The 71,334-nt window shown below is 43.6% G+C and overlaps 2 protein-coding genes across 3 annotated transcripts; both read left to right on the top strand.

Annotated features, from left to right (window-relative positions):
* Positions 1–731: 731 nt before the first annotated feature.
* Sec11c (SEC11 homolog C, signal peptidase complex subunit) lies at positions 732–16,794 on the top strand. 2 transcript variants are annotated; one of them, XM_090353015.1, is made up of 6 exons: positions 732–908; positions 9,752–9,861; positions 11,364–11,513; positions 13,958–14,077; positions 15,710–15,767; positions 16,595–16,794. In XM_090353015.1, the coding sequence occupies exons 1-6, from the start codon at positions 822–824 to the stop codon at positions 16,646–16,648; spliced, it is 579 nt and encodes a 192-aa protein (XP_090209141.1). In that variant the 5' UTR covers positions 732–821; the 3' UTR covers positions 16,649–16,794. The 2 variants fall into 2 exon arrangements, with proteins under 2 accessions (XP_090209141.1, XP_090209142.1); XM_090353016.1 differs by lacking the exon at positions 732–908 and adding an exon at positions 1,670–1,690.
* A 32,906-nt stretch (positions 16,795–49,700) lies between these two features.
* Grp (gastrin releasing peptide) lies at positions 49,701–61,998 on the top strand. The gene is made up of 3 exons (XM_090353565.1): positions 49,701–49,975; positions 55,996–56,219; positions 61,693–61,998. Exons 1-3 carry the CDS (start codon positions 49,837–49,839, stop codon positions 61,744–61,746), a joined length of 417 nt encoding a protein of 138 aa, XP_090209691.1. The 5' UTR covers positions 49,701–49,836; the 3' UTR covers positions 61,747–61,998.
* The last annotated feature ends 9,336 nt before the right edge of the window (positions 61,999–71,334 follow it).

Genomic DNA, 71,334 nt, shown 5'->3' with positions numbered 1-71,334 from the left:
AGAAAAATGAATCAAAAGTGAGTTAGGATGAGGAGCGTGATCATCTAAGACTGAGAACTTTAGAATTTTAGTTTCTTTCCAGACTCTGCCATGTCCTGAACCCTTTCTGGGCAATCTTCTTCCTCACTTATAAAATTAGCTCGTTATGTGTTTATTCAACTAATATTTTGGTCACAACAATTCACAGATGCTCCCTTGCATTCAAATCTTACTCTTTCAGAGCAAGGTAAAGCACTCACCACTTTGAAAACTCCCGCCTCTTCTAAGCCCCGCCCCTCCGGTGTGCCAGTCTTTAGGCCCCGCCCTGATTCGGCACTACCAGCCCCCAGGGCAGAAGCCCCGCCTTCCCTTGCTGCCGCCATCCAATGGCCGAGATACACGGCTAGGTGACTGCTACAGAGTGCTTTAGGTGTCTTCTGGGCGCCTGACCAGCGTCTTGGGAATTCTGCTCCTCTTCAGTAATGACTTCTCCGAGATGCTCCTGAGACACGCGGGAGCACACATCAGTCCCGCTTTCCCTCCGAGTGGTGGAACAAGGCTCCTAAGCTCCGTCGCACCTCTCCCTAGGAGCCCCGGGTCCACACTGGCGGAGGCTCCCGGCCTGCGGCTTTCTGGGAGTGGTAGTTTTTCTCCTCCTCTACTCCTGCAGAGCTAACCGGTGGCTAAGATCGCAGGACTACGATTCCCACAAGTCAGAGCTCGTTGCCTCTCACGTGGTTCGCAAGGACGCGGCCGGGTGGGCGGTGCCTGCCCGGTGCTGGGCTGCTGTCTGTGTGACACCGGGAGCCGGCGGGCGGTCGCGGCCCCCCAGAGACCCCGCCATGGTTCGTGCGGGTGCGGTGGGGGCTCATCTCCCCGCGTCCGGCTTGGACATCTTCGGGGACCTGAGGAAGATGAACAAACGCCAGGTAACGGAGGCCTGGGTGGGTGGGGGACAGCGAGTGACAGCTGCCAGCGCGTCTGTGAGGGGCTCCCCCCGCCCGCCGTGCCGCGGCACTGAGTCCCCGCCGCGCGCCCCGGCCCCGCCGCGGCCCACGGCGCACCCCAGCACTTTCCGACCATCGCGGGAACTGTCCAGTGCTGCCGCAGCCGCCGCCTTCCAGCCGGGACCGGGGTGCCGGGGCGCCCTTGGGATCTGCAGAACGCGTCGTGTGTGCGGAGAATCCTCGGCGGTTCTGGACCGCACCGGGCTTCTGGAAAGGGGGAAGCGGTTCCGGAAGGCTTCTGTAACTTTCCCAGGTTCCCTGAGCCTGGCTGCACCTGTCTTAAATACAGGAAGGCAGTTAGGGAGGGAGAGAGGGTGTGTGTGTGTGTGTGTGTGTGTGTGTGCGCGCGCGTGTGTGTGTGTGTGTGTGTGTGTGTGTGTGGTGTGTTTGGGCAGCTGGGGTTGATTTCTCATGTGTGTGTGTGTGTGTGTGTTGTGTCTGGCAGTTAGGGTGTGTGTGTGTGTGTGTGTGTGTGTGCGCGCGTGTGTGTGTGTGTGCGCGCGCGTGTGTGTGTGTGTGTGGTGTGTTTGGGCAGCTGGGGTTGATTTCTCATGTGTGTGTGTGTGTTTGTGTTGTGTCTGGCAGTTAGGGTGTGTGTGTGTGTGTGTGTGTGTGTGTGTGTGTGTATTCCAGAAGTCTTCTGTAACTTTCCCAGGTTCCCTGACCCTGGCTGCACCTGTATTAAATACAGGAAGGCAGTTAGGGTGTGTGTGAGAGTGTGTGTGTGTATTAGGGTGTGTGTGTGTGCATTAGGGTGTGTGTGTGTGTGTGTGTGTGTGTCTGGGCAGCTGGAGTTGATTTCTCGTGTGTGTGTGTGTGTGTGTGTATTGCAGAAGTCTTCTGTAACTTTCTCAGGTTCCCTGACCCTGGCTGCACCTGTATTAAATACAGGAAGGCAGTTAGGGAGGGAGGGAGGGTGTGTGTGTGTGTGTGTGTGTGTGTGTGTGTGTGGTGTGTCTGGGCAGCTGGGGTTGATTTCTCATGTGTGTATGTGTGTGTGTGTGTTTGTGTTGTGTCTGGCAGTTAGGGTGTGTGTGTATGTGTGTGTGTTGTGTCTGGCAGTGAGGGTGTGTGTGTGTGTGTGTGTGTGTGTGTATGTGTGTATGTGTGTGTGTGTGGTGTGTCTGGGCAGCTGGGGTTGATTTTCTTCATTGAGAGGCTTGCCCTTTTCAAACTTCACAGGCTTGAGAAGAGCGACTGGAAACTAACTCAGCCAGGAAAAATCCGATTGCTAAAACTTCTGGAAGGACAATTTGGGAGACTTGTTGTCCCCCCATGTAGAGATTGGGTCTATTACGGTTCTTACTGATAGCACATTGTAGTAAGAGAAGTGAGATTTCTCTAGAAGTGGGTATTGATTGTCCTTGACAACGGTGTTAGTTCTCATTATTTTGATGGCTCTGGTTTTATTCCATTATATTGAGGTACAGAGTGTCACACATTATAAGGCCTAACTACTCCTTCACGCTTGCATGTCTTTTTCTGTTCAATTCTCTTCCTTCTTCCATTCTCTTTCCTTTCCTTCTTTCTCCTTTGCAGCTTCTCCCTCATCACCTCTCCTCCTTTTTTTTTCCCCCCAGCCCTCCTTCCTCCCCTTTCTTTCCTTCTCCTTCCCCCTCCATCTGAATTTAAGATGATTGCAGCTACTCAGGAGAGCTTGGTGTCTTGGATGTCATGCACTGTGTCTGATTATGTGTAGCTGTCTGTCACTGATGAGCTGCGGAGCTTCTGTGATGGAGAAGAGTTGTAGTGGAGAATACCACTAGCTTGACACACTGACAGCTTGTGGTCTGAGGGCCAATGCTGTTCACTGAAGCTCCTCCAGTATCTCCACAAAGAGAACTGTCTTTGAAAATCTAGATTATGGGTGGATATTGGAAATGCTGATGATTAATGAGTAGATAGTCAGGGAAGGTCTTACGATGAGTGTATCTCTCTCTGACCCAGCTTGCTTTTTAGAAGGCTTGAGTGTTCCCACTTTCAGTAGTAAGGCTTGTCAGTAGCTGTTTGCATTACCTATTTTGCCAGTCTTCTAATTAAAATTCATAAGTTCAAGTCTGCTGTCCTTTGCTGCTTTTCTTTTCTTTTTAAAATTTAAAGTATCTTGTTTCTTTTTCCTTTCTAAGCTGCATCCCATGACACTTGTCAGGCCTATAGGCTCCACCATTCTTGCAGGGTCTCCTGTCTCTGCTGTCCCTGTTTACTATTAAGTAAGGGTTGCATGCAAGACAAGAGTTCTTTGTTTCTGCAGTGAGGGTAACAGGAAGAAACAGCCACTGACATTTCTGCTGTTCTGTAGCCAGACTATCTGGTCTGCAATGTTTGCTAAAAGCTCTTTGAAAGTGGCTGTTTCATGTTTGGTTGACAGTAACAGAGTATGGGCTTACCTTAAACTTTATGTGATGTGGTTAAATGCTGAATTTATACATTTGGTAGCCAATGATGTAAAACAAAATGTGGTGAAACACGATGTGATGCATTTTAGATCCTGGTCGGCTTGTAATTGTTTGGTTAAAATTATGTGTCCAACCCAGGTACGGTGGCTCATGCCTGTAATCTGAGAACTGAGGATCAAAGCCAGCTTGGGCACTAAAGACTGTGAGACTGTTATCTACAATTAAATAACTAGAAAATGGGAAGTGGGGCTGTGGCTCAAGGGGTAGGGCAGTAGACTTGAGCTGAAGAGCTCAGGGTCAGTGCCCAGGCCCAGAGTTGAAGCCCCATGACCCCCCCCCAAAAAAAAGTATGTGTCTAAATTCCTGGATATCAAACTTACAACCATTATTACATTGAGGGCAGAAAGTTTAAAGTGTAATCTACAGTTTGCAGCTTGAGTGTTAGGCTTTGGTGTAATTGGCCATTTCCTTAGCAGATAGATGCTCTGATGAGCAAAGTGTGTTTTTTTTTTAATAGGATAACAGATTTTTTTTTTATTATTTTGATGATACCCAACACCTAGCACTCATAGTGCATTGGATGAGATTCCAAGAACTTTAAATAAACTAATGTATAAAAATTGTTAATTCTTATACCCCTACAAGGTCATTGCAATAATGACTTCCATTTTTATAGATTAAGAATCTGAGCCATAAAGAGAGTAAACTATTTGCCAGGGTTCCATGGCCAATCAGTATCCAAGCAGGGGCAGGAATGAGGGTGAATACCTGTAATCCCAGCTATTTGAGAGGCAGAGGTAGGAGGACCATCATGTAAAGAAAGGTATGATACTTTATCTGAAAAATAAACTAAAGCAAACAGGAAGTAGGAATTGCTCAAGTGGTAGAGCCGAAGACCAGAGTTTAAACCCCGGGACTGCCACCAAAACAACAACCCTACGCAGATGGTGAACTCTTCCCACCCAAACACCTCACTCTCTCCATACAGCCCACAGATAAAAACATGTAGGTGTGAAGATCAGTTTTGCATGATTGGAATTTATCTGCACCATTCATAAAAGTTCAATCTTAATTTCTAACTGCCCGGGGAAGAATAACCTGCATAAGCTAGCAGAAGAAGCAATGTTCTTGTTTTAGAAAGAATGAACATCTGGAATGCTTAGAGATGTACAGTGTCTCCAGTGGATTTACATTCACAGAAAACTAACGGTGGGACTTGAACTGCTTTCTGTTTTGTACTTTTCTAAGCTCCAGACACTTTTTGGATTGTACTACATACCACTCAGCCTTTTCAAAGAAATTGTTTTTATTTGCATTGATTTTATTTCTTCTCAGTGAATTTTTGAAGCACAGAAAGGCATAGTGCAAAATATGTTCCTTAACACAAGGACATATTGTTAGATAAGTGGCAAGAGGCTGATAGTTTGAAATTCCGATCTGAAACTGGAAATCTTTCTTTAAAATTATGGTCTGGGGCTTTCCCAGTCAGACCTGCAACTCACAAAGAAACCACAGTTTATCTGGTGGGGAGGGCTCTGAGGAGAGTGAACCCTAGAGAATACTTCTGCTTTAGGTTTTACTTGCAAGTCTGGTTTTTTTTTCCCCCCTTTAGAAGCAATAATTTCACAGTGTTTGCTTAGCACCCTAGTTTCCTTTAATGTCCTCCCCTGGGAATAAAATGATAGTTTCATAATTTGCTAGTTAGAAAATGGTGTGTGGCTTTAGTATTGAGGTTGATTTATCTTCCTGTTTTCTTTAATTGCACAAAACACCTTAACAGTTACTGTTAATAGTTACTAGATTTAAAAGAAAGTGCCCACTCTCAGTTGTATCTTTCATACTTGCCTCAAAAGTATGTATTTTCATATAGCAGTAATATTGGCAGACACTTTTTTTCATTTTACCAGTCTTGGGGCTTGAACTTTTTTTGCCCAAGGCTAGCACTCTGCCACTTGAGCCACAGCACCACTTCCAGTTTTCTAGTGGTTATAAGAGTCTCATGGGGGCCGGGAGTTTGGCCTAGTGGTTAAAGTGCTTGCCTAGCATGCATGGAGACCCGGGTTCGATTCCTTGGAACCACATACATAGAAAAAAGCCGGAAGTGGTGCTGAGGCTCAAGTGCTAGAGCTCTAGCCTTGAGAAAGAGTCCAAGGACAGCGCTCAGGCCCTGAGCTCAAGCCCAGGACTGGCAAAAAAAAAAAAGAGTCTCATGGTCTTTAGTGCCCAGGATAGCTTTGAACTGTGATCCTCAGATCTCAGCCTCCTGAGTAGCTATGATTACAGGCCTGAGCCATCACACCCAGCTCATGGCTTTTTCTGTATATGTGATACCAAGGAATCAAACCCAGGGCTTCATGCATACTAGGCAATCATTCTACCATGCTTCCAGCCCACAGAGACACTTTTGAGCTTGCTTTTTCTACCTTCCATATAAAGATATGTTTTCACACCTTATAACTCTTGTGAATGATTGTTTTAATGGCCATGTACTATTCTGTTAAACTGCATTTCTCTTAAACAGTTTTTCCTGTATGTGTTAGAATTAATTTATGCTTATCATAGGAATTTTAAAGAACAGAGCATAGTTCAATTCTAATTCTACCATCCTAAGATTATTATTGAACAAGTCTTGGAGCACACTCACACATGTGCACACACATATACATGCTCATATACACATCCACATATGTTTTACTGAAGTCTGAAGTTTATTTTCCACTCAATCTGTTCTGAATGTTTTGTATTAACGTTCTTTATGCATTATTTGAAATGTGTACCTGGGGGTAATCTGCCATTTTCTAGTCATCATTTTCCTCTCAGTCATTTATTTCCTTTTCTCCATGATTAGCAATAAGACTGATATTTGGGGACTATAATTCCCTATTTGCCTTTAATGTAAGCTGACGCCAGGGTCAGGAGTCACTACTTGATGGTAATGCCAGATTACTTTCCAAATGGTTACATCACCTGCACCCCACCCCCACCACACACCGTATCCTCACCATCTCTGAGAAGAGCATAAAGCAAAACAGAACCTTTACATTTGCCAGGTCCAAGGGGTGGGAAGGAAGTACAAACAGGATTATTGAGTTGAACATTTTAAATGCTTACTTTGCTGCTGGTACTCTGTCTTTGGAAAATTATAAATTTGCTTTTTACTTCTTCTGTTAGGATTTCAGTGTTTTTCCTGTAGTGGTTTTGTTTGCAGTTATCATGTATTATAGATGTATATTTTATTACTATTTATTTAGTACTTTGGCTAGACTTACATTGAATAGGGAGGATATAGTTCTGAACAGGGTTGAATTGACGCCTGAATTCCCTTTTGTGGAATTTACAGTCAAGTATGAAAGACACATTAAATATTTATATGTGTAGTTATCAAGGTTATGAGGGCTATAACTGATGCAGTGCGAATATATAACAGAAAGATCGTGGCTGGCTATAGCAAAGGTCAGCAAAGTCCAGTATTTCAAACCTGTTTCTATGAATGAAGTTTAGGCACAGATGGTCTATAACATGCATGTAATTCCAGCTACTCAAGAAGTGGAGGCAAGGTCAACTGTGGCAAAGGTGAAGCCAAAATAAAAACAAAAGAGCTGAGGGCATGGTTCAAATGGAGAGTGATTTCAAGGCCCAGGGTTTAATCCTCAGTATAACAGGAAGGCAGGCAGACAGGTGAGGAAGGAGGGAGGAATGAAAAAGGGAAAGAAGGAAGGAAGAAACAAAGGAAAGGAGGTTATTGGAGCACAGCCATGTTCCTTCTCTTGCATATTGTCCATGCTGCTTTCCAGCTCTAATGGTAAAGTTAAATGGTTTTGACAGATATTGTGAGGCCTGTAAACCTAAAAGATTTATAATCTGGCCCTTTACACATGAAGTTTGCTGACTTCTTATCTAGCAGGCTAGGGAAAGCTTCCCTTGGACACAGATGTTTAGTGAGACTTAAATAGGAATACGTGTTGAGGAATGTTAGTGGATGGGGAAGGCTATGGGTGGAACCCAGCGTTCATGCACTGACAGACACTGCAGGTCAGTATGGCAGAATTCACCATGGATGCAGGGGTGTGTGTGTGTGTGTGTGCGTGTGTGCGTGTGTCAGGATCCTACCAGATAAGGTGTTCTTTGAAGCTAATAAAAGGTTTGGTCTTTATCCTCAGAGGGCGAAGATGCAGTTGCAGGGCTTGAAGTGGGACGTAGGTGTAACAACAAGTAAGGGGTATGGGATAAGTTGGAAGGGTACGGGTGGAAGAGAGACCCATGGGTAGCTCATGCAGTGGCCAGATGGGACTCTGTAGGTGACCTGGATGAGAGTGGTGATAGCAGAAACTGGAAGAACTGAGCACATTCTGGAAACCTGTAGAAGGTGACATGTGTAGAGTGGATAGACGGAGGTGGCTCCACACAACTGAGTGAATAATTGGAATTACCAAGATGCCATCACCAGCACTGAGAGATCTTTGGAGATGAGTTCAGCCTGATGTGCATTTGAGTTGCCTTTCATGACATCTGCATGGAAAGGTCTGGTCAGCAGTTAGCAATTTCAGTATCACGAGTAGTTAGCATGGTGGGGCAGATGGCCGCATTGGAGGGTCCAGGTGAAGGAGAAGAGCTGGCAGGCGTAGAGAGAAGGGAGTGGTCAGAGGCTGCATTCTGAGATTTCTGCATGTGACAGAAGTTTATCTTAAGGAGAAGATACAAGAGGTAGAGGAAGAGTGAGGGGACGGGGGTCCAAGATAGAGCCTCGTAAGCAGATGGGAAGGACAGACTGTAGAGCCATGGGTCAGCCTCGCTGTGTGTTGAACGTCCTGTGCACCAGGCCTTTCCCTCGCACTGATTTGGTTGATGTGGCATGGAGACCAGGTCTGCTTTGCAAAGTCTTCCCCAATGATTCCAGTGTGTGGCCAAAGTTGAGAAGAGGTAATATGGGAGCAGTGGCCTCAAGCTGTGGTCCCTGACCAGTCAGCATTCCATGGGGATAGATTAAAACCCAGTTCTTAGCCCCCTCCCCAGGTGGCCCGGCACATGAGAACACTGCTAAAAGGACAAGCTACACAATCTGACAGGAGAACTTCTCCAGACCACCTGCCATCCCTGCTGGACCTTCCCAAGAGTCTTTAGCTGCATGTGTGCATAGTACATGCATTTTTAAAACTACCCTTTGAACTTGGCACCTGTGGCTCATGCCACAATCCTAGTCACTCAGGAGCCTGAGATCTGAGGATCCTGGCCTGAAGCCAATCCCAGCAAGAACATTGTCTCTAAGCACCAAAAGAGTGGAACTATGGTTCAGGTAGAGTGCTAACCTTGAGCACAAAAGCTCAGAGACAGCGCCCAGGCTCTGAGTTCAAGCTCCAGGACTGGCATCAAAACAAAAAAGTTACCCACTAATGCATTTCAGTTTATTATTAAATTGATGCATGTTGTATAATTATGTTGTATAATGTGATATTTTAATACCTGTATACATTGAGTAATAATGAAATCAGAGTAATTATATATGTCACTTCAAACCTTTTCTTTGTGGGTAAAAATCTTTTGAAATATATAACCCTGCCCAGTGTATAACAGAATCCCAGAGCTTAATTGTATTCAGCTTTCAAAATGAGTCCATACCTCCACATCTATTTCAGAAACAGTATTCAGAGCCACACGATGTGGGTTCTGGTTCTAAATCCACTTGGAAAGGGTACTTTGGAAATCTGGTAGGTATGCAAGATGGAACCTAACGTCCCTAATTTTGCTTTCCTGCAATACCACTAACACTAGCAAGATTTAAAACAAAGGGCTTTATTCCATGATGGGAGATGAGGCAGGAACCAGGTCACCTAGATTGTCGGAGTTGGAAAACTTCTAGCGTGAGAGCTGGCGTACGTCCTAAGAAAGCTGTGTGCTGAGTAGCCCCGGGAAGCTGAGAAGCACTCCTTCACTGCTTGAGCTATGGAATCCTCAGGTCTCAACAAGTGGCAGTAGCAGATCTCTCTAGAACTGACTGAGGCTGTATTTAGCTGTGGTGTTAAAGAGAAGCTTAGTGTGGGTGATTCAGGTGAGGTGTGCCAGTCTTTTGGAGGGAGACCTGCACTCATCCATGGAGCTGCATGTGAGGCTACACTAGCAAGAAGACTTTGAAGACTGGAACTCATTAGGGCCCAAGAGTTGTCAATGTAAGCCTAATGGGTTGCCATTGGTATTTGGAAGGCTTTTCCCATGAATAAAAATGGAAATCTTACCTAATTTTGCATCTTTGTAAAATGGTTTCATGTCCTGAAATTGCCTTGTTTTGTTTTACTTTAGCTAGTACAGCTCTGCTTCAGCCTGGTGAGTCTTCTGCCATGAGTTTTCACTTGCATCTGGCCTTTTCCCTTCCAGCTCTACTACCAGGTTTTAAACTTCGCCATGATCGTGTCTTCTGCTCTCATGATCTGGAAAGGCTTGATTGTGCTCACAGGCAGCGAGAGTCCAATCGTGGTGGTGCTGAGGTAGGACCCCTGAGTCCCTTGAGCGAGTGGGGTGTCTGCAGGGAGAGCCACATGATTGCTGGGATCCAGGATGCTAATTGGGTGAATGATTAGAGCCTTTTTCATTAGCATCTCCTTTGCCAATCTTTTTTTATCTTCTAGCTTTAAATGAAAAATACTATCTTTCAAATAGGTATTTTTAGAGCTTTATCATTTTGATGCTAATGCAGTTAGTCCACTTAAAATGATGATTTAGCAGTATGTTAAAGTGTTATTGATGTGTACATTGATTTTTAAGCTTAACTACTATGAAATGTTACTTGGCTTTCTTTGTACCTAATAGACTGTGCCAAACTTTAGTGGGTTCTCCTTGCCTCTGAGGTACGGGGAGGTTTTAACTCACAGCAGCCCTATTATCCTAGATCACAGCAGTTTTCTAAATGCATCCTCATCCTCCCAGTGTGACTTCGGGACTTTCTCCCCCAGGTAGCATTTGGGGGTCTGCCTGTTTGACTCAGTTTTCTTGTTTTTGAGTGCTAGGTCTGTTGCCCTACTAAGTGCACTGATTTCTCTTTAACAAAGCCTCCCAGTGCTCATTGCCAGCCGGTCTAGCTGCCTGTCTCCTGGCTGCCTTGTGGGTCTGCCCAGAAGCTGAATGGATACCATAGCTGGACCCTTGGAGAGGAAGGCCAGCTCCATGGGCCATGATCTCCTGTAAAGCACCCCTCAGCTTCAGTGCCCAGATTCTTTCTCCTCCTTGCTTCCTGCTAAACAATACATTATTAGCTCATCCTTGCTTGTCCCCTATCAAACCATATTTCTAGGGTTTATTCTTTTCTCATGCATTAAGACAAACATGAATAGACATACAGCAAATCCTAGTTTAAAATTTTCCACTTCCAGTAGATTGCAGTTTTTTTTAATTTTAATTTACCAAGGATTTTGGCATGGGTTTGCACTGAAATCAGAGGTTACCATGGAGATTACCTATGATCTCGCAAATCAAAACAAGTTAATATTTGTCAGCACTGGGCTGTTGCTGATTTCTGTAGAATCTAACTCCTTCCTTGAATGAGTCCACATTATCCTTGGTTCTTTTCTTAAAGAACCTTTTCCATATGTGAACCCCACTAGAAACAATTTTCTCCCACATTTCACAGTGCATGGGGTGGTAGGAAAAACATGGTGGCTTTATTTGGGGCTTCTGAGACTTCAAGTGGTGGACAAGAGCTTCTACTTTATAACCAGAAGTGTGGCTTAGTGGTAGAGTGCTTGCATAGCGTGCATGAAGCCCTGGGTTTGATTCCTTGGTACTATATACGTAGAAAAAGCCAGAAGTGGTGCTGTGGCTCAAGTGATGGAGTGTTAGCTTTGAGCAAAATAAGCTCAGGGACAGTGCTTGGCCCTGAGTTCAGGACCTGGCCAAAAAAAACAAAATAAAAGAGCTTCTACTTTGATCAGTTTACTGTGCTCACTGTTTGGGCCTCAGGGAACGCCAATGGGGCCTCTGTGCTTCTTTCCAGTGGCAGCATGGAGCCAGCCTTTCACAGGGGAGACCTGCTGTTCCTCACAAATTTTCGGGAAGACCCTATTAGAGCCGGTGAAATAGTTGTTTTTAAGGTTGAAGGACGGGATATTCCAATCGTTCACCGAGTCATCAAAGTTCACGAAAAGTAAGGTCACTTTATGTAGTTATCTTAATTTTGATACATGGTTTTAGTAGTTAATTAGAAATTAATGAAAGTATTGGACTATATTTACTTTGTTGGGTGACTTTAGGCCAACCACCTCACTCTGCAAATTGGGATGATAATATTTTACCCTCAGTAACTCAGGGTGATATGAGAATGAACTAAACTAGAGTTCACTAACACATTGTACAAACTCAAATGTAGGCTGCCCAAATGTACGACAGGATGCACTCTATTAGCTATGTGAAGACTTCCCAAAGAAAATCAAAGCACCTTGTACTGTAATTTTTTGTTTTGTTTGCTGAAGTGTAATAAAGCTAGCTACTTTTTTCTGTCACTGACCAAAGTGGTATTTTCAGCAATATTACTGGCACTAGTTAGGTAAAAATTTATTCCCCCAATGTGTCTTATGATTTGGTCATAGCATATCCTGCCTGTCTCCCCACAGCAGCATTCTGATGAATTATTAAGATCTTAATAAGTTCCGACGTTCTATTTTGGAACCAAGTCATTTACTTCTAGTCTTCAATAGAGAAAATTTGCAAATGAAAGAGTGAAATGTTACACTTATATAATTGATTATTCATTTACCTTTATGCAATTCACTGTAGCATTGTTACCCATATGACTTCTATAGAATTAAATTTAGAGTATGTCTCTCACGCTCTCTCTTTTTCTCTTCCCCTTCTCTTTCCTTTTCTCTTTCCCCTCTCTTTTTATTGTTCACATGGTATGTGATGTCTATCTGTGACACCACAGAAGCATTAGCATGCTTTGCCACTGATGGGACAGTATTCTTATCCAATTAATACTTTTGAGGATGTTGGGGAGATGAATATTATTGAAGTCCATTATATATGTATGCATGAAATAATGTAATGGAAACCCGTTAAAAAGAAGTAGGGAGGAGTTTAGAAAGAATAATGTAGGGGCCGGGAGTTTGGCCTACTGGTTAAAGTGCTTGCCTAGCATGCATGAAGACCCGGGTTCGATTCCTCGGTACCACATACATAGAAAAAAAGCCGGAAGTGGTGCTGAGGCTCAAGTGGTAGAGCTCTAGCCTTGAGAAAGTCCAAGGACAGTGCTCAGGCCCTGAGCTCAAGCCCAGGACTGGCAAAAAAAAAAAAAAAAGAATAATGTAGACCTGGTGAATTCAATCACAGCACATGGTGCACATGTTGTAAATATCACCATGAAGTTCCTTTGTACAATAGTTTGAATAATAGTTTCCAAAGATGAAAATGTGTTCAGAGTAAAAGAAATGGTTGTCTGCTATACTTTGCATGAATTGCGAGATTGCCAGGAAGTTTATCCTCTTCGTTTCCTTGTAACTATAGCTGTGGTCAGCTTGTTCTTTCTGATGTAGTTTCACATCTTTGTAGGCTTTGAATGTTTTACCTCATATAGAGCGCATTAAAATTTTTTTTCATTGTACTACTCATTATAGCTCTGTAATGATACAGTTTTGTTTTGGAACCATGGCTATCTGAATATCAGTTAAGGATGGTTAATATTAATCCCATATGTCACCTTTTGATACTGCTTTGGCAGTGTTTCTGATCCTTGTGTTCTGCAAATGGCAGCTGGGAGCATTGTGCTCAGTGGTGAAGGAGGAAATAGTGTGTTAGCACCTTCTGTGTTCATTGAGGAAAAGCTGGAGGACAGCCAAGAACATAGAATGTTTAAACTACCTTATGTTCAAAGCTGGTCAGGCATCAAGTTCATGTCTAAAGTGAAAAGGAATATAGTCCATATTAACAAGTTGGTCCAGAAGGATGAAGAATGATGGGTACTTTGTTAAATGGCAGCTCTGTTGTACAGCTGTTTAATGAGAATAATAAAAAAAAATTAAGACACACATACAAAAAATGAATGCTCATTAATCAGCCTCATGTCCTGACTCTGACCTATTGCGATCTGAAGGGAGCAGCAGAAATAAGGGTGAAAATACTCATTGTCAGCACACCATGTATGCTGTGATCTGGACTTGAGAGACTTGCACAGAGGCTATTTACATGACCATATCCACTGGCACTACCACTCCGGATTCCTGATTAAAGACAAGTTAGGTAGCAGCTTTTTCTTCACTCCAAGCAGACATGAATGAGAAGTGATTTTTCATCATGTGCGTGCTGAAAGCACATCATTGCTTTCCCAGCGCCCTTGTGCTTTGCCACGCTTTACGCTTTTAGATTGTGAGGGTTACTTGAGCATTTTTGCATTTCGAGTCTTCAGAATTGTCATTTGGTTTGTGCTTCAGTTGAGCAATTATCTTTAAGCAATCTCTTAGACCAAAGAAAGGTCAAGTATTCTTTCGTTGCTTTCTTAATACTTAAGTTTGACTGTAACATCTTAGGTAAACTAATCTTTTTTAACAATACCATGCTGAAAATATATTTTTAACAGGACATTGTTTTTCTTTCCAGAGATAATGGAGACATCAAATTCCTGACTAAAGGAGATAATAATGAGGTTGATGATAGAGGCTTGTACAAAGAAGGCCAGAACTGGCTGGAAAAGAAGGATGTTGTGGGAAGAGCGAGAGGGTGAGAATGAACTTTGTCATAGAAGATTCTGAAACCGGGGATACTTAGAAAGGAAGATATTAAGCTTATAGGATAATAGGAACTATTATAAGTCCTCAGAAGTAGTCTAAATCATTCCAGTTTGTACTGTGAAAACTACTAAAGTTTCAAACTTTCTAAGTACCTAAAATCTAAAACTGAATCAGTACATTATCTTCTAATCTGTTTAAAATAGAGACTAGTTATTTGTGGATTTTAAATAACAGTTATAAGAAATCTTCCCAGAGATAACTGAAAACTTACTGTTTTAGTGAATGTTCTAGACACGCAGTACCTTAATAGTAGTAGTGTGTGTGTGTGTGTGTGTGTGTGTGTGTGTGTGTGTGTAGCCCATTTGCCTAAAATTGTCTAGAAGAACTTGATCATATCTTTGTACCCAACAGGAACTGAGAAATAGCTTTTTGGGTCATATCTACACATTTATTTTTCTAGATGATTAAATGTTGTTTCAGTAATTATCTTTCATAACCGAGCATTTTTTGGAAAACTGCTTTTGTGGTAGATACTTTATTTACCAACTTTTCACAACTAAAAAGTATTGTGCTAAATCTTTTAGTGTTAATTTTCCACATTTGTTTCATCTGTGAGTTCTGCTTCAGAGAGTGTGTCCTCTTATTAAAAAAACAAAACAGGCAATTTTTCTCTCTTGGTGATTTTTTTTTAGAAATGTCTTTTTGGTATCTGGGTCTCATCAGCTGTGGAAATCCAGAGACTAGTTACCAGTATCTAAGTCTATTTATTAATTAGATTGTGGCTTAAGGCCTCTTGCCATACCTTTAATTCTCTCGTGCATTTCCACTGCGATATCTGCAGAGGATAAGGAGAATGAATGTCCTGCTAGTATTTCTAACTCTGGGGTGAAAGGCTGTGGAAAGGAGAGGTGGAAGCTACTGGTTGCCAGCTGGTGGGTACTTTGGGTGCATTGCCTCATTTTCTGGTAGCAGAGATGATGAGATTTGGGTCAAACTGATTACATTTTGATATTGATTTTGTCAGCATAATTACTGGCTCTGAACCTCCTCTCTCTGGGATCATAATCATATTAGCATACAAGTTAAAAATGGGATTCACATTTCTATTCATCACCCAATAAACTTACTTGTTGCATCTGAAAAGTGCTGTGAAAGGAAAATGATAAACATATTTTAAATTGCAAGCTAATCATGTATGTGCTTTAAAGCTTTATCTAACAAATGTTTTTATATAAGCCACCTGATACTTTTAAGAAAATAAGAACTAGATTTGCAAGCATTGCCTGTTGTGTTTGTATAAATAGCTCAACCTTTACTTTAATTGTAGCAAATGAAGACAAGTAGTATTGCTAATACAAATCATAAGCCTGCTCAAAAAATTGCTCTGGCTGTATTTTGCTAATCAAGCCATTTGAGGCAGGGGTGAATATTGACCGTACAGCTCTGTTTCCATGGAGGATTTATATGCTAAGGCTGTGCTTACCCTATTATAAACTATTTTTATATTTCTTGCTTTTTATTCCCACAATTTAGGTTTCCATGGAGGATTTATATGCTAAGGCTGTGCTTACCCTATTATAAACTATTTTTATATTTCTTGCTTTTTATTCCCACAATTTAGGTTTTTGCCGTATGTTGGTATGGTGACAATTATAATGAATGACTATCCAAAATTCAAGGTAAGCATTGATGTATGTGTCTTTACTTATTCATTTAAGAAATACTGGAACTTTTTTTTGGGTGGCTATAAAGAGTCATCTGAAAACATTTGGTAGTCATTTTTCTGCAGTTTTTGAAATTAACTACAAATTAACATAAATTAATTGACATTTAAATTACTCAAAGTACCTATTTTGCCTTTTATGTATACTGCATGATTTGAAAAGGCACTGCTTATTATTAAGGGAATTTTCAAACATAAAAAGAAGTATATAGCCGAGCGAGGTGGCTCATGCCTGTAATCCTAGCCTACTGAGGAGACTGAGATCTGAGGATCATGGGCACAAAAGGACCTGAGACTAATTAACCTCTAGAAAATGGGAAGTGGGGCTTGGCTCAAGGTTAGGATGGTAGCTTTGAGCTGAAGAGCTCAGGAACAATGCCCTGGCTCAGGGGTAGGATGGTAGCCTTGAGCTGAAGAGCTCAGGGACAGCACCCAAGCTGAGTTCAAGCCCCATGACCCACCAAAAAAAAAAAAAAAAGATATTCACAATAAACACAGTAATGTTTATCTCCCAACTTCAAGGGAAATACTCCTCTACCTTTTTTGGGAACGCTACATAGGAATGAGCACTTCATTAGCTGTGTTGTTGGGTGTTTGATCCTTAGTCCATTGATAGACTTTGGGAACTTTAACCACAGCTAATGTGGAGAGCACGCATATGAGAGGCAGGCCATCTTAGAATTATATCCTCTGCCACTATTGACTAGACTTCATCTTAATGCATTTATAAGCCACATTTCCTTGTAAACCTCACAGTAATTTTCCATTGTGTTTCCTTTGCAGTATGCTCTTTTGGCTGTCATGGGTGCATATGTGTTACTAAAACGTGAATCCTAATCTGAGAGGCTGTTCTGGGACCAGATTGAAATGGATTCTGTTGTAAAAGAGAAAAACTAATATATTTGAAATGTTCCACTTTCTGTATAAAAGGAAACCACGTGGAGACATTTTTGTCTTGTCCAAATAAATGATTCATCAGTAAAGATAGGTTTTCTTTTGTGGACTCTGATTGTAATCTGCGAGTCCCCTCGCTGTGGTTGTCACTACACTGAGTAGGAAGGGCTGCGTTTTTTTCAGGACCCGGATGAGCCTGCAAGGGGGAATCTGGTGCAGTCCACATGGTATAGCTTTCAGAAATAGCAGAATTTTATGATGGCATAAAATTAAAGAAAACAAACAGTTCTTCAAAAGGGGTTGATTCTTATCTATTACAGTGTTATCTGATAAGCTAATAAAGCCTAAAGCCTTTCAGAAGGAAGCAATGTGATGTACTTTGCTTTTGTGATATGATTTATCTTGAAGTGGTTGCTACAACTATCATAAAAGACAGTGTATACATCTTTGAAAAATTACCAAGGCTATTGAAATGACAGAGGTGGGCTTCTTTCTCCAGTCTCCCTTCTCCATTGCCCAGAAATCTACACTCAAAGTTCCACAGGTATGCACTCCACTCTGCACCCTGTCCCTCATTCAAATATCCATTACCCTTACATCCTGGCTGCTGTCTAGGGTGCTGAAGAGACAGAGCCCCAGCTCTAAAGATGGAGGTCACAGTGGAGTGAACTGAAGAGAAATAGTTCTGTGTTGACTGCAGGGTAAGCAGTTGAAGGGGACAGGCAGGTCTGGGGCGAGGCCAGGATTGCACATCGCTAAGATGCTGCTGGGGGCATCTCAACATGCCCTGGCCACAGGTGCACAGACCACACACTACAGAGTGAAGGAGAGAGGAGGAAGAAGGATGGCAGTGATGTTTTAATAAGCCTTTCTGGTTTCTGAAAATGTTTTCATTAAACACAGCGACACTGACATCTGGTCCGTCAGTATTGACAAAACTGCCTTACTCCTAACTCTGTCCCAACTGACCTAAGAACATGGAAGTCTCTTACTAGGCAGACTCAGGCAAGTTTCTTAAGTCCCCTCAGCCATAAATAGAGGATAGAACTGCACTGGCCAAACTGGGCCATCATGAATAAGTAGATGATAAACCCAGTGTGCCCTCCATAAGTGTTGCCCGCTGGTACTTTTGTCCTGGACTAAAGACCAGCAGGAGTGCTCAGCGGGGGGCTGCCGCCCTCTCATCCTTTATCTCCACTAAATAGGCTGTGGCAACAATAATGGACCTCATCTTGATGAAATCAGCAAAGTGGGAAAAAATATTTGCAGAATACTTTCTAAAAACATCATTCTCTTGTGCCCTTTAATAAACTATTGAAGAAAATTTGATTTTTCTTCAAAATCAAAGTTTTAAATCAAATCAAAGTTTAAAATGTTAGGTCAAAATGTTGTTATTGTCCTCTCGTAGCCCTGTCATTGGCTAGTATAGCTCTTAACGACTGCCGAGGCAGCTCAGCTTTTCAGTGACTCTTTGGACATTCCTAACATGACAAGGACACTCGAGGTCCTAATGTGGTTCAACCAATCACATTTTTTTGTTGTTAAGAGACAAGGTCTCAGTATGGCTGCTCTTGAGCTGGGAATCCTAAAGTTACCTCCTGAGCACAGGGATCACAGGCATGTCCCCCACATCGGGGTACCTGGTGCTTGCAGTTGTGTTGGTAAAAAGATCTTTTTTGACCTCTGAGGGGATCTTTTTTCTTTTTAATCGTATTTTGTATTTTATTGTTGGGATAATGTATAGACGGGTTACAGTTATGTTCATCAGATCATGAGTACATTACTTCCGGAACCTTGATACTCTTTCTCATGTTTTTGTCCCCCTTTTCTTCCCCTCACCCCCTCCCAATCATCTTGAGAGGGTCTTATAAGGTGGAAATGGTGGTCATTTGGTACTGATTGAATTTTTTTAAATCTGTGGGTCTCAGCATTAGCCTCAACGTGTGGAACAACAAGGTTCAAAACTATCTGAGCTGGTAGTTCATCCACTGGTAGAATCTCCTCCTCGCAGCTTTGTGATGACCTGACACAGCCTGGTTAGGCATCCTTTCTCTTCACAATAGCTTGCAAACATCCAAGTAGATGGTATCTCCCTGACAAGATGAAGTGTACAAAAGACGGATGCAGGGGTTTCAGTATTCAGCCCAGTATAGGCTTGGGCCACAGCGGCCTCACTGTAATACCAGCATGCAAATGAAGAAGTTAAATGCTGTTTGCCACTGGGTTGAGAACAGTTTAGTGAAGTTTCTAGTGCGGTTAGCTCCGAGTTTCCACCCATCTCTTTCCCCTCAATCAATGTGTTAATTCCCAATCTTGCACAAATGTTAACATAAACTCAGCTTTAGGTGTGCCTGCACAGTCATATGCTCCAGCAACCAGATTGCAAAATTCTAGACACCAAACTTCTCTATTAAAATGTCAGACCTGTGGAAAGGAGGAAGCCTGACCTTCCCAGACAAGTAAAGTATGAGAAGCTTTAAAGCAAAGGAAGCCTGGTTCTGTGCTCTTCAAAAAAAAACCCCAGGCTGGGGCCAGGAGTTTGGCCTAGTGGTAAAGTGCTTGCCTAACATGCACGAAGACCCAGGTTCAATTCCTTGGTACCACATACATGGAAAAAAGCCAGAAGTGGTGCTGAGGCTCAAGTGGTAGAGCTTGAGCCTTGAGAAAGTCCATGGAAAGTGCTCAGGCCCTGACCTCAAGCCCAGGACTGGCAAAAAAAAAATCCAGGCCACGAATATCTAGGCAGAATTGAGAACCACAAATAGACCTGAGCACAAATTAGTTTGGAGTAAATGCAATTAGGAATCTTAGTGGTTGTCTTCGGAGGGAGGAAAAACAGCAGGAGCATGCTCTATCTCGGTGTCACAGTCTTGCCGTCAGTTCTCTCCCGACACTGACACTAACCATGCTGTTAGGAGTCATCTGGTTTCTGTTTGAGTGCCACATAGTACAAAGGAAGAAGCTTCTGCCTAGGGCCTGGAGCATCAGTTCTGTCTCATCCTGAAATTCTGGGCAGAGATCCATCCATTGCTACTCTATGGGTTCAGCGATCCTTTCCCATGGCAAATAAGAGCCATGAGGAAGTGTGCCAGTGGTATGGAAAGAGATTTGGATACTCTGTGGATTAGGCTCTGCCTTTACCTACCATGGAGGTAGTCTATAACTCGCTAACTTGAGCTTTGTTTTCTTATCTCTGGAATGAACATTGGAACAGGTCAAGAATGGGTGAGATGCCCGAATTTGAACAGACTCTCTTCCTTACGAGCCTCTTGACATTCTTTCCTGTCGTCGGTGGTCATAAAATTCAACCTGTTTTCTCTGAACTTTTTTTTTTCTTTTTGGTCAATTGTGTGACTTGAACTCAGGGCCTGGGTGCCATCCCTGAGCTTTTCTGCTCAAGTGCTCCACCACTTTGAGCTAGAGCTCCACTTCTGATTTTTTAGCAGTTAATTGGAGATAAGAGTTTCATGGAGCTGGCTTCACACGTCAAGCCTCAGATTTCAGTCTCCTGACTAGCTAGGATTAGAGGTATGAGCCACCAGCACCCAGCTTCTCTGAACTTTCTGTGTCTGGCCACACTGTTGCATCTTAGGATGGAAACATTTCTGTCAGCCTCTGCTTCTAGCCACAGGAAGTCTTAAGATGACCTAGAGCAGAGACCCACCCCTCCCCCTTTACCAGATCTTGACGCTGTACCACTTCTGCACCAGTCTTGGAGTTGATGGGGTGGGGCCTCTTCTCCACATGCTGTCTGAGGTAAAGAAGTTGTAAGATTCTGCTCAGGCAACCTCTTGCCTTCATCTAAGTATGTCCTCCATAGACTTCAGAGTTACACATTTCCCTAAGGGTATGTGGCTTCTATAACGAAGAATTTTGTTTTCTTTAACACATACACTCTCTCTCTCTCTCCCTCTCTCCCCCCCCCCTCTAAGTTCATAGTAAGATTGAATGGAAGGTACAGAGGTCCTGCACATACTCTCTTGCTGCTAATGGGAAGCACTGGTTACCTCTGATGAGTCTCCTCAACACCTTAGCATAGCTTCCATTCAGCTCCCTGCTGATGTTGTCCACAAGTGTAAAGATGGAACCACCATCAGAGTATCTCACAGAGTAGTTTTCTTGCCATTAAAAATCTCTGCGTGCTTGGTCTGGGAATGTGGCCTAGTGGTAGAGTGCTTGCCTTGAATGCATGAAGCCCTGGGTTTGATTCCTTAGTACCACATACACAGAAAAAGCTGGAAGTGGTGCTGAGGCTCAAGTGGTAGAGCTCTAGTCTTGAGAAAGCCCAAGGACAGTGTCCAGGCATTGAGTTCAAGCCCCAGGACTGGCAAAGAAAAAAAAAATCTGTGTGTGCTATCTATTCCTGTCTCCCACCCTGACAACCATTGATCATTTTACTGTGCCCATAATGTTGCTGTCCCCATACTTTGACTGTGGTCAGTCTTCTTGTTCTCTTGACATTGTCTTCCTGGAGCAGAAGTTTCCGACTGTAATGAAGTCTACCTCATCAGTGATCTCTGTAAGTCCTCCAGCCTCTCCTTCCTCGGTGTAGTATTAGGTACGTGTGTTCCTTTGTCTCTCCATATGAGATTGAGTAGATTCTCCACCCTCCTCCTGGTTATCAGCTTCAAGCCTGCCTGATTAGATCAGTGGATTTGAAGGCAGATAAATTGACTTCTCCCTAAGAGAGGAAACTGGGCTTAACAGAATCAGCGTGCCATTCATAACTTACCTGGTAGCACTGAGAACCGTCACTTAGAGCTTGAGTGAGTTGAAGACCCAAGGGGAGTCTGGTGATTCACTCTCAAGCCCAACAAATTATCCTTATAATGGGATTTTTCAGTCCCTGTTCGGTACAAAGCTATGTTTTGAGGCCCCAAGTCTTGCATTGTACCTGGTATGCTGCCTTTTCAATCAGAAACAGAAATGAAAACATTAAGAGATCACTTATATCTCTATAGTTTTTATTTTATTTTTTATGGGTCATGGGGCTTGAACTTGGCCTGGACACTGTCCCTGAGCTTTTCAGCTCAAGGCTACCATTTTATAGAGGCTAATTGGAGATAAAGAGTCTCAGGTCCTTTTGTGCCTGAGCTGGCTTTGAACCTTGATCCTCAGCCTCCTGAGTAGCAAGGATTACAGGCGTGAGCCACTGCACCCAACTAAATTTTACTTTTTGACAAACTTCTTGAATCTACATCTTCTGTGTGTAGAGGGCATTTCCAAGATATTGCTAGACTTTTCCCCAGTATAGACCCTAGAGATGGGAAATTTTATAAGGTCCAAATAAGTAAGCAATGCATCTTCTAAAGAGCTGCAGAAGCTGGTAGTGAACACAGCATCCATTCTCCCTTTCCAAATGTGTTGCGGTGTGGGGAGCAGCAGAGCACCCTTCAAAGCATTTGACTTGAGAGTGAGCAGGGATTCTTCACAAAACGGAGGCAGGCCTCTGAGGACTACTAACATTGAGGAAGTAGTGGAGATGCTCACGAGGGTCTGTGCAAAAAGTGGCTGGAGTGGCAGAAAGAATCTAGAACTGGAGGCTGATAAGGAAGTCCAGGGGAGAGAGGGCCCCAGAGCCATTTGCAGCCCTGCAAAGCACATGAAAAGCCCTGTAGGTCACGTGTAAGGCACTCACTAGAGTCTGCCAGGGTGAGAGATGATTTGAATTGTGGGGGGGGAATCAGATTTCAGTGAGGTAGAGAGTGAATTATCAATGTTAACATGACATTGGGTGCCATATGCAAAACATTGTAGATATATTGCTTTCTCTATCTAATCTATCCAATCGAAGTTGAAAATAACAGAAGCTTTTTTTTTTTTGTCATCGGTCATGGGACCTCAATTCTGGGCGTGGGAGCTGTCCCTGAGCTCTTCAGCTCAAGGCTACCACCCCACCCCTTCAGCCATAGTGCCACTTTGGATTTTCTGGTGGTTAATTGGAGATAAGAGTCTCATGGATTTTTGTGCCCAGGCTGGCTTTGAACCACAGTCCTCAGATCTCAGCCTCCTGAGTGGCTAGGATCACAGGTGTGAGCCACCACACCTGGCTCAAAAGCAATTTTCTAGCATGATTTTTGATATTTTATCAAATTGTAAAGTTCCCAGATAGGTTACACAGACACTGTGAAGCCTAGGCGACATGCTTATGTCTTGTCTTGGGGAAGACCATCACAATTTCAGCCCTCCTTGTGGCAGAAGGCCTCCACCTTCGGTGAAGACTGCTATGGTGGAGTTCTGTGGAACTTGGAGTCCAATGCTCCTGCCACTTGCTCTATGTTTTCCATGCAATCGGTATGTTGCGGGTATGCTATGGAGTGACTTGTTTTATAGAGAGGTACACACACACACACACACACACATTGTTTTTCTGTGTGTTTCATTTGGATGTCAGGGACTATTTTTTTTTTTTTAGCTCAACTAAAAGTGATTATGTCCAGTTAGGTGAACTTAGATAAGGCCTGTAGGATCTGACAAATCTGAAAACTCTGCTTCCTACATCAACTTACCATTGCCTTGCCTTGTACAGGATGCTTGCTTCCTCCCTCCCCCACCCACCACTATGAATGTGTGTACACTCAAACCCCACTTGCATGCATGGAAATTCTTCCTGATGCACATATTAGTTTACATTTTTGGTCCAAATTTGTTTTATAAAAATCAAAATAACACATTTCATCATGTAGGCAACTAATAGAAATGGACAAAATGAGAAATCACAGCAGGGCTATGTCAGATAAAGATGTAAAATGGAGATTAGGGGGTTTAAGAGGAAATTTGAAAAACAAATATCTGAAAATAAAGAGCCAAGTAACAAATTGTCTGGGAATGGAGTGCAAACAATTTCTGTAATTTTTCCTGGGTCTGAGTGAGCAATCCGGGCCAGCACTGGCAGAATAAATCTCACCAGACATAACCTAGAGCTTCGGTTGTGCTTAGAGCCATTGCACCCCTCCCTTGTCTCCAGCTGGGTCCAGCTTTTGCCAGGTGGAAAGTAAGATAGAGGGAGGGAAAGGCTAGAAGTGGATGGAACAACTAGAGGAAGCTGAGGATTTTCCTGTGTACTTGATTTTTTTTTCACTACCACGTGTTTTCTGCCCATGGGCTTATGTGGCACTGGGGCTTAAACTCAGGACCTTCTGTTGTTGGTTGGTTTTTCTGCTCAGGGCTGGTACTCTGCCACTTGACCTATGTTTAGCTCAATAAGGCTATCAAGATGCTGGAAGATTTGTTAGGGACTATCTGTTTTGTAAGCAGTCATCCTCTCACTGTGTTCTCAGCTGGTGGTAGGGACTAGTGAGCCCTCTGGAGTCCCTTTATAAGGGCAAGAGTTCATTTCTGAGGGCTCTACTCCAAAGATTCCACCCCTTGACAGCATCCATTTGGGGATTTGGTTTCGAAATAAGGAATTTGCGGAGAGAGAGACATTTACTTGGTAGCAGGTAGGGGGGTTAGTAGTTGACTTCCGAAACTTTAAATTCTCCTAAATCATCAGTTCTCACAACATCAGTGTCCAGGCATGGGCCGGCAACATTAAGGGCAGAGTGTAACTCACACATCTAGGATGGCGTCTGATGTTTCCTGCGTTCTAGAAAAAAAGCTCTTGGATGATTTTTCTGATGGTCAGGATAGCAAGGTGCTAGGATGCCCTTCTCTTCTGTCCTATGACCTTCAACTGCAATTTGAACATTTGGGTGAGATGGCTTCAGAGGGCACCACAGATGGGAGGAAGCTAGGTGGGATCCTTGTCTGGGCTAGGATTTGGCTTTGGTGATAAATCAGACGAGAAAGTGTCTCCTCTTCCAGCCAGGTAATGGAACATGAAGCTTTTCACAGATAGTCAACCTCAACCTCAAGGCAATATGGAAGACAGTCTGTCTCTGGCATATGTCCTGCCACTGTGATTTGTCCACTCAAGGCCATTCTCTATCCTCAGGCTGATCTGCTTCTACCAGTATTGCATGTGATGATCTGACCCTTCCTCACCTCTGGTCCTACCACACCTGCTTCCTAGCTCTAGGAGAGCCATCTGCATGTTTACGGTGGAGAGCAGGTGTTCATTTAAGGGTATTAGTTGCGTGAATGTGAATAAAATAATCCACTCAAATCTTGCACTCAATATTTTTGCAACAGCAACATTAGGATGCAGTAGTTCACTTAATGAAAAATACTATGCATGACCCCAGGTGACAAAACACCATGAGAAAAACTCTACTAAGGCTCTCATGATATCATTTCTCTCCTAAACCCTGTACTTTCCTTAGCAGCCAGTTGTTCAGTCTTTTCCCATCTTCCCAGCTTATCCATGAAAGTCTGTCTGCCAGAAAAGCCTTTTAGTGATCATCAACGGAAGGCTGAAGTTATTTACATCGCCAACCTCAAGGAAATTACTACTGACAGTTCAAGAAAGCAGAATTGACAAGTGAAGTTCCTGAGCCAGAAGAAAACTGGAACATTAATTAAAACAAACCTCAAAGCTCTGTGGAGCTAACTATAAATTGTAAATTATGAACAATAGTTAAAGTCTGCATAGAAGTCAATGATCTTTGTCCTTAGGAATTAAAAAAATGTATTAGGTTTCAATGGTCATTATAGATTTTTCAATGATAGCTTAATTTATTCTATTTCTGCTTTCCTAAGATCATTGTTCTTCAAGTAAACACTAGCTCCATCTCTATTTTTTAAAATTGTGTGAGAACACAAATCGGGGCACTTAGGAACCCTGCTTGTTAATGGTTACAGCATTTGAATTTTCCTGCTCCCTTCTTCAGAACGAGATATCTAAAAGAAGACAACTGAAGGAGGAGGTGTTTTGTATTTATCCACTGAAAGTTCTGGTGGAAGGTGAATGAGAAGTCCTGAGCTTGCTCATCAACCTGAGGTCCATGGTGGTTCAAACCTTTTCATGTGCTCACTGCTGCGTGAGCTCCGTGGAATGCACAAATGAGGCTGAGTTGTTGGCACTAAAGGCTGTTCACAAGCACAGCCATGATAGAGGTTATTAGTATAAATTTAAAACAAATCCATTCATCATGCTCCATTTTTATCTTCCAACCAAAGGGCCTTTGATGGGCTTCCTGTGAGCTTGGGAGTTAATTAAAGGTCAGTGCTCAGGAAGACCTTATCTGCATCTCTGCCATGTGTGAAACAGAACCCTCTTCCTGTTAACTAAAATATAAACTTATAGCTGGGTGTGGTGATGCATGTCTGTAATTTCAGCACCCGGAGTGTTTGAGGCAGAATGAGAATTCAAGTTCAGCCTAGGGCACATAATGAGGTTAAAAAAACAATGTCAACGTCAAGTCACCCTTGTGGCTTCCACTTCCTTTAAATGCAATACTTCTCAAGTGAGGGTGGGATTGGTGCTGGGGGAGTGGGGGCCAGGTTCTCTGTACACAGAAAATTAAGGGCTCAAGGTTTTATAGGAAGGGTATGACCTTTCATTATTTTTAATAGTTCATTGTTGTTATTATTAAGGTATTGTCTAGAGAAGTTACCATTTCATAAGTCAGGTAATGAGTACAGTTAATTCTCTGAGGGATATGGTCTGATGGAGGCTTGGAAGCACAGTCCAGGGTGAGCGGATGCTAGAAGAGGGGAGAAGATTGGACCTCGGTGGCCCTGGGGGCATGGGCTTTGATGGCATTTTAAACACTGTTCTGAGGTGAAGTTTTTGGGGAACCACAGAGATTAAGAAGTTAGAGAAAGGGAAGCAGGACCAGAGTCTCTGCATAAGAGCCGAGCTGGGGGGGGGGGATGTTTCCGTGTGGATAAGCCCACAGGAAGGAAGGTAGGGGGGTGTGGAATGCTAGGAATGGATGGTAGCGACTTGTGCCTCCAGGCAGAATCTGTACAGAGTCTCTGCCTGGTTTTGTGATGGGCTCTGCAGTAAGTCTGAATTTTATTTATTCATTTATTCATATTAGCACTGGCTTCGCATCGTTTGCACAAGGAATGTGGAGAGTCAGGACAGAAAGCAAAGGAGAGGAGGGAGGGGGGAGAGCATGAGCAAGAGAGCTCAAAAACTAATAGTTGAAATGACTTCTAGAAAGGAAAGTCAGTATCTGGAAAATTAATTTAATTACATAGTTTCTTTTGAAATTAAAAGAATATTATGAGCGGATTAAGAAGTAAAAAAAAACATAATCATAGTAATGCAAACCTTAATTGCATAAGGTAAATTGTAGATTAGGAAGAGGTGAAGAGGTAGCTGGTAAGCTGAGGGCCTACCATGCAATGTTCCTGAGTGAGGCCAGACAAACCAAGACACTTGGAAAGAAAGAAAAGGAGACAGTCAGACTGACATGAAAGAGAAATTGAGAAATCACCATATACACCAATAAAGGATAAAGGAATTACAGAAAGGAAACATCCAGAGAATTACTATTTGAAGATCTTATAAGTGAATGAAGTCATAAGTTCTTACAGACATTGGTTTGGTACTGAGAAAAAGAAATAAAGTCAGAGCTATAACCTGGATGTCTCTGAAACTCAAAAACCCTGATGGTTCGCACAATACATTAGAGCTATGTGAGAGAAATAGTCTGTTGTACCTACAAAGAAATAAGATGAGTTGAAAGGCAACCTCTATCAGCACCTGTCTAGAAGTTAATGCAGCAGATTTTTCAAAGCACTGGAAAAATATCTGTTAATCTGGAATTCTATCAGTTTTATTATTATATAAAAGCCCGGGCATATGGATGACTTTTGTAGACAAAGAGACCATGGATGTTAATTTACATGGAAATATTTGGAGAAGAGCCCTCAAGTAAAACAGTAAGCAGAGTAACACAGCCAAACAGCAAACCAAATAGAATCCCAAAACAGAAAACACAGACATAAAAATAGAATTGGCATAGAGATTCCCTTCTTGAACACTTGTTTGTTAAACATGTCATTTGAAATATGATATAAAAATCAATGTTAATAAATTCTTTAATAAAAAATGAAATTGGCAAGTTTAATTAACCCTTGATTGCTAGAAGAAGAAAAAGAATCAATGATCACATTGTTGTGTTTTATTTTCTAAACAAAGCAAAAAGGTAAGTTGAGGGTAGGGATGGGTAGAGAGAAAAAGGCAGAGAATGATGGAAGAAGTGTCATTGATCAAGATGCATTGTACTCTTAACCTGACTTACAAGACCGAGGCCTCTTTGTACAACTACATAATAACAATAACAATAATCATAGACACAGGCATGAGGTTGTCAGTTCCCTGTGGAATCGAAGTACCCAGAAATCAAGATTTTCCTGTATTCTCTGTAGAATCCCCAGCCCTTAGCTTAGTGCCTGTCATAGGATATGTGTAAGAAACACTTGTCAAATTCAAGTTTTTCCTTACTCTAAAGAAAAGTAGAGGTACTGATTAGCTTGATATACCTTTAGAAAAAAAATACTATCTCATGCAGCACTTCCTTAGCTATCTTCACTAGTCCAACAGAAAGCAAAGAAGACAGAGAAGTCAGTAAAATGGAACAGATAACAGAAATACATTCACATATATCGGTAACCACAACAGATGTAAATAGAATTAACCTACCTATTAAAGAACAGAGATCATTGAATTGGATGAAGAATGAACAACAACCATGAAACCAAATCCAGAAATTTTCTAAAACGAAGTTACCAGTGAAAGATTAAAAAGAGAGTTTGGGAAATGATATTCAAGGGATATGTAAATCAAAGGAAGCCATTGCAATATGAATAACAAATACCTTGAATTTAATCAAGAAAGAACTTACTAAAGATGCAAAGATACTACATTATGCCAAAAATCATTTATCCTAGGAGGCTGTAGCAAGCATAATCTTGTATGCATCTAGCACAAAATTCTGAAATATACAGAATAAAAGTAAAAAGAATTAGAAATAAAACCATAGTGTACAAGTTTTGAAATGGACACATTTTTTTCCATATGTTTTTAATTGTAATTAATAGAAGGGTTACATTATATTCGCCAGATAGAAGGTACATTACTTCACAAACATTGATACCCTTTCTCATGTTTTGGTCCCCATTTCCCTCCCCCCACTCCCACCCCTCATCTTGATTTCCCCCCTTCCATATCCATTTCAAATAACCAAATATGCATATATACAACATATCAAATAACAAGGTGAAATACTGTAATAATATGAGATAGCCAAAGGACAGCAAAAGAGATGAGAGATAACATAGTATATTAAGGACAACAATCACTCATTATATGGCTTTTGTTTCTATATCCTTGAGGTCCTTTCATTTAGTTTCATACTATATGGCCTTATGTATCAAGGTTTTGCTCTATTGCAGATCTCTGCTAGTAGAGCCCAAGGTTTCTACTAATTATGACAAATGAGGGTAACCATTGAGCCTAAGTTCCTTTGAGTCTGGATTACTTCACTTAATATGATTTTTTAAAAATCTTTCCATTTCCTTACAAATGGGGCGATGTCATTCTTCCTGACAGCAGCATAGAATTCCATGTGTATAAATACCACATCTTGTTGATCCACTCATCAACGAGGGGCATCTGGGTTGGTTCCATATCTTTGCTATGGTAAATAGTGCTGCAATGAACATCGTTGTGCTAGTGGACTTAGTATGCCCTTGTTTCTGGATGATAGGGTAAATGCCAAGTAGTGGAATCATAGGGGATCAAGCTGGATCATAGGGGAGCTCTATGTTTGTCTTTTGAGGCACTGCCATACTGCTTTCCATAGTGGTTGAACGAGTTTGTACTCCCACCAACAGTGTAGTAGTGATCCCTCCTGGCCACATGCCCTTCAGCATCTGTTGTTGTTAGGTTTCTTGATCCTGGCCATTCTAACTGGAGTGAGGTGGGATCTTAGAGTTGTTTTGATTGCATGAAATGGACACAATTAAGTAAAACTTACTAGCATGATTAAAATTGACACACAATATACTGATATGGAGGCCTTCATCTAATAAAAATATAAGTTGGGTGTGGTGGTTCATGCCTTTAATCCTCGTAATTGGGTGGCTGAGGCAAGAGAATATTGTGTTTGAAATCAACTACAAAGCTGTCTCAAAATAACAAAAATAAAAACTATAAATAAATAAAGTTACATAGTTAATAGTACATATTCCTTTGAAGAGCACATGTAATATCAAGAGAAAGAGCACATAAAGACAAATTTTCAAGCACATTTCTGCCATTAGAAACAAATAAAAAAATTAATTTAAAATTTCAGTATATATGAACATGAAAAAACAAGAACTCACAGATTAACTATGATTCCATGTAAACAACAAGATAATTACTACTGACTGTCAATAACAGAGCCATATAGTGTGAGCCACAGCTTGTAATACAGATGAATTTTTAGCCAGTGACTATATTAAGAAACCAAAGATGAATATAGATTGTTAACTTTAAGAATCTAAGAAAAAGGCGCGGGGGGGGGGGGCTAGGTATCAGTGGTTTACTCCTCAGGCTGACAGCTGACGAGTGTGGCTTTGGGCAGCAAAGTTCATGAGCCTCTCCTTTCCAATTATTTGCCAAGAAAACAAAAAATCCAGAAGTAGAGCTATGGCTCAAGTGGTAGAGTGCAAAGAAATTTAAAGGAAAAGAATCTAGGAAAAGATAATCACCAGGAAATTGTACAGAAAGAAAAGAAAACCCACCAATTGTTATAGAGAAAAAGACTTAATCTAGGTTAATAAACGATCACATATATTAATTTTTTCAGCTGAGATGGCAGGACAGTTCACTGTTTCTCTCTAAGATCCATTCCACACAGGTGAATTAAGTGAAGAATATCACCGCTACACTTTTCAAGTCTTGAGTGGAATAATTTTATGATTTCCCCAGGGATGTGGTTTTGTCTACGGTTTAGCAACTTCTCCAGGAAGAGAAGTCCCAAGGGCTTCTCCCACTCGTCTCAACCTTCCTTTCCTCTGTCAGACAGTGGCAGGGAGCGGGGATGGGGGACACAGGACTCTCCTACTGAAAGGGGGAGCTCAGCCGCTCCAGGTTTCCACGGTCCCACTTGAAACGGTCGAGCTCATCGCTTCACCGATCTCATTACTTGCTACACCAACAAAAGCAACCACAAATGTGTCAAGAGTTCAGGTGCTTCCTGCGTCACTGTACACTGAGGAAGCATCTCCGGGTTCTTCTTGTGGGAGGCAGTTGGGAGTGGGTAGAGTACAAATCTCACAGGATAAACTCAAGCATTCTTAACTGCAATGTGACTGATACCCATTCTACCAACAGCTGGGCATCTGTACTTCCTTAAGTCTAGGTGAAAAGTTAGAGCTACCTTGACCAGATGGGTTACAGTGGATGTTTGCTTGGTATGCTATAAAGACAAACAGCCTGTAAAGAGGTCTGAATAAAGAAAAATAGACGTTTTCTGCCAATAGCCAATACCAACTCCCCAGCCCTGTGGGTGAGCTGCCTTGAAAGGTAGATCTTCCATCCCAGTCCAGCCTCTACTTGGGTGGAACCCAGCCAGCCACTGTTGACAACCTTAGTGAGATCCCACACTCAATCAAGCAGCTCTCAAATTCCCCACCCATAGACTCCATGAAAGAAAAGAAACTCATAAAAATGGGGGGGGGATAACTGAATGTTGTTCTAATTCATAATGGTTACAAATAACAAAGACAAAAGAGAGGGATGGGATTGGAGAGGCTTTCAAAGTCAGTTTCAGAAGTAGCAAGGATGTTTTATTACATTTTTTTAAAGACTGAAAGCAAACCTGATGCAAATTAAAATTTGTTGCATTGTACCTCTATCTAGAGAAATAGAGATAAATATATTTGGTCAATACATAAAGTATATGTAGTATTATCATGGACTTTGCTATATGTTTATAAACTAGTTTGAGATACTGGAGGCAAAGGAACTAAAAACCATTTTTACCTAGGTCACAGTTTTCCTGAGATCAGTTTTACTCTGGTTTTGGTCATTGACACTTTGTCTAATCTATCTGAGTTTTAAGTTTTCAACTCAAACTTATTTAATGTTTCTATTCTATTTTTTTTCTTTTTTGGTACCAATCCTGGGGCTTGAACTCAGGGTCTGGACACTATCCCTATGTTTTTTTGCCCAAGGCTAGCGCTCTACTCCTTCAGCCACAGCTTTTTTTTTGCATAGTTTATTGGAGATAAGGGTTTCATGGACTGTTCTATCCAGGCTGGCTTCGAACCTTGAACCTCAGCTCTCAGCCTCTTGAGTAGCTAGGATTACAAGCATGAACCACCAGCCCCAGCTAAAATTTCTATTCTTACTATAGAAAATGGAGCAGGAGAATGTCCTCCCACAGGAGAAGGACGGGAGCTTGTTTTGTGATGTGACATGCGCACTGGAGGTGTGTTCACATTCCTCTTCTGGATTGCCTTGATACTGCTCACCTTTGTGAGTGCAAATAGATGTGTGCAACTTAGAGATCAAAGAAGACTGAAATGGAGAGGGAACTCTTGTGTGCCCTCCCTCCTTCCTTCCCTCCCTCCCTCCCCACTGTCTTTCACAGTAGCCCTGACTGGAGGTGACAGACACCTTCAGTCCTTCATGGAACAGCATGTCCTGTGGAACAAACAGAAAATGCTTGATGATATCGACTCTCCCCCACTGCTTTTAGCTTCTGAAGCAACACATAAAAACAAGTTTACTCACATGTACATGACAGCCCTTTAAGTGTTTGAAAACAACAGGCTGCTCCCTCTTCAGAGTCCCCTCCTCCTGGGAACTCAGCCTCAATTCTTGAGTCAATTAGAGATGTTAGGTGCCATGTGTGCATGATTCCACACAATCTTCACACCTCCTGTGGTCACCCACATCTCAGACAGGGAAACTGAGGCTCGGGAACTATAGGGAGATTATTGTAAGCTCACAGGGCTAGGAAAGGAGCAAACAAACTGCATGATGTCACTAAGTGTGCTGCTAGTGAGAGCCAGCCTCTCAGGCCATCCTGACAGGTTCCCCTCCATACATGTTCCATGATCCTTTGCATGATTTACAAACACTTGTTGTAGTAATTTATTTTCTCGAATTCTTCAGTCTTTTGAGATATTCCAGAAAGGCAATGGAACTCACCCACGGACGACTGTGAACAGATGATTGCCTGCAACACACAGTAACCCTTCACCAGCAGCCTTAAGACACAAACCCAAATCATGACATCAGCATCAAGACAGACTAAACAGCTCAGCAGCATGAAGAACTGGTGCCACCCCCAGCCCCCTTGACCTTGATTATCAGCTAACATTGCTTGAACCAGTCTCAGCTTCTTTAGCAGCCCTACAAAACTGTTGCCTTATCTAGAGTCAATCAGTAAGTCTCTGCTTCAGATCTTTGTTCCACTGTAAACTCACTGTAACGTCATAAATTCTCCTTGGGCAACTAAGTTTGCACTGATCCTTATAAAACTTGACTCATTTCTCCCATGTGCTCCATTCCTCAGCTCCAGCCCAGAAAAGGTATTGGAACCCTTGCTGTGTCGTCTACTGGAATGGCTCTTTGCACCTTTATTGAGCACATACTAGCTCTGGTCCTGGAGTGATTGATCCATGGCCAGAATGCACATCCTGGGAACAGGGCCTTAGAACAAGGATTCCAAGTGGACTTTTCTGAGCAGGGAAACCAGTGTGGGACTTGCACAGGGGCCAGGTGCCTGGAGCAGGCAGCTTGGGTGCCAGCCCTCTGGAGTTAAAGTCCTTCCAGGCATCAGGGAAGGGTGAGGTCTGGGAAGGACGGGATTGCACTTGGAGTCATCCCTCACATCCTGCTGACATAAAAATCATTTATTGATTCATTATAGATCATGCTCAAGGTCACCGAGTATTATCCAATGTCATTCCTCTTGCCTATCTATACCTTAATGATGGGATCCAAGGTGTACGGGCAAATCCCATCCCAACTTCCTTACTTCAGGAGCTTCCTCTTAACTGAAGTAGATCCTCCTTGCACACACACACACACACACACACACACACACACACACACACACACACAGCTTGCCACTCTCTAATTGCTTAGCATGCTCTCCTTTTCCTGTTACCATTTTCTCCCAAGCAGATGGTGTTTATAGACAGGAAAGAAATGGAAGATGTTCAGCTGCAGAGCCCATAATCAATACCCAGAAACTTACTCTCTGGAGATGCCAGACAGAGTGGGCCTCTTCGGAATTCAACAACTAGAACAGCTCCCAGCAGAGCCCCAAACACTTAGCCCGGCTAAGGGAGAAGATGATAACTTAGTTCTCGTGGAACTGGCTTCAGGCACATATGCACTCCTGGCCAGCCTTTTCTTGCTATTGGGACAGTGACTATGAGACCTGCTTCCCGGCCCCCACCCCCACGATGGTAAATCACACTGCCAGACATATGATTGAGCTCCTGCTTGAATTTTGTATACTTCTCTCAGCGTGTTTCTGTAGGAGACCCAGGAGAAATGCTGAGGTTCTTTGGCCCTCTACCCTTCTAGAAACGCCCTAAGCAAAGATGGGTGTCACAGAGCAATCAGGACTGAGTTTGTGTTGGTATACTGGGAATCATAATCAGATGTGGAATCATACACACACACATACACACACACACACACACACACACACACACCTCACAAAAGCATCAGCATGTGCAGACAGTTTCATCCTTTATCTGTGTGAGTTTAGTTCATTTAGACTTTCTAGGCCATGTCCTTTGGAAGCTACTAGGGTGTAAGCTAAATGATGATAAATCTCTGGCAATGTAAGTCTCTTGTTTTGTCATTTCCATACATACTACTTTCACGGTGAAACAATGAGATTACTGGCATTAATGGTTTCCTGTTCCCAGGCTCATTCTTTGATCATTTTGCCTGAGGTTGAAAAACAAACAAATCAATGAAACAAATCAAATCCTTAAAACCAGGGAGGAGTAAAGGGGCGTTTCTTTGGTGGGCATATTTTAAAAATTAATTAAAACTGGTTTATTACTTTCGTAGAACATACAAAAGTAAAAAGGTGATTTATTTTTAAAAATGAGGGTTGAAATTACTGCATTTCCTCAGGAGCAACTCTACTGTGAATACAACCTGCGTAGGATATGTAAGGCCTCAGCCAAAGAAAACCTAGGGCCAAGGGAATATCAGAGGCTCTGCTGTGATTAAAGTCATGGCTGTGTTCATAGATTGTAGATGGTGACTGGGGTTCCTTGTCACCACACAAAAGCCTGGTTTATCATCCCCACTCCACTCATAAGGATTGCCAGTTAATTTACTTCCCAATTTTCAATACAAGCGTGTTCTGCCAGAGAGCCAACCTGGGACACTGGATCCTCCACGCTAATTTACTAACAGCCATTAACCAGATTTGCATGAAAGCTCAGTGGGTGCTGAAACACCAAATAGTTTATGCAAAAGTGAAGGTCTCACAAACACCCAGCAGTTATCTTTCTTTCCTTCTCTCTCTCTTTTATTTTCTTTTGGTGCTGGTCCTGGAGCTTGAACTCAGGGCCCAGTCACTGTCCCTAAATTTTTATGCTCAAGGCTAGTGCTCTACCACCTTGCACCACAGCTCCATTTTCAGCTTTTTTGGTGAGTAATTGGAGATGAAAATCTCCAAGACTTTTCTGCCTAGGCTGGCTTTGAACTGTAAGCCTCAAATCTAGGATTATAGATGCCCGGATATACAGCAGTACATTAAAAAATACCCTCTAGGCCAGTTAAAAATGACTATGATGATTCTAAGTGTACATATATTTTTAAAAAGTTAGGACTATGCCTTATGAAACTAATAAATGCGTACAAAACTAATGTAGAATAAAGCGTGTTCATCATGACATTGTGATTACAGGAAGTGTACAGTAAATAACTATCAATTAAGGGGCAGGTTAAATAAATGATTGAGTTCTTCATCTAAAGGGTCAGTTAAATTACTTCAAAAGATTAAGATAAGATTTATGTGTGGTCAGGAATGCATCTTAGCCTATTGTTTGGATAAAGCAAGGTTTAGAATAGAATATGATGCTGGCCAAAAGAAAAAAAAAAGTGTTTCCCAGGCAGATCCTCACATTCTTGTTGCTATAAAGAATACCTGATAGAAAAGGTTTCAAGCTGGGAAAGTGTATCTTAGCTCACATGGCAGCCAGCTCTATGTTCAGTCTCTACCTGAACCAGCCCATCAGCCCATCATAGGGAAAGGGTATGATAGATCAGAGCTCATGGCATCCAGAAAGCAGAGAGAGGAAAGCCTACACTGTTTCCCCTTCTCCCTTGCCTTTGTTTATTTTGGAAGTTTTTTAAATTTATGTTTAACATTGCTATTATAAAGGTGAGGTAGAGAAGGGTTACAGTTAGCTAAGTCAGGTGATGAGTACATATCTTTTTGGGCAATGTCATCCCTCTCTTCTCTCAGTTTTTCCCTCCTGGCCCTACTAACAAGTTGTGTGCTTCATTTTCAGCACAGTGTCTAGTGAGTGCCAGTGCTTCATTTGTCATCTTTCTGTCTTTCCATTTCTGTACCTCCCCTCCCCCTCGCAAAGACAGATACACGAGCAAACAAGTCAGAAAGAAAAGAAATGAAGAGAAAGCCTCTTATTTCCTTTTTTCCTCATTTCAGTGAAGGTTGTTTCACATGATCAGAGGCACAGGGCATAGCATCTTTGAATCCTTTCCCATTATTTCATTTATGGGACGGTATCACCAACCTCTAGGGCAGGTCTTTCCCATTTAGCTTATCCTTTCGGAAACCCCCCTCACAGACACACCAGAGCTGTGCTTTCCTCATCTCCTAGTGCTTCTCAATCCAATCAAGATTACCTACAGGCCTTAAAATGCCTTCCTGACGAAGTTCAAACACTGTCAAAAGAACTTACTACTGGTCCAGCTCAAACTTGATTGTGAGTGAGTCTCTTGGCCTTCCTTTTCTTAAAGCAGTTACTGTAGAAAACTTAAATTATAAACCCGTTCTCTTCTTCGGTTTGAGATGTCTTCTACCAAAAGAATTTCAAGAGCCGGCTGCCATTTCTCAAGAACAGACGTGGGGAGCCCGCCTCTGGGCCTCCTGGTCTGTGGACTGAGGGGCAGACTTTGCTTTACTTGCAAAGCAGCCTCTTGTTGAAAAGATAGGAGAGCTGGTGGCTTTCACCTATAATCCTAGCCATTTCACCTATAATCACTGCGATCTGAAGATCATGGTTCAAAGCCAGAAAAGTCTGCGAGACTCTTATCTCCAATTAATCACTAAAAACCCAAAAGTGGAAGTGTAGCTCAAGTTGTAGAGTATCAGTTTTGAGTGGAAAAGCCAAAGCAAGTGCACAAGGCCCTGAGAGTTCAAGTCTCAGCTCTGGGATATATATACCAGAAATGGAAATGGAATGTTCAAGCCTATGTCCTTGGATGAGTACAAAGTTATTCAATAGTCAACATTTTACCCTCCATCCTTTGGCCATCTTCCTCCTTTTCCCCATCACCTACAGATAACATATATATATATATATATCATACATATATATGTAAAAAAAAAAGCCAATGCCTGGGCTCACACCTGCAATCTTATGCTATTCCAGAGGCCAAAATCTGAGTTTCATGGTTAAAAGCTAGCCTGAGCATGAAAGTCCATGAGACTCCAATTAACCACCAGAAAACCAGAAGTGGCACTGTGGCTCAAGGGGTAGAGCACTAGCCTTGAGCTGAAGAGCTCAGGGACAGCCCGCAGGATCAGAGTTCAAGTCCTATGACCAAAGGGAAAAAAAGCAAACCAAAATAAAAACAGAAAAACAAATATGTCTAATGCAATCATGATCCTCACCCCCTTCCAAAATTAATGATGAAGGAGCTACAGCCACAGAGGTCACACGATCAACCATGTGCAGTTAGATCTGTTTCTTAATCCGTTTTTTTAATTCTCTCTTCCTAGGTGGCCAGGATTAGGATTAGAAGATGATAAAGAGAGTCTTCTCTGAAGAAGAAACAAAAATGGCCTATAGACACATGAAGAAATGCTCAACATCTCTGGTCATAAAAGAAATGCAAATCAAAACAACTCTAAGATTCCACCTCACTCCAGCTAGAATGGCCAGGATCAGGAAAACAGATGACAACAGATGCTGGAGGGGATGTGGCCAGGAGGGATCACTACTACACTGTTGGTGGGAGTGCAAACTCGTTCAACCACTATGGAAAGCAGTGTGGCAGTGCCTCAAAAGGCTAAACATAGAACTCCCCTACGACCCAGCAATTCCACTACTTGGCATCCAGAAACCCAACCATCCAGAAACAAGGACATACTAAACCCACCAGCACAACCATGTTCATTGCAGCACTATTCACCATAGCAAAGATATGGAACCAACCTAGATGTCCCTCAGTTGATGAGTGGATCAACAAGTTGTGGTATTTGTACACAATGGAATTCTATGCTGCTGTCAGAAAGAATGACATTGCCCCATTTGTTAGGAAATGGAAAGACTTAGAAAAAATCTTATTAAGTGAAGTAAGCCAGACTCGAACTTAGGCTCAATGGTTTCCCTCATTCGTCATAATCACCTTGGGCTCTACTAGCAGAGATTTGCAATAGAGCAAAATCTTGATACATAAGGACATATAATGTGAAGCTAATTGAAAGGACCTCCAGGATAGTGAAACAAAAGCCATATAATGAATGATTGTTGTCCTTAATGTACTATGTTGTCTCTCATCTCCTTTGCTGTCCCTTGGTTATCTCATATTGGTATAGTATCTCACTTTGTTATCTGATTTATTGAATTTATTTGTATTTGGATATTTGAAATTTGATAGGGAAGGGGGGAAAACCAAGACGGGTGGGGGGTGTGAGGGGGGAGGGATACGGGTACCAAGACATGTGAAAGGGTATCAATGTATGTGAATTAATGCACCTTCTATCTGGCAAATATCATGTAACCCTTTTACTAATTACAATAAAAAAATTTATAATAAAAAAAATAGTGTATCAGTTAAGTTTTCAAAGATGTACCTTCTACTATTGTAGGTATCTAATCATTTTATGTATTTATCTTATTATATATTACATAAATGAAAAAATATGCTAATAAAGATTTGCACGTTTTTTACAAAATAAAAAAAAAAGAAGATGATGTGATGGCTGGTCACTAACTAAAGACAATCTAAAATTTGGGGCTCAAACAGAAGTTGGGGATATACTTCAGGTTCTCAATACCCCCAAGCTAGCGCAGAAGGGCAGAAACTGGGACAGTTAGAACCTAGGGCCTGGCACAGCTGCAAACTTCAGTACTGAAAGAGTATTTAGCACCATGATGACTCAGGAAATGAATGCTCTCATGGTCTGCCTGTCATTCCAGGTAAGAAGTTAAGATACATAATAAGAAAACTGATCTCTACGCACGTGGTGAAAGAGAATCTAATGAGCCACAAGCCAGGCAGATTCAAAAGTCTCCAATTATTCCCCCGAAGATAGGCACAACCATTTCTGAACACAATTATGGACTTGAAGCCTCCCAGGGGAATTCAGTGGAAATCATTTAAACATTTATTTAATGTGAAATCTCTGACCCAGGCAATTCATAGAGTAATTAAAGAAGTAGGGACCTGACAGATTTGATGGTACGTCACTTTGTGTTCTGTTGATCAATGATTTGTATGAATAATACTTGTTGGCATCTTAAATTAAATCCAAATGTGAGTAAGAATCAAGAGAGATCTCATAAGGCTCCCGATGGAAAACTGTATTATCCAATATGCAGTGCTTCCTAACGACCTGGAGGAGAAAGTAAATTTGACTTAGATTAAATTTGTAGATAAGGCAATGCATGAGAAATGGCAGATACAGAAGATAGATTAAGGTTTAAATTACCCCAACCATAGATATTGGAGAACTTCGATCAGAACTCAATAAGAGGAAATTTAATATACAAAGGGATGTTATTACGCACTTAGGTTGGGTTACGTGTGAAGGTCTGAGTAATGCGAGAGCTCACAGTGAGAGGAGCTGGGGTGGTAGTAGACAAACTGGGGGAAAGTTTGGAATCATGCTAACATATCTTGGAAGGCAGTGTCATAACTCAGACTGCGTTGAAGACCAGTTAGTCTGGGAGCAGGCAGTGGCAGGTGAAATCTACTGCTCCTGAAAGCCAAGGGAAATGGAAATGTTCAAGTCTATGTCCTTGGATGAGTACAAGGTTATTCAATGTTTTGCCCTCCATCCTTCAGCCATCTTCCTCCTCCTTTTCCCCATCACCTACAGATAGTCTAGACTCTAAGAGCTTGATTTTGCTTTTATATTTCCTTTAGGTCCTTAGAGTGACCAGGTATTATCATTTGTATTTTATACAGGAAGACACTAAGATAGAGACTGTGTCCTATCCATAGCTATACAGAAGATGGCAGAGAAGGAATTATCAGCCGATATTTTGGGGGAAACAACTTGCAACAGAAGGCACCTGAAAGAAAAGCTAGGCAATACCTAGCAGATTTGAAAAGTGGAGAATTCTATTTGTAGGCAAGATTGGTCCTATTCAAGAATCCTGACATTTTCCCTCCATCTGCTCCAACCTCCCTTCTCAAAATCTGCATAGATAGTCTAGGAATTTATTTGGCTACAACAAAATCCTAGATAATAATGACTGAAAAGTACAAGGCTTTATCTATCACATGTAACACAAATGCGCTGGTGCTTTCCTACTTCAGCGGTGTCAGGGCTAGCTAAAGTCTTTATTTCTTCTCATAGCACAAGATGGCTTCTAAAGCACAACAAAGGGTTGAGGTTGGGTGGGGTGGAAGAAGCATGATCTTCTATATCTGTTCTCTTGCTTAGGACAAAAGCTTTCCCAGGAGCCATAGAAAGCTGATTTCAACTGAAGCCTCTTTGTCCCAAATTGAGTCCAAGGTCACTCTCACTCAGGGGAGACTGACAAAATATGATTCAGAATTGTTGATATTGAAATCCTTTCAAAATGGGATCCATTACCTACCTGAGCCTGGGCGTCTGGTTCTTTTGGGAAGGAAGGAAGTAGATGTGGGGGTTGGGTGTGAAGCCTGAACAAAATATAGCCATTTCAGGTTTAGATCCCATCCTGTTAAGGCCCTATGACAGCAACTCCCTCTGGGCTCTAATTCCAGGCAACTCAAGAAATTCCTAGCAAGCTGTGGGCTGTAAATTCCTGATAGCAGAACACAGGCAAGAAACCAGGTGGAAATGTTACGATTTTATTAGATGCTGTGCTTGTGGTCAGCTTGTGCCTTACTATAAAATCCCTGCTAACTAGAGGGTCGGTGCACTCTCAATTATGCCTCGCTGACAGTTGTGAGGCCAGCTCGAGCTTGCAAAACAACTCTCATGGGCTTACATCAGATTTGGCTCCTTTGTGGTCTTTGGGGACCCAAAATCTGGGTATTACATGGGTAAGCTAGTCGTGGTATTGGGTTCTTCTTTCTCTCTCCCTTCAATCAAGCATGACCACCCCAGTGGTCCCTTGAGCTGAGCCTTTTGGCAAAGTCTAGCTGCAGTATGGGCAGAGTGACAGGAGCCTACCTTGTTGGTATCTGGTAGTTTGTATGAAAGGAAATGAAATCACAACGCTGTTAGGATGGATTATGGAAAGCTACTCCTCTTCAGAGTGAGTAAAAATGAAGGGGTTTGAGCATCCAGTAGAGAAAAGGTCCAGTAGGCATTTCTGTGTAGCAAATAAAATCAGAATTAGAGGCATCCCCAAATACGAAGGAATAAATGGATGCATGCCCCAGGAAGAAAGAATCTGTTTTTTGTATCAAGGAAAGAACCTAGCCAACCGATTATTTAAAGATCACTTTGCATATCTGACTATGGCGCCTTGATCATTAAACAAAATAACAGATAAACAAAAGAAACAAGACAAACACTCCTCCCACACCCACGTGTGTGAACCTGGAAAGAACCCAAATATCCCACTGGTAATGAGTGGAGAAACAGGGACAGCTGCACAAGGGAATACTACTTACCAGTGGAAAGGAACAAACATCTGACACACACCAGCATGTGTGAGTCTCAGAAGCATATGGCAAATGAAAGATGCCAGATGGGGAAGATGACAGACTGTATCGTCCTTGATACAAAATTCTAGAAGAGATAAAACTTGTCTGTCGTAGCAGAAGCTCATCAGTGGCTCCCTAAGCTGGAGAACTCTTCGGGATCACTGGGAGGTCGAATACTTTTGGTTGTTGTGGTGATAAACACTTTGCCAAAACTCAGTATTCATTTAAAACAGACACAGTTTAACATGCAAATCAATGTTGATGGAGTTGATCTAAAAGCAACAACCCATGTATATCTCTGTTCTCATGTTTTTCTGTTTCTTTTCACTTCCTCTGTGTCTAGCCAAGATTTTTTTTCCTGGAAAATTCCAACTTGTCTTAGCAGAGCTTCAGGAGAACTGGTATTTGCCCCACACCTAAAGGGAATCCAGAATACACTGGAGGCAGCAGTGTAGACTGCCCTGGCCCCAACTCAGCAATAGAGAAAGACGGAGTGACAGTTACTGTTATCCTACCCAAATATTCAGTCAATCATTATTGTAGTTTCTGTAGAGGCATTTATAAAAGAAACATTTGTACTTTGAGTAATACCCATGATCCTGTACTATATGAGGATAGCAGTCAGCCAAAGGCCTATTAGACAAACACTAACCTGGGAAAGCAACAGTTGCCTTTGAACTTGAACATAGAATCAACTCTTCCTGAGTTTTCATTGCCTGCCTACCCTGTACATTTTGGAGGGGTTTGTCAAACTTACACAATCACTGGAGTTAATTCCTTAAAACATGAGATAGATAGATAGATAGATAGATAGATAGATAGATAGATGATAGAAACACAGACACATACTATTGCTTCTGTTTCTCTGTTTGAAATGGGAGAGAGCAGCAATGTTCTAGACCCTCCATACACAAGTATCATTTCGAGGCTTAACACCATACCAACAGGTTTTAATGTCAGCTACCAAGCTGTTAGCACATGCTTATAGTTTCTAATTAATCAGGATTAGATGAGACAGGAATTCTTACCATGCCATAAGTAGAATTCCCACCAGAGGGTTGCTTACTCCAAGACCCACAGATGATAAAATCTTTTCCACTCCTGAGCAGTGGTCTGGATTCCTATGGCGCATACCTGATCTGTCTTAGATGGTGACTGGAGTGGACTAAGTGTTCTGAACTTTAAGAGGGCCAACATCGGCTTAAACTTGAATTCAAATTCCGATTTTGCTTGGAAGGACTGTTATTATATTACTTGCCACTTTATCTATCAGCTCATTATTTAATTGGTTTGCATGGACCTCATTCTCTTTATCACCAGGTTCAGCAGGCAGGGAGAAGCCCCTTTTGCTTTATAGCACATGTGGCACAGCTTCTAGAGCCATCTCCTTCTTGACCTTTCTCAGAGGCAATGCATGGAAATTCACTTGTTCTTGCTCTCCCCAGACACGCTGTTTTCTGTCATAATATAATATACTGGTCTGAATACCTGGGTGCCACAGTGTTAGGCGCCACCAAGAGAGAATGGGAGAGATGGATAGATGTCTTTTGACTTAATAAGTCAAATCAGATTAAACTAATGGCATTTCAGAGATTTTTCTGAATAATTTTTTCCTTGGGAATTCACTGTGAAACTTAGTTTGTGTTCTTGCCTGGCCAGAGTTGAGAAGCTATGGCAGGAGATGCCCAGCACCAGAACAGTGCCGTCCCTCCTTTAACACCATCACCTCCTTCACTCACACTCAGTGTCACTTGAAAGCCTTAGTCCTCACCTCTGTACCACCTGAAAAGTGGGCCTGACATTTCAGGTGTCCCGGCTTTCCAGACAGCTTGGGCCTGGAAGAATGCTCAGCCTTCTCCGCACTGAGTGAAAATTCTGGAAAATCATGGCTTGCCAGATTCCCTAGCCCACTGCTCAGTACCTTTGGTGGACGAGCTGAGGGACCATGAGTGTGGAGCCATGCTTACCTCACAATCTCAACATTAAAGGGGAAAGGACCACACTGGAGGAGGATTCAGAGCAGGAGGGTCAGGGTAAGGAGGGAGGAGCCATCACTACAGGGGTGAAGTCACTGGGGGCACAGGGCCTAGCTCCTACAGAGAAGAATCAGAGGAGCATGATGGAATCTGTGAGCATTTGAAAGACTACCACCAGGACCAGAGGGCAGAGCAGAACCACGTGATGGGGGAAGATAAAAGAGATACAAAAGGATCGCTATTAAATATTGCCATAGGTTTCAATATTAGTAGTAGCTTTTTACAGCCAGTGTTTTCCAAAAGTAGGAGTTCTGTAGCCCCAGCGAAGCTCAAGTATAGATGCCAGGAGCATCTGGTAAGGGTGCAGTTGCAGAAGATTGGTATTTAAGATGAGACTGCTGAGTCTCAACTGGAGACACTGACCAAGCTGTGAAGACACTTTGGCTGTGCCAACTTAAAGGAGCTGTTGGCACCTGGTGGGCAGAGGCCAGAGCTGTTGAGCCATATCTTCCAATACATAGCCCCTACAACCATGTCATCCAACTCAACACACCACAATGGGGCTGAGAAAGAAGCCCTGGCTCAGATTAATCATAAAGATGAATCCAGGTAATCGCCCCCTCCCATCTGCCTGGTAGCTCAAAAGATGGAGGAAGATCATCGGTGACATGCTAGGAATATGCAGAACCCAGGAGCCGGAGGGACTGAGTGCTAAGATGTTCAGGGAGATGAATCTCAGAAACGTAGCTTCATTTTCAGACATTATGGGCTACATTTTGGGCCTCTGGCCATCCCAGCTGTAGCCAAAACTACAAGCCTGTTATTCTACAAAAATGCAAAGTTTCTGTTCCCACCACTTCCGCCTACTATCGTGAACAAATTGGAAGGAGATGTGTGCAAATCTAGGCTGGGTGGGCAGGGTGGCGTCGGGGGAGGGGACTTCAGTGCAAACAAAGCAAACAGAAGGGCCGGTAGGGAGACAGATATTCTTTAAAGGCCTCTAACATTATCCCATATCACTTCTAAAGTTATCTTTAAAAATCCTTTTTATGCCATCTGGGTGGCCAAATTTGTCAAACTCTAGAAAATCTCAACTGCAAAAAAAATAAAATAAAATAAAATAAAAAACAATTCTAGATTTATCACACTGCAAGTCTGAACCTCAGATGGGTGTGAGGAAGGATGCTAGTTCTGCTGATGACCATCTCTAGGGTCTGGGCAAGCCATGTAAATGCCCTGTGCCTCAGTTTCCTTATGTATAACATGGGCAAAGTGAACTTGATCTTGTAGGACAGCGGTGAGGATCTCATGAGTTCAAGTATAGAACAAGCACTCACACAGTTCCCTGCGTACATTTGACATGCCCAAAGTGGCAGTGTTGTTTGTGATCATCTCTCCAGGGGATGTAGAAGCATAGGGCATCCGGTTAGGCCCAAAGCAAAGAAATGATACCATCTTGAAAATCACACTCTCACACAGAACTGACCTTGTGCCACCCAGTTCTCCATGATGACTAATTACAAAAGCTAAGTGTCAGTAAATAGATTCAATGACCTCATTTAATCCTCTGGACTCTCCAGGAATGGAGGTAGAACCAGTCCAATTCACAGATGAAGACACTGAGATAAAGCAGCTGAAAGACTGGCCAACATCATCATACCTTAGCTTCTTCCTGGCTGAAGGGGGGTTGAACACCAGGAAAACCTGAGTCTCCAGCTTCCAAGCTCACTTCTCTGTGCCAACCAGTTCTCTTCCTAGCTGCTTCCTCTGCTTTGGTTTGATCCTGGGAATCCTGAACACCTACCATAGCTAGAGAAGTCATGAAGTCTTCACTGGCACCAGCACTCCAGGGACCTTGTGACAGCGTCAACTTAGAGTAGTTGCAAGCACAGATGTTCAACTTGTATCTCCCCAGGGCCGCTCTCCCTCTTAGAATGTAAGTTACCACTGATGCAACTGAAAAAGACAAGGTACCATGCATTGTCTCATTGACTTTGCGCTTGGGTGACATCCACTCTGTGAGGACACTGTTTATTTCAACCTGATGGGCCTTGCCTTATGTCTGGCATATTCAAATGGAAAAATTAAATAAATAAGGCATGTTTCACGGTAAAAAGTTCACTAACACTTGAGTTTGTTTGTTTTTTTGTCTCTCATCGGACTTGAACTCTGGGCTTGGGCGTTGTCCCTGAACTATTCAACTCAGGGCTCCCACTCTACTCCTTGAGCCACAACACCACTTCCAGTTTCCTGGTGGTTAATTGGAGATAAGAGTCTCATGCCCAGGCTGACTTTAAACTGAGATCCACAGATCTCAGCCTCCTGAGCCACCACACTCAGCTTAACACTCATTTAAAAAAAATGCCATTGAAATGTCTAGGTATCACCAGACACTGCACAAGTCAGATAATGTCTCCATCTACGCCCAGCAACATGATCCTATCCGGAGCTCTGGGTGATACTCATGGCTATGTCCACTACGACGGAATCCAACATCCTGTCCAGAGCTGGCCAAATAGACTGAACATATCTATCCTCCAGATTGGGAGGCAGCAGAGACGTGCACCCGAAGTGTGCTGGCCCCATAAGATCATGGACAGCCTATAACCTGGCAGTTGAGCCAACATGAATGTAAGTTCATCATGTTTCTCTTGGGAATCTGGAGTTAGGAAACTGAGAGACAGAGAAAGTGACAAGCAGAGAGAGAAGTTAGGAGGCTATAGGAAAGCTAGCCCCTTGAGGAAAGGTGCTACAGAGGGCTACCGAGTAGGTGGTCCCTGCGATAGAAAGTGCATGGTACACACAGATGTCAGTTCTCAGAGGACAGAGAGCCAAAGTGGAGTGGAGAAAATACTTCACGACATATGACTACGGGAGAAGTGAGAGACAACCCTCGCTCCCCTGACACCCTGCAGAGCCACAGTGTCTGTCCTTGAGCTTCTTCCCTTTCCCTTTGTAGCTAGTGACTACATGACCACGCTCCTTTAGAAAGATGAAATTCAATGTTTCTGACGGGGGAATTCAATGAATGGATGACCCTTGGGTCACAGCACCCCCACTGACACAGCTTGCGTCACAACTCCCCCACTAAGGCTCAGTGAGCACAGGAAGTGAGTGCAATGTCCGGTTGTTTCCTCATAAGGAAAAGACTGACTAGACCTCGATCTGCCTTAGAATTTAGTTGTGTTTTATGGAATACGATTTGTTAGGATTTTTGTTGTTATTTGTTGTGCCAGTGAAGACTTCATGGGCTTTTCTAGCTACGGTAGGTGTTCAGGATTCCCAGGATCAAACCGAAGCAGAATTGAACTCAGGGCCTGGGCACTGTTTCTGAGCCTCATTTCGTTCAAGGCTAGTGCTCTACCACTTGATCCACAGCTCCACTTCCAGTTTTTGAGTGGTCAATTGGAGAGAAGAGTCTCACAGGCACTTTGCTGCCTGGGCTGGCTTTGAACTATGATCCTCAGATCTCAGCCTCCTGGGTAGCTAGGATTACAGGTGTGAGCCACTGGCACCCAGCTAGCAATGGATATGTTTTAATGCCTTACGTGCTCCGAGCTAGCAGTTTTCTCAGATGTCCATCAAAATTTTTCCCAGTGATGAAATCAGAGACAAACTATTCAGAGTTCAAGTCCTAACCTGTGGTTGTGATGGACAGTTGCCTGTGACCATGGAGCTGACTTTAATCAAAAGAACATAAGCAGAAAGAACCAGTGTTGCACTGAACTGGAATGGTAAGCAAGTGGGCATATCTTTCCCCTTCCTCTCCTGAAAGCCAGGCTCTGCGGACTAGGACCTTGCTAAACATATGTCACCTCTTGTTAACCTCAATGAGATTAAGTGCTAAGGCCAGAACACAAATCAGCAATATCACTAAATACATTCTTTAGTCAGGCTAACATTTTTTCTACAGCAAGATGTTCTTGATGAAAGAAGTAGTGCATCAATTTACGTCTTGACACAGCTCCCAAGCTCTTTGGGGCCCTCCCAACCCTTTGAGTAGCATGGAACTAGGAAATGGCAAAGGCATGAGATGACATAAATCAAGGTTCTTGAACATCCACATAGAGCAGAGATTCCTGTCAAACTGCACACCTGCTCTGGACAAACAAACCAACCCACAATCTTCTGGGCTGTTGCATTGTGAGATATCTTTCTTATAGGAGTTGAGCTTTCTCCTAAACTAGGGGAGTTGATTGTCTACTTGGCAGATCCTGTTAAGGATTTCAAAGGCCTATGAGAATACACTCAGACAGGATCTCCTGGAGAAAGAATCAAGCTTGCAATGGTGTCTTCTCTATCTGCAATAGCTATTATTTCTGGCCAGTGGACTAGACTCATCACCAGTACCCAAAGGGCAATGAATCCTTTCACACCTACAGGGAATCCTGCTCTGTGCTTAGGATTGGGACTGGGTTGGGGATGGGCTATAGAGCTAACCAAGACTGATGAGTTCTAAGGCAAGTCACATGGTCCAGCTCTAGTTTAGGGACAGAAAGCTGGTGGTCAGTTTTAATCTAGAAGCAGAAAGCCTATTGTCTGGGATATTCAGAGCAAGAACGGGGTGGAATGGTCCAGTACCTAGCCTGCAAAGACAACACACATACACACACACACACACACACACACACACACACACACCCTAGCGTGTTGCCCTCACTAGCAGAGAAGTATTTTCTACACACTGTTGTCCTTACAGTGGCTTCCACTCATGTCCTCAGTGAAATGGCATTTCGAAGACTCTAAAACTATTGTGTTATACTAAAGGGAAGAAATGTTTGCTACAAATTAATCCAAAAAGAAAATTGTTTAATGGTCCTCCGGTGACTCAGGGTCATAAAAGGCATTAGACCTGAGCGCTTTGAGATGGGTCATTCATTTGTCAACTGTTTACAGGGCACCACTGTGCTGGGAGGGGGAGGGGGCTCTGCAGGCATGTGGGAGGCAAGCACAAGTGTTCCGGCAAGCTTACCTTGTGGGACGTCATGGAGCCCATGGGCTGCCTGTCATTGTCACACTGCTTCCAGACCGAGCCTATGCAAGCCAGGCAAAGGCTGGGAACCCACAAAGGAGGGAATCCTGCTCCACCGTAAGAGCTTCCCTTTTGATTTGCACTTGGCTTACTCTCCCAAGACGGAAATATCGGATTTCCTTGGCTACTAGAAGTGATCTTAAAATTGGAGCCAAGTACATGTATAAAAATACCTCTCAAGCCCAAGAATATAGCCACGCTGTGTGCTGTGTGTGATTACCTAGGGAAACTACACATGCACTGAATCATCAGACACACCATTTTCAACTTCAGCACACCAAGAAGGACATGGCTCCACTAGACTCACCTGCTACAAGCGCAAGCACCAGACCAGCTCTGGCAGCCAACACGTGGGCAACAGCGTCCTACCAGCTTCTATTTATTGTTGCATTGCTATGGTCACATCCTTTTAGCATCCATGACATTTAGAAAGTGTGTGTGTGTGTGTGTGTGTGTGTGTGTGTGTGTGTGTTGGGGGTGGTGGTGATTGGGCTGGGTTGGTGACTGAGTCTTTAGATTTGGCAGTAGAAAGAGCCCAGAGAAGTTGAGCAACTTCAGAGTCATGCATGCAGTCCAGGGACAGTTTGAGCTGGCTGCTCTGGGAGAGGCAGCTACAGAGCTCAGGGTCCTCTGTTGTGTGGCGTGCCTGTGAAATGGGGCCGTGGGTCTCATCCAGCCAGCCTCGGGAAAGCGCTCTGTCTGGAAAGCGCGTCCTCGCTCCATCTTTCTGTGGTCTAAGTGGGCAGGGGCTTCTTGGAAACCAGGATGGGCTGAGGATGGAGGTGGTGGCACAGCAGTGGAGGGAGGGAGTTCACTGAACTGTGTTGGGGCAATGGCGTCGTTGAGGATGGAGGGGACCAGAGGAGGGGACCGTAGGTGGGGAGGAAGGGGGGACACGGACATTCAGCTTTGCACGGTTTGCGGGGAGATGGATGATTTCCCGGGCCCGGAGACGTCAGAGAGCGCTCGGGTCTGCTGTTCGAGAGCCTCCCCTTGCCCGCCCCCCAACAACCGCCTGGGCTCCCCTATAAAGTCAGGGCCCTGGGGAGGCTGCAGCAGTGGCTCGGGCGGCGGCAGAGGCAGCGGAGCTGCTCCCAGGACCGGTCCGAGGCTCCGGAGACCAGCCCTGCCCAGCCCTGCCCAGCCCTGCCCAGCCAGGTCGCGCGCTCCGAGGGCTGCCGCCGAGACCATGCGCCGCCTGGAGCTCGCGCTTGTCCTGCTGGCACTGGTGCTTTGCCAGGCGCCCCGGGGGCCGGGAGCCCCAGTGCCGGGGGGCGGAGGGACGCCGCTGGCCAAGGTGTACCCGCGCGGCAACCACTGGGCCGTGGGTAAGTGTCCTGCGTGGGGAGGGTCGTGGGTGGGTGTCCTGCGTGGGGAGGGTCGTGGGTGGGTGTCCTGCGTGGGGCGCGCGCTTGTCCTGGGAGGGATGGGCCAGCCAAGGGGTCCAGTCTCCCCATCTCTCAACCCTTCCATGACCCGGTTTTTAGGGGGACTTCTAGAGAAATCCCTCTCAGAACCCCAAACTCCATCCCACCCTTCCCCACCCTCTGCAGCCGCGGATGGGACGCCAACTCCCCCCCCACACCAGGCGCCCCAGCCGTGCCTGGCTCGGGAGCCCCAGCCGGGACGCAGCTCAGCCCTCCCCCCCCCCGCGCCCCCGCGCCTCCCGCCCCTGCTTTGTCCTCTGAAGCCCAGTCTAGACATGGGTGGGGGGCTCGGGTCCCTCCCGGAAGAACTTGAGGGCGCCAAGTGGCCCGGTGCGCCTCGGAGCCGCGGCCTGGACGCCGGTGGGCGCCGGCGGGGCCGAGCCACAGGTGTGGACGCCCGGGCGGGCGGGCGGGCGCAGCGCTCCATCCTGGGCTTCCATCCCGGCCCGAATGCAGCCTCCGTTTGGAGCAAAACCTGAGTTTTTCCTCAATTCCTCCGTTCCTTCCTTTCCTAAGCCCGCTCCTCCCTCGGGTGCGCTTGGAGCTTCGGGAATCTACTCCGTTTCTGGTCCTCTGCCCCATCTCCCTCCCGCCCCGGCTCCTAGGCCATCGCCTTGACCAGCAAGCCCTGATTCACAAGGGAGCTCAGTGAAGTGCCCTGGAAACCCCGGGAGAGGACAGACCGCCTGGAAGGATGCCTGGACGCTGGCCGGGTCTGCCTGCCCAGCAGCATCCAGAGCTTTCCTACAACTGGGAGGCGTCCTTGGCCTCCCCCTCCATATCCTCCAGCAAACTCGGGGTCCAGTATCCCCAGATCTCCCCGGTCCCCCAACTCCAAGCAACTGTAAACACCCTGGCATTTCCTGGAAAGTGGATCTGCCCTTAAGAGATTTTAAGAGAGGGGTGTGTGTGTGTGTGTGTGTGTGTGTGTGTGTGTGTGTGTGTGTGTGTGTGTGTCCTGTGAAGTAGCACTGAGGTGTTAAAGAACACAAACCTAAGATGAAAGCTTCTTTAAAAGGGCTCCTGAGAGCCTAGATCAAATGGCTGTTGTCTGGTCCAGCTGGTGGGCAGGAAGAGAAGAATAAAACTGGGGGGGGGGGTTCTTGTTTCCATTTCGATACTAATAGGGCTTACTAAGAGGTAGTCCTGGGAAAGAGGCTGGCGTGCTATTGTGTTTAGTGGAAGCCAGGTTGGTGCTGATGGTCAGGTGGCACGCACATCTGTCACATCTGTCTGCAGGCAATTTGAATATTTTTGTCTTTGTCAGTGGTATGTGGCTATTCCTAACACAAAAGAACAGAGCCTTGGCAACCCCACAAGGCATTTTACTTTATTTGTGTGTGTGTGTGTGTGTGTGTGTGTGTGTGTGCTGATACTAAGTTTAGTTTTATTTGCTCAAGGCTCATACTCTATGCCTTGAGCCACATCTCTACTTCTGGGTTTGTCTGTTTGCTTGTTTGTTTTTGACTAATTGGAAAGGAAATGGAGTCTCTCTGGTTTGTTTACTCTAGTTGGCTTTGAATCAGGAGTTTTAGATTTCCTTATCCTGAGTAGCTAAGCTTATAGATGTGAACCCCTGGTACACAACTTCCCACATGCTCTTTTCCACACTAATTATACTTCTTTTCCTTCTCCCTCTGCTGATGGTGCTGAGTTGGGGAAGAGCAAGAGAAAGAGGGAGGTGAAGGCTGGGAGCATGGCCTAGTGGTAGAGTACTTGCATAGTATGCACAAAGACCAGGGTTCAATTCCTCAGTTGTCACATATGCAGAAAAAAAGCCAGAAGTGGTCCTGTGGCTTAAGTGGTAGAGCACTAGCTTTGAGGAATGCCCAAGGACAGTGCTCAGGCCCTCAGTCCAAGCCCTAGGAGAGAGGGGGGGCAGAGGGGGAGAGGAAGAGGGAGAGGAAGAGAGAAAGAAAACAAGAGAGAGAAAAAGGGAGGTGAAGCAGAAAACCATATATTAGCCTAAAACTGCATTGTGCTTGAGAAAAGAAGTTTGCTTCGGTAGGCATACCCAGTGAGAATAAAGACTTGATAAAAATGCATGATACTAGATTTTAAATTTTACTTTCAACTGTCCCACATTACTTAGCTTGCTCAATCACAAAACAAGCGCAGTTTTGTGGCTGTTGTTATTGTGGTGGTAGTAGTCAGGATTGCATACAGGGTCTCTTAATATTTTCAGATAGATTCTCACTCCACAGCCCACATTGGTGTGACCTTTCTACCTCAGCCTCCTGAATACCGGGACTACAGTTCTGTGCCACCCCACATGGCTTCATTGTTATTAATATAAAGTGAAAGCTTCATATTTCTGTCCACAAGGAAATTGTCAGCATACGTTTATAGGCTCACTAAGTGAGTTGTCTCTTCCAGTGTTGTCATGGAAGATGAGCTAACAGCTTGAAAACATGCTAGATTTTCTATGTGACTTGATGTTCGTGGAGAGGTTTTGTTTCTGCAATGAAAATACACGTTAGTGCCCACATGGGTGCCTGTTGGCTGTGCTTCCAGGAAGTGCTCGTGGGTGTGGCTCTCACTATGGCAGATCCCAGAAGGTTGAGCTGGGATGGCTCAACCATCCTGTGAAGCCATCACAGGATGACTTCACTCTGTAGGGCTGCTTCAGGAAATGTGAAATTTCAGCAAAACTGGCTGTCAAAAGTGCCCAATGCTTTAGCTTGGGGTGTTTTCAAAGAAAATTCATATATGTTTCAAACCTGTCCCTTATGGTCTTTTAAAATGACTCACAGAACTGGTGTTTTCCTACTCTGAGCTGGGTTTGATTTTTTTGTTTCAAGTGCTGGTCTTTCGTCTTTTCTGCAGTCTCTATTATTTTGGTATGGACATGTGACAGATGATGGGGAAAGAGGTAGAAGTGGGCATGGCCGTCTATGTTGCCATGGAGACGATGCTTTGGTTGACAGTATCCAGCACAAAAGTGAACTAGGACCCAGGGAATGTGTACCTCCCCGGAATGTTCCAGATGTTATGCTTTCCTTAGTAATCAGCTTGTGGAATTAAAGTGGGGAGCTGAACATCCTGTACCCCACAGACGAGCACTGAAACTTAGGGTCTACAGGAAGGCCATCCTTCTTTGGGGCTTAAAAAGTTAAAGGAAAATCTACAGATTTCTCTGGACATGACAAAATGAAGTTGTTGCCTGTTAAAGAAAAAAAAAAACAAAATAAACAAACAACAACAACAACAAAACACCAACCAACCAAACAGAAAAAGGGTAAAAAGCCCTCTGCTTCCTTGGCATCAAGTCCGGTCTCATTTTCCACATCCTCACTAGATGGCAGGCCATTAGGGAGGGCAGAAGTGACTGGGCTCATCAGAGTTCCAGTGCTGCCTTTTAATCAGCGTGATTTCATTTCCTCTGGGTCACTAAAGCTGGCACATGAGCGCTTCCTGGGCGTTTGTACGGCATGAGTGTGTGAGCTGCATGAGAGGGTACGTCATGGAAAGCCAGATACTAGGTTAACTCAACAGGTAAATGATGACCCAAGCGTTCAGGATTTCAGTGTTGGATCTTGGGACAGTGTTCTTGGTAGGGTTTTTTAGAAGAGGACCTGTCACAAGTGACTTGGCAAATGCTCACACTTGAAATCGTTCTAATATTCACAGAATTTATTTCTCTGAGTCACATACTGAGTCACGATTGCTGTAGGGTCCCTATTGCTTTATGTCACAGCCGGAAGTCTTTTTGTGCCGATCTTATCCTTATTTGTGAATCCCAGGACAATGCCTGGTGCTTTACATTTTTTAGGGGGCTAAGACACACTTCAAAACAATGTAAAATAACAAGAAGCCTCTGGACTCTGAGCCGATTTGAATCCTAGAACTTGAATCCTAGAACCTGTGTGGCTGCTGGCAAGTTCATTTTTATGAACCTACTATGTGGTGGCCCAGATGAGATCATGCATATTTAAACTGTAAACACGACAGCAACATTGCCAAGGTGGGCATCTCTGGAACAGAGCTGCCCAGGCGGGATGGAGGGGGGGTCTCCTTCACTGTTAAGTGACAGGAGATCTCTCCAAGATTATTCTCATCTTGTTTGCCTTCCGTCTGTCTAATGTTAGCCAACGTGGACATCAATCATTTCAAAGACCTTCTTCCCCTGTATGCTTTAAATAAAAAACATCAACGTTGAGATGAGAAATCCTAAAGAGCTCATCCAGGTTTTAGAGAGATGGGAAAGATGAACTTACAAAAGTGAGGAAATGGGCCAGGAGTTTGGCCTAGTGGTAGTGTGCTTGCCTAACATGCAGGAAGACCCGGGTTCGATTCCTTGGTACCACATACATAGAATAAAGCCAGAAGTGGTGCTGAGGCTCAAGTGGTAGAGCTCTAGCCTTGACAAAAGTCCAAGGACAGTGATTAGGCGCTGAGCTCAAGCCCAGGACTGGAAAAAAAAAAAGTGAGGAAATGTAAGTCTATTTATGCAATAGACCAGGGTGTTGAGAGGAATGATGGTTCACAGCCTGTAATCCCAGCTACTTGGGAAGTGTAGACAGGATGATCTTGACTTGAGAGCTGCCCTGCAAACACGGAGGCATGTTGTTGCACAGCTATTATCCCAGATACTCTAGATGCAGAAGTAGAAATATCTTGTTCCAGGGGCAGCAAAAAACCCAAAATACAAAGATCCCATATGTAAAACAATAAAAGCAAAAAGACTAGAGGGTGGGGCACATGGAACAAGTGGTCGACTGCTTGCCAAGGAAGCAACCAGCCCAGAGTTCAGTACTAGAAACAAAACAACAAAACAAACAAAGGACCAAAGATCTTGTATAGCATTTCTAACCCTGTTATTTTCACTTGCACGCTTAAATTCTTTGGCCTTACAAATTGCAGGTTTTATTTATTTATGCAACAGTCACAGAGAGACTTCCTCTGAACATTTCAAACATCCAAGAGAAAAAATCTACATGTAGCTGTCTGACAAGTTTTCAGCTTTTTTTTTTCCATTTCTCTCTTAACAAACCATAACTTGTAGGTAAAATTTCTTAGATTTGATCTCAGCTAAGATTTTGAAAGTCTAAATGAAAAATTTCTTGGGTGCAATTGTCTGTGCAAATAGGACAGAGTGACTTTTTTTTTCCACTCTCACAAAGAAATACCTCAAGACTTTTATTTTCAGTGACAATTCAAAATTGGCTGAGAAAAATGTTTGAATTCCATCTTCCAGTTGGAAATTGAGTTTGGTGCATGCACAATTGAGGATAGAATTTTAGATTTGAAACGTTTCTTGAGGGGTCATTTGGTCTACCATCTTTATTTCTAATTGAGAGAATCAAAATCCAAGGATGCTATACAAATTGGCAGAGGTCATTCACCTAGTCAGTAGAGCTTTGAAAGCCAAACCCAGGGCTCCAGGGTCACAGTTCTGAATTCTTTCCTGTTCATTGCACAAAAAGTAAAGTCCATGTGGCATATATAAATCACTCTCAGCAAAAAACTACTATTACAAAAAAAATTTTTTTACCTAGGTGCCAGTGGCTCACGTCTGTAATCCCAGCTATTCAGGAGGCTGACTACTGAGGATCATGGTTCAAAGCCAGCCCAGGCACAAAACTCCCTAAGACTCTTATTTCCAACCAGAACACCAGAAGTGCACAGTGGCTCAAGTGGTAGAACCCTAGCCATGAGCTGAAGAGTTCAGGGACAATACCTAGGCCCAGAGCTCAAACCCCATAGCCCACAAAAAAGGGTGGGGGGGGGAGGATAAGCAGATCTCAACCTTCTGAGTAGCTAGGATTATCAGCATGAGACACCAGTATCTGGCTAAAATGCTATTTATTCTGCATATAAGAGGAAGCCACACAAGTGAAATTGTTGTCCTTTGCAACGCCTTAGCTATTTAAATCTCCTGGGTTAAATTTGTGCATTCTGGTTTGCTTTTGTTTTTCCAGGGCATTTGATGGGGAAAAAGAGCACAGGGGAGTCCCCAGATATTCTGGAGGGAGATAGCCTGAAGCAGCAACTGCAGAAATATATTCAATGGGAAGAAGCCACAAGGAATTTGCTGGGTCTTTTGGAAGCAAAAAGGAACAGAAGCCATCACCCACCTCGGCTCCAGGCTCTGGACAACCTTCAACCTACTTGGGATGTAGACGATGGAAGTGATGTTAAAGATGTAGGTTCCAGGGGCCGGGAGTGTGGCCTAGTGGTTAAAGTGCTTGCCTAGCATGCATCAAGGCCTGGGTTCGATTCCTCCATACCACATACATAGAAAAAGCCAGAGTGGTGCTGTGGCTCAAGTGGTAGAGCGCTAGCCTTGAGAAAGCCCAAGGACAGTGCTCAGGCCCTGAGTTCAAGGCCCAGGACTGGCAAAAAAAAATTTTTAAGATGTAGGTTCCAGACAAAGATAAAAAAATATATAGTTGCAAAATGGGAAAGTAGAAGTAGGGGAAATTCATCAGGGAGCCTAAAACTGCTTATGATGTAATTATAGTCACTCTGTTAGGCAACACCAACATATGTTAAGCTAACTAGTAGACAATTGCGATGCCGTCTTTTCTTTTTAAAAATACAATAGATTATATTTAGCACACCAAAAGTGTGTTCATTACAAATTTTGATTTAGCAATGTGATTAGTAGCTGTATTTATTGAAAGCATTCATACTCCTTCCAGGCTGGTTGGTATTGTTTTGAGACAGGGTCTGCCCATATAGCCCAGGGTAACCTTGAACTCCAGATCCTCTAGCCTCAGCCTCCTGGATGTTCAGATTACTAATACGTATCACCACACTCTGCTTTCCACCAGAGTAGGTTGCTAGTGAGAACATAAGCTGTATTTGCACAAACCCTTCTGGGCCTACGGATGTGTTTATTTTAGATAAGCATGGCTGGAAGGAAGAGCCTCTTCTCTTTTTTACAGAAGAGTCTGTTTGTCTGTTTATATACAAAGTAGTATTTCTTTCCATTTGTTCTAAGATCATCTAGTTCAGGTTTCATTGTAGTTTCGTTCAAAACTCAGGGAGTATGTCTGAAGTCAGCTGATTTGTCCTGAACGTGATTTATTGATGACAGGAAAAGAATAATCCCAAACTGGCCATGTTTAAGTATAATTATTGAATACATTTTATAGGAAGAAAGTAAGGCAAATAAAAAAATGAGGTGATTAACACTTTGGAGAAGATTTGAAAAGGCCACGTTTAGATCATGCCTATATTCTCAGCTACTTGGGAGGTGGAGACCAGGAAGCTGGAGGTTCAAAACCAGCCAGGACAAAAAGTTAGTGAGATCCCTATCTCATTCACAATCTGGACACAGTGGTTCGTGCCTATAATTTTAGCTATGTTGGAGGCATAAACAGAATCTCTATTTGAGAATGGCAAGAATGTGAGTTTCTACCGGAAAAATAAAACTCTACTGGAAAAATAAAGGACTAGAGGTGTAGTTCAAGGGGTAGGGTAAGCTCTTGAACTCGGGGCCCTGAGTTCAAGCCCCAGTAACAACAAAAAGGAAACAAAACAAAGAAAAAGAAGTTTCCCCAAAATGTACAAGAGCAGATATGAATAAATAATTGCAGCTCCAGGCATTTTGTGTGCTTCCTGGCCACCATGAGATGGGGTACTCCATCCGGCCACCCTCATGAAGGGACTGAAATCCCAAACTGTGATCTGAAACACAGCTTCCTTCTCTCGAAACATAGCGACGACAGTAGTAATCATGGCTCGTTTTACTATAATCCAAATGCTGGCCTAAGCAGTTTATGTTCTTCTGCTCAAGCAATGTTACTCTCTCCTCTTTATTTTTTTTAACTTGTTCTTTTTCTTTGAGTGCTGAGAATGGAGTCCAGGGACTCTCCCACATTCCATGCACGCTCTGACACTGAGCTACAGCCCCAACCCCTCTGCTTCAGCGCTGAGGAGATGGAGAAAGGACCACGTAGCATTCACTGGTGGCCCCACAGCATCTCTTGCAGGGAAGGGCCCTTCTTGGTCTCAGACACATAGGAGGCAGCGGTGGCAGCATTAGGCTACCTGGTGACAAATAGCACTGCTGTGCGCTCAAGAAGCATGGCACTGTACTTCCCTCATTCACAGTGCTTAGCTCGTTGATGGGTGGCCCCTATGCAGAGACTCAGGCTGGCTGTGCTGAGCCTCTGTCAGCCTCTCTGGGGGGTGAGGTTTCACGCTTCACTCTTCTCCATCCAGAGGGGACTTTTTGAGTTGCTAAATGCAAGCACAAAGCTTAGTTGCCACACTAAGCATGTAGAAACCTTTAGTGGCTCTGATTCAGGAAGAAAAACCAAAATGAAGTCAGTTGGTAGAGACATACAGACCTACTTTGTCCACAGCCCTAAGGGAATCTCCTGTCACATTTGTGTCATAAGCTTCAAGAGACCCACCACCTCCTTTGTGACCATGTGTGGACACACAATCTGGAAACTCTGTAAAGTAAACCTGGGCTTGGCCTCTCAGCCCCACCTAGTCGGGCTTTTCTTGGTCAAGTGATTTTCTGGAATTTTAAAAAATGGGGTTACAATTACATTCATGTGGTAGTGAGTACATTACTTCTTGCACATTGTTTCCCCTTCCCATGATTTTCTCTCATTTTCCTTCTTCCAGTCCCCTCCCAAATCTTCTGGAATTCTTAGTCTTTTTTTTTTGCCAGTCCTGGGCTTGAATTGAGGGCCTGAGCACTGTCCTTGGACTTTCTCAAGGCTAGAGCTCTATCACTTGAGCCTCAGCACCACTTCCGGCTTTTTTTCTATATGTGGTACCGAGGAATCGAACCCGGGTCTTCATGCATGCTAGGCAAGCACTTTAACCACTAGGCCAAACTCCTGGCCCTCTTCTGGAATTCTTATGACAATGAGAATGTCTTGCTCATTTGTTAGAAGGATTTAAAAAAAATCCACAAACATTGAAAATGGATTTGGCCACATAGCTCATTAAATGTCACCATCTAATACATGCATAATTAATGTTCTTAATCTTTTGTTTTAAAGTACTGGGGTTTGCTACTCTACTACTCTTTTTTTTCTAGCTTTCTGCTTTTTATGCACTGTTTTCCCCTTTGTTTCCTGCCTTCCTTCCTTCTTTTCTTCCTTCCTCCCTTCCTTTCTTCCTTCCTCCCTTCCTTTCTTTTTGGTAGTTCTGGGGATTGAATTCAGAATACCTTGCAAGGCAGGCATTCTGCCATTTGAGCCTTACCTCCAGCCCCTTTTTGCCTTGGTCATTTTCAAGTAAGGTCTCAATTTATGTCTAGGCCAATTCGGTGGCTACTGTGCTTCTCTGTGTCACTGGGGGTGACAGCTGAACATCGCTGGCCCACACATTGTGCTTCTCCTTTGGCTGAGTTAATAGGCTCCCACCACCATTCCTAGCCATTGACTAAGACAGAGTCTTATGAACTTTACTGGGATGGCCTCAAGCCACAATCCCTGATTTCTGATCCCAAGTAGCTATGATTACACACTTGAACCATCATGGCCGGCTTGTGCTGTTTTTCTTTTTACAAGCTTAGAAAACCCATCTCATTTCATTCCACCTCAAGCTGAATAATTAGCTGTTATAGACACTGATCATATTCTCTTGGGTATATTTCCCAGTAATGCAGAAGACAAATTGAATAGGCTTTGCAAAAACCAGAACAGTGTATTACCCCTTGGGCTTCAGAGATTCCTCCTCAATGAAAGTAAGCCATTATGAAAATTGAAAACATCTTATAATTACCTTATTCAAAAAGCAGGAGTACCATGAAAACAGGTCTGTTAGAAATCCATATATCTCCCAGTGTTTGAGAGAAATTTAATCACATAGCTAAGCATTGCCAGAATTAGCTGCAGGAGCTTTCAGAGACTGAAGGACTTCATTTACAATGAAAAAAAAAATATCCTCGCATGTCCTCCTCTCCTACTGAAATACTGACACTCCATGTCTCATTGCCAACTCTCCTGGAGTTGTAGTTAGAAACCCTGAGCATTTCTTATGCTTTGATGGCAATAATATTTACTTAATTCACAAAGACATGTAGAAATATATCCTGAATCTAGATTCCTATATCATAGCAACCTAGGTCTAGAACTTTACTAGCAAGAATAGCTAATCAAAGCCAGTGACTGTCTAGGCTAGGATTGTAAATATACACTACTGTACCTGGCTCTTATCCTCACTCTCAATGACTTTTTCTCCTCCTCCTCCTCCTCCTCCTCCTCCTCCTCCTCCTCCTCCTCCTCCTCCTCCTCCCCTTCCTCCTTCTCCTTCCTCTCCTCCTCATTATCTTCTTTTTCTTCTTCCTCTTGCTCCTATAGCTCCTCCTGCTCCTCATTCTGGTAGGACTGAGGTTTTGAACTTAAAAGCCTCATGCTCACCAGAAAAGTGCTCAAACTCTTGATGCACACCCCTTCCCTCTTCCTTACTTAAGGGACCCGCTCATCGCCCTGTCAAGTCAATATGAGGCATGGGAAGGTTTTGTTTCTTGATATTTTATAAAATGCTCTCAAGTAACCTCCGTATAGAGAGAAGCGATGCATAACCCCTGCCGTGTCCCTGTGGAAGAAGAGACTCCTCCCATCTTCAATGTGGCTCCTCCCCACCCCCAATCACTCCTGTCCCAGGATCCTGGCCTTCTCACATTTACACAGCTCCTTCTTTTGCCTTTAGAGTTACTTCCTGTCCCTTGAGCCAAACCTCAACATTTTCAGTCAATGGATGATTTCTGTAACTCTTTTTTTTGTCCCATGGCTTGTTCAGCAGAGCCACAGGAGAGCAAAGCTAATTGGCAAAGGTGGGAATAGAGCCAGGCTTTGGGCTCATTAGCACTTTGCTCAAAAGAGTTCAGCTGCAGCCCAGGTAACCAACCACATGTCCCGGAGTAGCAGAGGCTCCTTTATTAGAACCAAAATGACCAGTCTGGAAGTTGGGGAATCCAAATTACCAGAGAATCTTGGGAAGAGTAATAAACTCTGGGCTATGGGAGGGTAATAAGTTCTACTTTCTCATCTGGCTGTAGAAAGGTTGGCGTATGGAAATAAAGAAGTCATTTTAAATTAGAGCTCTTCTTCCTTCAGTTTCAGTAAAACCAGGAGAAGTCACAGCAAGCAAATCACAATGCATTTCAAATTCTGGCAGAGACCGAAGTTAATTCCTCTTCCTGAGTTGCCTACAGTACTACCATTTCTAAGCTAGGTTTACTGTGGGTAATTCAGGAACCAAATTTAACTTTGTATGATGAGAAATTTGCCTAAGTAATCCCAGAAAGAATTAAATTCTACATTTCCCTCGCATATCCAATCTGTTCACTGCTATGCTAATTAAAATTCTGGGAATTAACTGCCAACCTTGGTTCATAGATTCTTGAGTAATCAGATCACTGGACATGTTTAACAGACACTACAGAAAGATCCAAAAGATGTAGTAGCTTTAAGGTGTGTGTGTGTGTGTGTGTGTGTGTGTGTGTGTGTGTGTGTGTGTGTGTGTACTTTCTCCTTGGGGTACTGTGATTATTAGACACCCATGCTGAGAAAACCTGGGTGAATCCAAAAATTCATCTTTCTAATAAGCTTCCCGATGAGGCTGACATTTTGTTGGGAGTAGATTGATGGCTTCAGCATTGTTCCTATGTGCACTTAACTTTTAACACATTTTTTTTTAAGTTGGCAGACTCTCTGCTCCAGGCTCTCAAGGGGGAAGAAAGGCCATCCAGCTGAAAGAAGAAAAATAAAATGGTTAAGAGACTACATTCTTCAAGCATCAATTCTATCCGGTCATCTACAAAATGTCCTTTGTGCAAAATACTTAGCTGTTCTTGTGTGTTTTTTTCCCTTGCCTAGACTCATCATTTTCAAGCAGCAGCTTCTGGTTTGAACTTTGTTTGCTGTGAATCACCATTCCAGAGAGTTTTCCAATGAATGCTTTTGCCATCTTAGGCTATTTGTTGGTTAGATTCAGGGCTCTGATGTGTTATCTTTCAAAATAAAAGCTTAATCACATTGTCCAAAAGACAGATTTTGCTCTTAATTTAAGTCTACCTGAGTGGGCAGTATGGCAGAGATCAACAAAGGGCTCGTTGATTAAGGCAGAACTCCTCTCTGAAGGCCACGTACTGAGTCCTTCTTTGCTGAACCTCAAGCTCTTTCTACTGTCATCTGATGGGCTTGGCTGGAGGTAGATAGAAGCTCTCTATGTCACTTCAACCCTTACCATGACCGGGTATGCTGCCGATGCTGTGATCTGGCAAAAAGAATTACCAGCTCCTTGACTAGCTGGGGATTGCAGCCAGTGACTTGCCCACCCCCACATAGGAGATGAGGTTTGACTTCAGATGTCTGCATCACCCTTCATAGTCAGCAGATATAGCCATCAGCATTTTTTTTTCTTTTTTCTTTTCAAAATGTCTTTGCCCATCTTGAAAGGAAAGTTGTCCCTCATGCCAGATATAACAGAAAAGACGAATTCAAGAAATTTCCTTCCAATTTTAAAACAATGAGGCCTGGCGGTTTGCTAACACATACCAGCTCCATTTTTATCCTGACATTTGTACATGAACAGATTCTGATGCTATCTCTCCATATGTTTAGACTGTCTTCATTTAGGAAAATCACATACGAAACCTTACAGAGATTTATCTCACCCTTGCTTTGATTGTCAGGGCACAAAAGAGGTGAATGTTTTCTATGTTTTGTGCAAGCCATGTTGGTTTTTAACTTACACCAAGAGAGACCAGTGGAATGTGCAAAACATATTTTCAGTGTCCTTCCAAGTTTCTTTTTAACGCCCCTGTCTTCTGTTTGAGGGCCATTTGAGTTTTCTCTCAAGAACATCAGCATGAGCTCCATAGCAAAAGCTGATAGGGGAGGGTACACTTCCTGCAAAGGATCTGCCCTCCAACAGGAGGATGAAAATCACCCTTCCCCCAGTCCCATGCAAGCTTTCTCTAATGGAGACACTTCAGGCAGGCTGCAAGACATTCCTAGACATGGGACAAAGCAGCTAAGATAATGCACTCAATCATGCATTTCAGTGCAGATCACATCTCTATGAGTTTTGGCTGGAAGTTCAGGACTGCATCCCTGAACTTGTTTGCACCTGCACATGCCCACTGAGTCTGGTGATATTTGGCTGCACATAACAGCACGGACCTTGGATAACAAATAGAAAAGGGAGTGGCTATTAGGTGGGAAATACCAGAAAAATAGGCCCATGTCTCATCTTACAGGTTCAATACCTGTAGCATATGTCCTTCTTTCCTTCTTCCTTCCCTGCTTCCTTCCCAGATACAGCCAGTTTTGTGGTATTGGAGAGTCAACCCAAGGCCTAGTGCTTACTAGGCAAATGCTGTACCACTTGACCCCAGCCACTCGCACCCACGTGCTTTCGATTGGGAAGACCAGGCTAGAAGAGTCCACGAGTCCATGCTTGCCCCTTCGGCTCGCCCACCCCACCGCCTTTCCAGGGACAGGTGTATTGAAAGTATTTTCAACTGGGAGCTCACTCCCAAATGAGTCTCTTGAAAGACTGTCTGATTGGTGAAACCTAGATCATGTGACCATGTTTAGTTGCAAAGGCAGCTAGGAAATGTAGTTTTAGGATTCTACTTTGGGACCATAGGACTCAAGTGCTAGGAACCTATGGAAAAGGAGAGGAGGATGCAATAGTTATAGGCAACCACACACTCACTGATGCCCCCCCACCCCCTTTTGTCTAAAAGATAAGTTTTCATTTGATTTCTGCATAGTCTTTCACTGGAATCCAGTTAGAACCCAGCCTGGAGCTCTGAAAGAGCCCATGCTGGGGCACAGGCCAGGGGAGTATCCAGCAAGAATTGGAGATTGCTTCTAAGGAACATCTTTGCAGCAAACGTCTTTGCAGTAAAGCGGGACAGGCAAGAGGAAGGATCTGAAAGGAAAGAAGACAATAATAGCCTTCAAATTTAGTCCTTTAAAAACAGTGTTTTTTTCCCCTAAGTGTTGCCAAGTGGATTGGTCTGGGTAATTTAGCAATCTTTGCTTATGATCAGTGGTTCATAACACACTAAACAGACATTTCAAGCAGTGTGGTACAATTTCTAGCCTCAAAAAGCCCACCTTTCAGTGCCCATTGTGGGTGTTTGAGCAACCCAGCTCGGATGCATCGGCAGCAATCGAAGAGGAATGTGAAAATTGTTTTATTCACTTCCTGGCCCCGGGTTGCTTCACTCAGACAATATGAAGTGAGTCTTCCAGGGAGACCCACAGCAGCAGACTTCTTGTCATTCGTACTTTATGTCTCCAATTCACCCACTTAAATGAGACCCAGATAAAGCGTGGAAGCTTCTACTTGCTCCCTGCCTCTTCTTCCACTCTGTGCGGCCCACACAGTCACAGGACATGTGGCCTGGTTGTTACAGGCAGGCTGCCGCCAGGGGTACTCCAAAAACTACCAAACAATAGAAAGATGTGTCTGAGTCCAAAGGAAACCACCACACATTCTCAAAGAACAGATCAGAGGGGCGGGGAGTTTGGCCTAGTGGTAGAGTGCTTGCCTAGCATGCACGAAGACCCGGGTTCAATTCCTCAGTACTACATATATACAAAAAAGCTGGGAGTGGTGCTGAGGCTCAAGTGGTAGAGCTCTAGCCTTGAAAAAGTCCGAGGACAGCGCTCAGGCCCTGAGCTCAAGCCCAGGACTGGCCAAAAAAAAAAAGCACTTACAGCCATGCCAGTCTCCATGTCAGAGCCACACACTGCCCCACCACGGCCATCTGCCAAGTGATACTCAAATATTTAAGGAACTTGGTTATATGATTTTTTTCTAATGTTTTTAAAAGGCCACTTTTGACTCCTAATATAGTTAATGGTAAGAGGTTTTATATCCATTTAACATGCAAAACTATACATTCACTTTAAAATATTAAAAAAGCATTTGCTTTTATCTACTGTTTCCAAATAAGGGACCCCACCCTCAGTTTTATACTCATAATTGACAGACCAGGACTCTTCTTCCTCAATATGTGGCAGTTTGTCTATTGGTTGCATCTGTAGTGATTATTGATTATATTTAAATGCAAGGGACCAAACTGAACGAACTAAACATCTATGGCTTAAAGAGGATAGAGGTTTAGTTGAATTTTCTCTCATGTGATAAGATGTCTCAAGGTTAATGATAGAGGCCAGTGAAGTGCTTCAAACATTCAACTCAAAATCTTGGTGATTTTCTTAGATTTTCTTTTATGATCAATCACATCGTGGCAACTGTGGACCAGCTTTCCCACCAAAGCTTCATTAAGGAAAGGGAAAGGAAAAAAAGGTACTATCAAAGCAAAGCTTTCTCAGAAATCCTTCACCTTTTTATATGGGTCAGAGCTATGTCATGTGACTACTTCTTAGCTGTCAGACTGAGAAATGTTCATTTTAGGCAGGAACACTCCTACATCCCCTACAAAAAGCCCACAAACAATCAGGCATGTTTCTCTTAATATGCAAATGGAAGCAGGTGTGGTGGAGTATTACAGCTGTAATCCCGGCCACATAGGTGGTTGGACAGGGGGTGACAGTCCAAGGTAGGCCCAGGCAGAAGCCTGAGGATCTAACTGAAAAGTAACTAAAGCAAAGAGAACTGGAAAAGTAGCTCAAGTACAGCCGAGCACCAGGCCCTTAGTTCAAATCACAGTACCAACAGAAAAAGGAAAAGGAGGGTGGGGTAGGGAGGGAGGAAGGGAGAGAGGGAGGGAGGGAGGGAGGGAGGGAGAGAGGGGGAGGGAAAGAGGGAGGAAGAGAGAGAGGGAGGGAGGAGGAAAGAGAGAGAGAGAAAGAGAGAGAGAGAAAGAGGGAGGGAGGGAGAGAGGGAGAAAGGGAGGGAGGGAGGGAGGGAGGGAGGGGGAGGGAAAGAGGGAGGAAGAGAGGGAGGGAGGGAGGAGGAAAGAGAGAGAGAGAAAGAGAGAGAGAGAAAGAGGGAGGGAGGGAGAGAGGGAGAAAGGGAGGGAGGGAGGGAGGGAGGGAGGGGGAGGGAAAGAGGGAGGAAGAGAGGGAGGGAGGGAGGAGGAAAGAGAGAGAGAGAAAGAGAGAGAGAAAAAGAGGGAGGGAGGGAGAGAGGGAGAAAGGGAGGGAGGGAGGGAGGGAGGGAGGGAGGGAGGGAGGGGGAGGGAAAGAGGGAGGAAGAGAGGGAGGGAGGGAGGAGGAAAGAGAGAGAGAGAGAAAGAGAGAGAGAAAGAGGGAGGGAGGGAGGGAGAGAGAGAGAGAGAGAGAGAGAGAGAGAGAGAGAGAGAGAGAGAGAGAGAGAGAGAGAGAGAAGGATGGACGTCTAGCCATGATGAGTTTGGATCCTGGGAGAGGACCAGGCTCTGGAATTCATGGTCTCCTCCTCTGGCAGAAATAAAAACCTTCTGAGCAACAGGGGTCCACAGCTTTACCACCGTTACCACCCCCCTGACCCAATCTAAATTCTAGGGCCAGAGGCTCATGGTTTCTGGTGAGCTTTCTTCACTGCCTTGCGAAGCCATCTCTGAAAACTCATGCTTCCTACCACGTGCTACAGTTTAGATGTCACCTTAAATTTCCAAAGTTAAATCCTCAGTGCGCTCTTTCTAGGTATCTGTTTAATTGACGATGAACGAATGACCCACGTGACTCTAGATGGAAGGAGATGACTTCTGTAGACCCTCAGGAATGAACACCCTAGCAATATTCCTGTGCTGTGGAAAAAAGAAAACTCACCATTCAAACTGGCATCAGAGAGGAAAAGACTTAGACTCCAGAGGAAGAGGGAGCTTCCCTTCAGGGATGTTTTGGTTCCAGTTAAATCCGTGCCTTGAATATAACTTCAGAATGAGTGTCTTTCTGGCTTCCCACTCTGCCAGCAGCCTTTCAGACTTGTCTTTAAGTAGACTGCTCTCATAGTCACAAGATAGCTGCTCAGTTCTGGGTGTCACGTCAGGCATCGCATTCAAAGGAAGAAAGAGAATCTCTTTTAGGCTTTCCTTCCTTACTTAGGAAAAATTATTGCCAAAAGGTCTCTAAATTCCTCACATCCAGTGACCAGCTTAGTTACATGTTTTCCTAAATTCATCACTAATGAAAGGAGACCAAATAACTGAGATCAGCCTCTTCCAATATATACTGAATCAAAGTGAAAGACTAGGGACCTAAACAGAATTGTGACTCCCAGCAAGAAAGAGGGTACACGGACCATAAACAACACCTTCAACTACTACTTCTTCTTTCTTTTTCTTCTCTTCTTCTACTCCTTCTTTTTATTTTTATTTGTGTGTGTGTGTGTGTGTGACTTCACACAGCCTAGGTCCTATCAAAACAGCAACCATCAGAACTTAATATTCACACTGAACAGTGTGAATATTCTGAGCTGTACTCCACTCTTAGGCTAATGCTAAGTCCTGTTTGGATAGTTTTAAGACCCAGAGAATTTCAGAGAATGCAGCAGCCCATTTCCCTGGGCCTGCCCCCCTGGCCCCTCATTCCTCCCTTCTCTTTGTGAGACAAATGGCTGTGCTAACTGCAAGAACAAAAATCACTGTTCTAAATCTATGGCTGGGATCAACAGAAATGAAAGAGAACAGAGAGCTCGAGCTGCTCAGCTCCTCCTGGCAGCTCTCCAAAATGCCTCAGTTCCACACAGGCTAAATAGACAAGTGGGGAGCTGAGTTCGAATTTTAAAAACCACAACAAAGAACAAAGCAAGAAATGGGGGGCATGGGAATTACAGATTGCTGACAGCCACTTTGCCTCTGTTTCCATGGACCATCTGCAGGCACAGCTTAAGAGAAAGGCCCCTGCTTAGGCGAGGACACCAGAAAACATGTAGGCAGAAAAGGATGAATGGAAATCAAAATGATGGAATCTTAAGCCTCTCAAAAAAAAAAAAGATGAAAGGAAAATCTTGAGTGGGCAGACAGAGCCTAAAAGCATGACCCCGTGCTAGCTCTTCCTTCTCCTCCCCCACACTGCCTGGTAAGTCACCCACATGACACAGCAGTGGAGTAGTGCAGCTGCATGGAGACCTGCCACACCTGTCATCCTAGCTACTCAGGAGGCTGAGATCTGAAGATCGTGGTTCAAAGCCAGCCCAGACAGAAGAAAAGTCCCCATGAGACTCATCTCCAGTGAAAATTGGAAGTGGTGCTATGGGTCCAAGTAACAGAGCTTAAGACTTGAGCCAAAGAGCCCAGGGACAGCACCCAGCCCCTGAAGTCAACCCTGTGACTGACAATAATAATCATGATGATAATGATAATAATAATAATAACAAAAACATTCAAATAACAGATCAGCACCTGTATCCCTCTGCCCAGAGCAAGACTGGCACATCAGATAACACCTGTGGATTCCATGCTAGCCAGCTAGACTCAAAGCAAAGGCTGAGTGTACTGCCCCATGATAGGAAGCCAGAGGAGCTGATGACAAAGAAAAGATCCAGAAGCGTAGCTCTGGAAGGTGAGACTGGACAGAGCAGCGGTGTGACTCCCCCATCACAGAAGCTACCCAGCAGCAAACACTGCCTAGCTTGTCTCTAACCCATTTCATTCCCAGAATGCAGCTCAAGTACACCAGCCCGGTGTGTGTGAGTGTACGGTCCTAGGTGGGAAATTTAGAAACAGAGTCAAGTGCCACATGCCTGGTCCTACATGGCTACAGCCGCTTACCAGAGTCTCTTGTCCCCAATGCTAAAGACACACTGTGCATGGATGGAATCACTTACCAGAGTCTCTTGTCCCCAGTGCTAAAGCCATGCTGTGCATGGATGGAACCACTTTACAATTTCATTTACTGAAATCCAGAAGAGCATAAAGGACCACTTTGAAAACCTTGTGTAGATAAACAAAAGACTGTAGATGAAATGAATATATTCCTGCATGCACTTGACCTGCCAAACTTAAACCCAGATACTATAAACCACTGAAGGAGATCTATAACTATAAAGTCCAGGGTCTGATGAATCCTCAACTGAATCTACAAGACCTTCAAAGAACTAACACCGATACTTCCTAAAGCTTTTTGCAGAAAAAAAGGATTACTTTCTAAACTCATTCTATGATGCTCATTTCAAAACCAGACATTGACACAACAATGAGAGAGAGAGAGAGAGAGAGAGAGAGAGAGAGACAGAGACAGAGACAGAGAGAGACAGAGAGAGAATTATAGATCAATCTCTTTGATGAATGCAGATGTAAAATCTTGAATAAAGTTGAGGTATATTTCCTAGATGCTAATGAGAGGGGTGCAGATGATTAAAGAGAGGGGTGTCAAGGAAAACATGATCAAAATACTTTATGTACTTTCGTGAAGATGGAACAACAAAGTTTGGGCTGGTTTGGGAGGGGAAGGAAGGAGAGAGAATGATGGAGAGGGGACGCTGATCAAGATAAATTGTCCACATCAGTGAATCACACTAAACCCTCCCCACCCCTTGTAAAATTAGTTGATGCTTAAAAAACAAAACAAAACAAGAACAAGGTCCAGTCTGGGAGGCAAGTGGAGCTCTCTCTTCTCACTGAACTCTTGGGGATGCAAGGAGATCCATGTGTCAATAATGTGAGAAGCCATTTGTTTCATGGTCTGACTGGTTTGTAGATAAGCTGCCATCTCCTTTGGTGTTGTTTTATGTGTTTGTGAAGTGACTGGAGATACCTTTCTCACAGAACAAACATTATTATTGACTGATTTTTACTTCTCATGGAGATTAAATTTGCATAAATGCTTGAGGAGATTTGATGGATGACATGCTTTTTAAAAAACAAAAAGGAGAGCCTAGTGCATGCTTGCCTAGCATGCATGAAGACCCGAGTTCAATTCTTTTTTTTTTTTTTTTTTTTTGCCAGTCCTGGGCTTGGGCTCAGGGCCTGAGCACTGTCCTTGGACTTTCTCAAGGCTAGAGCTCTACCACTTGAGCCTCAGCACCATTTTCAGCTTTTTGCTATGTATGTGGTACCGGGGAATCGAACCCGGGTCTTCCTGCATGTTAGGCAAGCACTCTACCACTATGCCAAACTCCCGGACCCCCGAGTTCAATTCTTCAGTACCACATACATAGAAAAGCCAGAAGTGGTGCTGTGGCTTAAGTGGTAGAGCTCTGGCCTTGAGGAAAGCCCAAGGACAGTGCTCAGGCCCTGAGTTCAGGACTGGTTAAAAAAAAAAAAAAGGAGGAAGTGGGAAAGGGGGGAAGAGGAAGGAAGAAGGGAGGGAGAAGGGAGGGGGAGAGGGAGGAGGGAGGAGGGAAAATGTGAAACTTTTAAGACCATGAGTAAATGTAAGGATCAGTTCTGGCCTTCATATAGTGTGGAGCCAGGCTTTGCTGTTCGCCCCTCTGCTGGCAAGGGGGTGACTTTCTGCATGTAGCCAGAAGTGAAAGGCTGAGATTCCAAAAATTGCTGTTCAAAGCCAGTCCGGGCAGAAAAGTATATGAGACTTAATCTCCAAAACAATTAGCAAAAACCCAGCCCAAAGATAAGGCTCAAGTGGTAGAGATCCAGTTGAATAAGCAAGCTGAACAAGCAAGAAGCCCTGAGGCCAAACCCAACTACCACCCCCAAAAGTAGTCATTGGACGTCTAATAATTTAAGAAGTATAGGGAACCTTTATTTATAAATTGGAAGGCATGAATGATACCAAAAAATTAAATTTCAAGGCAAGTCCCAATTTACCGTACTATAGCTGTCACCTAATGATATCTTGGAGTGGAAAAGATATTTCCTTTCCTGATTACTATCTATTCTAGGAAGCAGTGAATGAATAAAGAAATTTCTTAACAGATGATATATTAGAATATGTATGTCATTAATACCTAGGTATTAAATACCAAGTATTAGAGAGTAGCCTGAGAAGGAATCCTATATATACCATATTTGTCGGCAGAATTAAACATTTTTATCTTTGCTGTGAACTCACAGGTAATGCTGTCTTGCATCAATTTTTTATTGTCCTGATATCTAAATTCTGCATTTGGACTTGAATCAGTAGTTGCCCTACTTCAGAGATCACTTGATTTATAACACGCAAAGGTTTCCTCCTGAGTGGGTCAAGTGGTGAATTCATCCCACTGGGAAGAAAAATAGACATTGAGTCAGCCGGACTGCACTTGACTCCCTGGTTTCTCTGCCCTGAGTGGTAGGAGGCCGGCTGGTGGGGTTCACGTGACCTAGGTGGGAAACTGATGGAAACGTAATGGATTTCTGTCGGCAGAGGACACGAGTTTGGGGAGAAAACAGTTACTTGGCTGCTGGTGATGCTGGAAACTCCCACAAGCACAAGCAAAGATGCTGTTCTAAAAATGGCCATGAGGGGGCTCCCGTTGCCAAGTTACTGATG

This window comes from Megascapheus bottae, chromosome 19 (genome assembly GCF_031878675.1).
Source record: "Megascapheus bottae isolate mThoBot1 chromosome 19, mThoBot2.hap1, whole genome shotgun sequence".
Taxonomy (NCBI): Eukaryota; Metazoa; Chordata; class Mammalia; order Rodentia; family Geomyidae; genus Megascapheus; species Megascapheus bottae.
Note: the sequence above shows the minus strand (reverse complement) of the source record. Positions and strands in the feature narration are given on the sequence as shown.

What these genes read in the sequence shown, in the direction of transcription:
- Grp (XM_090353565.1), top strand. Translation starts at nt 49,837, where the DNA reads ATGCGCCGCCTGGAGCTCGCGCTTGTCCTGCTGGCACTGGTGCTTTGC. An exon ending in CGGCAACCACTGGGCCGTGG is followed by an intron (nt 49,976 to 55,995) that starts GTAAGTGTCCTG and finishes TTGTTTTTCCAG; the next exon opens with GGCATTTGATGGGGAAAAAG. An exon ending in ATGGAAGTGATGTTAAAGAT is followed by an intron (nt 56,220 to 61,692) that starts GTAGGTTCCAGG and finishes TTTTTTTTTAAG; the next exon opens with TTGGCAGACTCTCTGCTCCA.
- Sec11c (XM_090353015.1), top strand. Translation starts at nt 822, where the DNA reads ATGGTTCGTGCGGGTGCGGTGGGGGCTCATCTCCCCGCGTCCGGCTTG. An exon ending in CCAATCGTGGTGGTGCTGAG is followed by an intron (nt 9,862 to 11,363) that starts GTAGGACCCCTG and finishes GCTTCTTTCCAG; the next exon opens with TGGCAGCATGGAGCCAGCCT. An exon ending in ATGACTATCCAAAATTCAAG is followed by an intron (nt 15,768 to 16,594) that starts GTAAGCATTGAT and finishes TTTCCTTTGCAG; the next exon opens with TATGCTCTTTTGGCTGTCAT.